This window comes from Salminus brasiliensis, chromosome 24 (genome assembly GCF_030463535.1).
Source record: "Salminus brasiliensis chromosome 24, fSalBra1.hap2, whole genome shotgun sequence".
In the NCBI taxonomy this organism is placed as follows: domain Eukaryota; kingdom Metazoa; phylum Chordata; class Actinopteri; order Characiformes; family Bryconidae; genus Salminus; species Salminus brasiliensis.
Window position 1 is genome coordinate 8,926,027 of NC_132901.1, and position 72,089 is coordinate 8,998,115.

Consider the following 72,089-nt stretch of genomic DNA (forward strand, 5'->3'; position numbering starts at 1 on the left):
TGTCTAATATTCTGGTTTTTTTTTCTGATTTCAACTGTTCCAATGAAGAAATCCTTCCTGCTCTGTCTTTTTGTTCAAATGCATGATTTTTTTTTTCCTCATTCTGCTCTGATTGTTTTGTTTTACACATTTTTGGTAAAGTGATTTTGCTGTTACAGAATTTGCACACTTGTCCATATGTTCATAACCACATCTGGAGAAGGACAGGAACTTGAACTGTGTCCTGTGAATGTGTGTTCTGTTTTCTGTTTCTGCTATAGGTTCTTCCATCTGGCGCCTGGACTGTGAAGAATCGTGGCTGATCATGATAGCAGGTTGCCCTCTCTGAATTCTCACCTTGTCCCACATGTATATGCTTGGCTGACTCTTTGTCTGTCTGTCATAATAGCTGTTCTGCTTGAGTTTTGTTCTCTCCAGCTTGTCTTGTATCTGTATTTTGCTTTTCTGCTTTGAATGTCCAGTATGTTTGGATTTTTCTCATTGGGCCGTCCTTCCATGGTCCTTGTGTGTAGTAGCTGCATCTCTGGATTATTTGCCGTTGCCACTGGCTTTCCCTCCTGCAGAACTGCTGCTCCGAAGCCTTCTGAGCTCACATCTACAGATGGTGTACCAGGTATTTTTACATCATAGAGCTTTAGTGTGGGAGCATTTATCAGCAGAGATTTCAGTTTTTTTTAGCTTTGTGCTCGACTTGCCACAGAGTGTCCTGCTCGAGCAGTTTTCTGAGAGGTGCGCTGACAGTCTGGGAATAAACTTGGAAAGGTACTGAATCATGCCCATTAATCTCATGAGTGCCTGCTTGTTTTCTGGTGTAGGCATGTGTGTTACAGCTCTCACTGTCTCTCGATCTAGATTGAGACTTTCTGCAGAGAGCATATGGCCAATGTACTGGATTTGTGATGATCTGATCTTGCACTTGTTTTTTTTTTTTTTTTTGAGTTTCAGGTTCCACTGTCTTTCCCTTTTCAGCACCTGGATGAGTCTGCCGTCATGTTTCCTTGACCGTTTCATCCTAGACTAAGATATTGTTCATAACGTTGACAACACCTTCCAGGCCTTCAATAGTCTGCAATTGACCTTTGGAATACCTCTGAAGCTGAGGACACCCCAAAAGAAGGTCAAAGGAATCTGTATCTTTCAATGGGTATGTTCAGTGTGCAGAGCTTGGAAGTTTCATCATGAAGTTTGATCTGCCAAAATCCTCACCACTGTGACCATGCTGCTTACTCAGTTGTTCGGTTTATGCTGTTTGGTGATTACACCCCTTTTCTCCATTTTGTGTAGCTCATCAATGATTGTTGTCTTTCAGGGCAATCAGGACTTTTGAATGAATCACTGGTGAGACCATGGGATCTACTTGAATGTGGTGATGTCCTGGTAGGAATCCAAGAACAGCGATCAGATCAATGTCTTTCAGAATGTAATTTTACTTTGTGATTCCATGCACTCTTTTAACCACACCTAACATCTCCCATGTCTCACGTCCTAGTATTGCTGGTACATCACCGTCAACAATATTTGAAATTTAATTTAATAAATTGCATTATTGGCTTTTGTGTTCACAGGTGAGTGGTAGCTTTCCCAACAGTGACCTGCGGTGGCCAGAATATGTGAGTACTGGCTGAATTCTGCAGTTTCTGGTCCCCAAATTCCTACCGTACGCCTCGGTGCTTTCAGCTGGATCCTGAGCTCTCGTGAAGAACAAATGGTGAACATCGGGTAGGTTCTTTCTTGACTCTCAGTAATCTCTGAACTTGTTTTTCAGCACAGTTCTTGTTTCAGTTTCTTCCTCACTGAATTGTAACATGTTGTAGACCTTCACTGCATCTTCCCCAGCGACGTGCGGAAAGGTGGTGCATTGGAATTTTTCAGACTCCTCAACAATCCCAGTCTCTGTAAGAAACAGGTAAAACTTTTGCACCCACGGTCTCCAATTTTTGACTAGATTGCCTTGCAAGCACAGTGCTAAAGGTGGCTGCAGCTGTGCCATTTGCTTGTGTCCTGCTTGAACAGTGTTGGGCTGCTGTGATCTGCTTGTGTTCTGCCTGAAAATTGTTACGCTGCTGTGTCCTGTTTGATTTGTATTTCGCTGCTGTGTCCTGCTTGATGGGTGTTGGGCTGCTGTGTCCTGCTTGTGTTTTGCCTAAAAATTGTTTAGTTATGCTGCTGTGTTCTGCTTGAACAATATTTCGCTGCTGTGTCCTGTTTGAACAGTGTTGGGCTGCTGTGTCCTGCTTGTGTTTTGCCTGACCGTTCTGCTTGAACAGTGTCTCTTAACCTTGTTCTGTATATTGATTTTGCTGCTGTGTTCTGCTTGAATATTTCGCTGCTGTGCCACTTGCTTGTGTTCTGCCTGATTGATATTTCGCTGCTGTGTCTTGCTTGTGTTTTTCCTCAAAATTGTTACGCTGCTGTGTTCTGCTTGACCGATGTCAATTAACTGTGTTCTGTATGATATAATTATGCTGCTGTGTCCTGCTTGAAAAGTGTCACTTAACCTTGTTCTGTATAATAATTTTGCTGCTGTGTCCTGCTTGTGTCCTGCATCAAAATTGTCACGCTGTTTTCTGCTTGAACGATATTTCGCTGCTGTGCCACTTGCTTGTGTTCTGCTTGAACAGTGTTGGGCTGCTGTGTCCTGCTTGTGTTTTGCATCAAACTTGTTACTCTGCTGTGTTCTGTTTAATTACGCTGCTGTGTTCTGCTTGAACAGTGTCACTTGTTCTATATGATAAATTCGCTGCTGTCCTGGTTGTGTTTTTCATCAAGGTTATGCTGCTGTGTCCTGCTTGAACGGTGCTGGGCTGCTGTGTCCTGCTTGTGTTTTGCTTGAAAATGGTTATGCTGCTGTATTCTGTATAATTTGTTTTGCTGCTTTGTTGTGCTTGAGTGGTGTTACGGTGCTGTTCATATTCATATATAAACCTAAACCATTTCTTCTTTCCCCCTTGCGCTGAGCTGCCCCCTGCTGTCTGCTGGTGCGAGTGCATTTGTGTTTTGCTGCTCTTTCCTACCCTGTCCTGCTGTAACATCTCCCATGTCTCACGTCCTAGTATTGCTGGTACATCAACAATATTTGAAATTTAATTTTGCATTATTGGCTTTTGTGTTCACAGGTGAGTGGTAGCTTTCCCAATGGTGACATGCAGTGCCCAGAATATGTGAGAACATTGCTGAATTCTGCAGTTTCTGGTCCCCAAATTCCTACCGTACGCTTTCAGCTGGATCCTGAGCTCTCGTGAAGAACAAATGGTGAACATCGGGTAGGTTCTTTCTTGCCTCTCAGTAATCCCTGAACTTGTTTTTCAGCACATTTCTTGTTTCAGTTTCTTCCTCACTGAATTGTAACATGTTGTAGACCTTCACTGCATCTTCCCCAGCGACGTGCGGAAAGGTGGTGCATTGGACTTTTTCAGACTCCTCAACAATCCCAGTCTCTGTAAGAAACAGGTAAAACTTTTGCACCAACAGTCTCCAATTTTTTACAAGATTGCCTTGCAAGCACAGTGCTAAAGGTGGCTGCAGCTGTGCCACTTGCATGTGTTCTGCTTGAAAATTGTTACGCTGCTGTGTCCTGCTTGATGGGTGTTGGGCTGCTGTGTCCTGCTTGTGTTTTGCCTAAAAATTGTTTAGTTATGCTGCTGTGTTCTGCTTGAACAATATTTCGCTGCTGTGTCCTGTTTGAACCGTGTTGGGCTGCTATGTCCTGCTTATAAAGTGTCACTTAACCTTGTTCTGTATAATAATTTTGCTGCTGTGTCCTGCTTGTGTCCTACATCAAAATTGTCACGCTGTTTTCTGCTTGAACGATATTTCGCTGCTGTGCCACTTGCTTGTGTTCTGCTTGAACAGTGTTGGGCTGCTGTTTCCTGCTTGTGTTTTGCATCAAACTTGTTACTCTGCTGTGTTCTGTTTAATTACTCTGCTGTGTTCTGCTTGAACAGTGTCACTTGTTCTATATAATAAATTCGCTGCTGTCCTGGTTGTGTTTTTCATCAAGGTTATGCTGCTGTGTCCTGTTTGAACAGTGTTGGGCTGCTGTGTCCTGCTTGTGTTTTGCATGACCGTTCTGCTTGAACAGTGTCACTTAACCTTGTTCTGTATATTAATTTTGCTGCTGTGTTCTGATTCACCGATGTCAATTAACTGTGTTCTGTATGATAATTATGCTGCTGTGTCCTGCTTGAACCGTGTTGGGCTGCTGTGTCCTGCTTATAAAGTGTCACTTAACCTTGTTCTGTATAATAATTTTGCTGCTGTGTCCTGCTTGTGTCCTACATCAAAATTGTCATGCTGTTTTCTGCTTGAACGATATTTCGCTGCTGTGCCACTTGCTTGTGTTCTGCTTGAACAGTGTTGGGCTGCTGTTTCCTGCTTGTGTCCTGCATCAAACTTGTTACTCTGCTGTGTTCTGCTTGAACAGTGTCACTTGTTCTATATAATAAATTCGCTGCTGTCCTGGTTGTGTTTTTCATCAAGGTTATGCAGCTGTGTCCTGCTTGAACCATGTTGGGCTGCTGTGTCCTGCTTGTGTTCTGCCTGAAAATTGTTACCCTGCTTTGTCCTGCTTGAATTGTATTTCGCTGCTGTATCCTGCTTGATGGGTGTTGGGTGTTGGGCTGCTGTATCCTGCTTGATGGGTGTTGGGCTGCTGTGTCCTACTTGAACAGTGTCACTTAACCTTGTTCTTTATGATAATTATGCTGCCGTGTCCTGCTTGAACAATATTTCGCTGCTGTGCCACTTTTGTGTCCTGCATCAAAATTGTTACGCTGCTGTGTTTTGCTTGACCGATGTCAATTAACTTCTGTATGATGATTATGCTGCTGTGTCCTGCTTGTGTTTTGCTTGAAAATGGTTATGCTGCTGTATTCTGTACAATTTGTTTTGCTGCTTTGTTGTGCTTGAGCGACGTTACAATGCTGTTCATATTCATATATAATTCTAAATCTTTTCTTCATTATTATATATATATATATAAAAAATACAGTTCTAAAGGTGGCTGCAGCTGTGCCACTTGCTTGTGTTCTGCTTGAACTGTGTTTAGCTGCTGTGTCCTGCTTGTGTTCAGCTTAAATTGTGTTGGGCTGTTGTGTCCTGCTTGTGTTTTTCATGATCGTTCTTGCGCTGCTGTATTCTGTTTAATTACATTGCTGTGTCCTGCTTGATTGGTTTTTCGCTGCTTTGTCCTGCTTGTGTTCTGCAGGAAAATGGTTACACTGCTGTGTTCTGTATAAATTGTTTTGCTGCTTTGTTGTGCTTGAGTGGTGTTACAGTGCTGTTCATATTCATATATGAACCTAAACTTTTTTTTTTTCTTTTCTTCATGTCTTCTCTCTCCCTCTCCTCCATGTGCTGAGCTGCCCCCTGCTGTCTGCTGGTGCGAGTGCATTTGTGTTTGGCTGCTCTTGCCTACCCTGTCCTGCTGTAACCCTTCTAAAAAGTTTTTGCTGTGATCCCTCTAACCCTTTGTGTGTTTTCTCTCTTTCCCATGTGCTGAGATGCCCAGTTTCAACTGTTCCATCGGCAGACCTGGCTCTCTCCACCACCCTCCTGCCTGCTGTCCGGTTCTGGGGCCTCGAATGGAGTCATCCTCCCCTCACTGCATGGCTGTGCTTGTGACCGTGTACCTGCATGGACTTCATTTCACTCATGTGTTCATCTTTTTATGGCTTGACGGCACATTGGCCATATTCCCTTAATTCCGTGTTTTATTCCTGTTTTGCTTTTCATTGTGCTATCCGGTGTAGACCAGAGGAGGATGGGTTCCCTTTTTGAGTCTTGGTTCCTCTCAGGGTTTCTTCCTCTCGATCTGAGGGAGTTTTTCCTTGCCACTGTTGCCACTGGCTTGCTCAAAAGAGGCTTGGACCCGGATCTCTGTAAAGCTGCTGTGTGACCACATTTGTTGTTAAAGTACTGTATAAATAAAATTCATTTGAACTGAATACTGTATTCTGTATGAGTTATGCTCCTCTATGCTGGTTGTGTAGTGTTATGCTACCGTATTCTGGTTGAAACAGTACTGGTACTGTATTCTATATCAAAATAATGATTCTAATGTCTTCTGAATGAAAGCGTTATGCTACTCTGTTGTGAATGAACAGTTTCAAGCTCTGAATACGGGGCACAACAGTGTTGCGCTTCACATTCAACATAGAGCTTGTAGCGCCCCCTATGGTTTCTTTCAGAGGATTAGCGTGGCCTGTTTTTAAGATATGGAGTTCCGCAAGGCTCTATTTTAGGACTGTTATTATACATGTTACCACTGGGCTCAGTTATAAACAGACATGATGTTAATTTCCATTGTTATGCAGATGACACACAGCTCTCTATATATCAGCCAAACCTGATGATAAATTTAGTTTAAAGAAAACAGAGGAATGTGTAAAGATATAAAACTCTGGCTGTCACATAACTTCCTTCTTCTTAACAGTAACAAAACAGAGGTTCTCCTTTTAAGTCCAAAAGACACTAGAAATAAAGGATCAGACTTAATGTTAAACTTGGCTGATGTTTCCATTATTCCTGGTCTAGCAGCTAAAAATCTTGGTATCATATTTAATTCAGATTTATCATTTGAGCAACATGCAGCTAATATTAGTACGACAGCCTTTGTGCATCTTAGGAACATTGCTAAACTAAAACTCCTAATCTCTACAGGATGCAGAAAAGCTAGTACATGCTTTTATTACCTCAAGGCTAGATTACTGTAATGCACTTTTGTCAGGTTGTTCCAGCAGGAACCTCAAACTTTGAATAGTTCAAAATGCTGCAGCCAGGGTCCTTACTAAACCTAGAACATTTGACCATATCAGTCCAGTTCTATTAGCAACCTCAGCAGGGGGAAGAGCCTTTTCTTATAAAAACCTCAATTCTGAAATAACCTTCCAGATAATGTTTGGGGTTCAGACACAGGTTCAATCTTCAAATCGGCTGAAAACTCATCTGTTTGGTTTAGCTTTTGATCACTCAGGTTTGTGGACGGTGGAGCAGATGTACACTAGCGTTTCAGGGTGCTCCCGTGTCTGTGTTACCTTCTGGCTAGTGCTTTAGAGTACTATGGTCACCTTATTGACTTGTGTTTAGTAGTGTCTAAACTTAGAGGTATCTTTGAATTTTTAGCCTATTCAAACTAGCTTTTTCTCGGGTAAATAGCAAAGCCCTTTTGTAAGTTGCTCTGGATAAGGTTCTGCTAAATGCCGTAAATGTAAATAAATGTTTTAATTAGGTTTTTATAGTCAGACCTGTTGGAGTCGTCTGACACACTCTCTATAAACTGATACTGCTCAACAATGACGTTGCCACCCACCAGTCTGACCACCAGGCTCACCCACCACCCATGCCAGACCAGCAGCACACCCTCCTACCACTGCTACCTGCCTAGTGACCATGTTAAAACCTAAATGGACTCTTAACTATCTGTCACTTTTAATATCACCACTATTAACTATCATTACTCTCATTACTCTGACCATCACTGCCATGACTATATTAAGTTATTCTACACCATGATTATTATATTATGATGATCAAAATGTTGCACACCAGAGCACTTCAACAGTATAGATGGTTTGGTAACTTTTATTAATAATTTATAAACAGTTCTGACCAGAGGAGGATGGATCACCCTTGTGAGTCTTGGTTCCTGCCAAGGTTTCCTCCTCCAGCTCTGACGGAGTTGTTTTCTTGCCACTGTCGCCTTTGGCTGCTCACTGGGGTTCTTTCGTAATTGGGTCTTGGAGAAAGGGCCAGTTAGTTTTACCAAAATACCCAACAGTTTTTTAGAGCCTCCTACCAGTGTCCGCCTCACTGTCACGTTGTTTTTGCTTGTGTGTTTTCTTGGAAAAGTCGCCTTTGTGAACACTGGCAAAAAAGCAGCATGAACTATGGTTACCTTAATAAAGTAATGTAAAAGAAAAAAATAATAAACACTCCCCCTCCCCTTCCATTTCACTTATAAAATAAATACACACAACAACGGCTTCTGTACTCGAGAGTATAATACAAATTTCTTTAATAGTTTAATTTCACTCATTATTAAGGACACACAAGCCATTCAGTTGTATAGAAAAGGGAACTTCAATGTAGAGAGAAGCACTAAATAGATATTTAATATTGACCTGTTGCAAACGACACATTTGGTGGATGGTGCTTGGATGCCATCGTGTGGCTAATCAGAGAAACTGCAATGTTTATAAATAGATGCCCATAATGACAAATTATATGATTTTCAAAACTGTCTAAATTGTACAGTACACACTCTAATAGTACAGTCTACTTAATCTGCCTCGACTCATTTCTCATTTAAAACCATCACTAGACATTACCAACATTAACACTTTACTTGGAGAAATCGCCTTTGTGAACACTGGCAGAAACAGTTGCTTCTGTACTTGAGAGCATAACACAGTGTTGTTGATAGTCAGCCTCATATTCGCTCATCATTAAGGGAATAGCTGCACTTTTTTACAGTGAAAAGCAATCCTTTTGCAATTGGCCTATTTTGTTTGAATAAAATAGTCACTGATTACTGTAAGTAATTTCTCCCCATCTTTAAAACATGGGGTAAACAAATGTAATAAATAATAAAACTACTGCTTCAGGTTTTAGCTGTTACAGTAACCTGTGCAGAACTGGTTGTAGTGGCGGTGTGTTCCTGCCTTCTGGACCAGTTTCTCCTTTGTTCTCTTACTGTTAAATTCACCTTATTTACCATAACCCTTGTTATGGAAAATTATATTATAACCACATTATAATTATATGTTGATTCATAATAGACTCATTTAAAATCTACTCATTCATTGTAATCATGCTTAGCCTGGTGATAGTGTGTGCTAACTATAATCATGTGTTGGCCTTGCAACTGCCTGCACGGCATATGTTAAATCGCTCTTCTCTTTCCATGAAACACTATTGTTTTTTCCTAGCATAGATTACAGCTGCATTGGGAGTGCACCTGACGTATTTACAGCCTATCTTGACCTGCTAGTAACCTCTCGACCCGGACAATGTGTCCTCTCAGGCGCCAGCACTCTGATCTATGGGTCACAGCGACCTGAACAATGTATCTCTTCAGACGTCGGTGTGGCACGCACACCCTCTCCTCCTCCCTTTTCTCAACTCCCTAATCTATACTATAAATATGTATGTTAAATGCTTTTACCTCAGTCTGCACTGTGGTTTCGAACTGCTAACAGACTCAATAAAACTTTGCTACTCAATGCATATTCTTGTCTGCCTTATCGATTCTTGACAGAATTCCACGACACCCTCTTAACTTAGTCTCTGAAATGCTGTTTGCCTTGGTGCTACCCTGGCCCGACTATCCACGCTTTTTTGTTATCTGTTGTCCACCAGAAGAGGATAGGGTAATCCTTAACTTTTGAGCCTTGGTTCCCCCAAGTTTTTCATTGCCACAGCTGCCACTGACTTGCTTATAAGTTTTTATTTATTTATTTTTTTAATAGATTTCAGTCTCAATACGGTTGAACCTGAGTGAGGAATACACTACTCTGCAGACTAACTAAAAGACTGTGGGCTTTGCTGCATGAAAGTAAGGCAGCACCCTCCCACGTGGAGTGGACTCCACCATCCCTGACTATAAAACCAGGCTTGTCCTCATACTTTATCCAGTTGTCTATGAAGCCCACATGATATTCTGAACACCACTTGGACATCCGGCGGTTTAGCGCTGTGAGTCTGCTGTAAGCCTGAGGGTCGCGCCTCATTGGGATGGCAGCAGAGCATATTACGACATCGCCTGGGCCAGTGTAGTCTCCTCTTTAATATTATCCTTAGTCACTTCAGATGTCCACAGACTAATATTACTGACAACTACATGAATGACTATCCTTGACTATCCTTGGCACTTATTTACACATTTAGGCAATATATATATTAAATATCACACTGATAATAAAAAGATTTATTACTTTTTAAAATATACAGACCAAATATCATATTCATTTATTATTAGAATAAACAAATGAAGTCATTTGTTCCTTAAAGATGTGTAATTTTTCCAACACAAAGCCACGATGTGATTCTGAACAGTGACTGAAGAAAAGGATCAGGACCTCGTCTAATTTGAGCGGGAGAGATGGAACACAGTCGGCAGGTAATTGGAGGGGAAGACGGTGCAGAGGTAGGTCGGGTCATGTTTGCTTCAAATGATTTAGACATAAACATGAGTAAATCTGTCTCACCCTTACTCTCATTTTATTGGTTGCCTCCTTAAAAATGAGCATCATGTTTAGCTGGAGTTGGAACATTTTTAAACATGGAGTGGAGACTTTCCTAATTGTGTTGGGTTGAATGATGGGTGTATTTAGAAAAGGGCAGTAACTTCAGCCATTGCTAACCAAGAAGGACACATTTGGGACGTATCTTTTATGGGTGTGTCCTTTATGTATATATGCATTTGTAATGTATTTATCCTTTGTTCTGTATTCAAAGATGAACAATGCAGAGACTGCCCAGGAGACCTCCTAGAACCTCTGCTGTATGTGTAGAACACTTTAATTTGCAGTTTGATTTATAACACACACACACACACACACAACATTCAGTGTTTTTTTTCTTTTTACTGTATTTGTGTTTACTCTGCATTTAATAAAATACATGTTTTTACTGTATTTGTGTTTACAGTTATTCTAAAAGATTAGTTTTACTGTTTTCATAGTGTTCTTTTTTTACTGTATTTGTGTTTATTTTAGATTCTAATACAGCTTTTTTATTTCATTAGAAACGTTTAAGGGATGTGTACATCTTCACATGTACATAAATCATGAATACACTGAATTTATACCCTTTTATGTATTCATTTATTAAATGCAGGGATGTTCCCAGCATTTCCCCTTCAACCAGGATCTAATTCTGACCACAGCTGTAGTCACTTAGACCCCTTTTACTCCTGGTCACTTCATGGAACTGGGCTCTGGGCTGTATCCTGATAAGATTTTAGCCTCATGTCTTTACACTTGTAAATCAAAAGCGTCTCCGGTTAGTCAGACTAAAATCTGATCTCTGTGTGGGAGGAAATATGCAGATTCGTCCACTGAGTGGTAGCTATCACTGGTGTACTGGTGTAACCCCGCTGTCTCAGTCCCTCAATAAAGCAAGTTTCAGTATAATCAGAGAGAAAACCGCAGCTACTTAGTATTGTACTTCTCTTAAACCCCTCTAGCCCACACTTGGCATTAGGCTTGATGCCAATAGGTTCCTGTTGATCTGCAGCACAGAGTTCTTATTTTTATTTATTTTATTTCTAAACTTTTATGAGGGATTTGTGTCTCCACTCAGGAGGTCAGCATGCACTTCAGCGTTCAGCTACAATAATTGAAGAGAAGTGAAAACTTGAACACTGTACACTGTCCGTCGTTTGCGTTTCCGTGGAAAACCACAGAGGAAGGGGACGTCCAGCTTGACCGGCAGATCCAGTTACCGTTGTAGAGGCAGTCCAAACTCTCCTGACGGAAGACATGGCTGGAAGCAGCCTGTGACGCCTCCAACACTGCTAACCGCTTCAAGATCCTCAGCTCTTCAACTTCACCGTCACCTGCTCCGGCACCGAGGACGACTCCTCAGGGCGGTGTTCTCATTGTTGGATATTCTACTCTAAAACACTTTAAAGTATCGGCCCCAAAGAGTAACACCACGCTCTCCTGTTTTCCAAAATAAGACCCCCACAGTAAGATCACACTGAGAGCCCACCTGAATAAATTGTCAACACCCCACTTGCTCTCACATTGTACACGGCATTCCACAGAATAACACTGACCCGTTTCCCTCCCAAACACAAAGCTCTTAACTTTCTCTAGCTTGAGCTCAGTTGCAGGTCTTCTCATAACCACCATGCTCAGCACTCAGCTCTTTACATTTAAGTGGTGTCTAATGTGGACGTGTTTGCATCTTTGGTGACATACAGGGTTTTGGACACAGCGACTGCACCTTGGTTATTTTCAGATACACATACGCAAACGCAAACATCCAACCAAACTAATTTACGACTTATCTCTCTGACTAAGGGTCTTCGGTGCCTGCATGCGCACACACACACACACACACACACACACCGGGAATGCTTAACCGTATTATGTTTCTTGCAAACGTCAAAGCATAAAAAGTTAGGGTCTTGTTTCTGACTACACTGTGGGTCTTCAGTACAGCTGTCGTGTAGGAAATACCTAACATGAGAAAACAAAAAGCTAAAGTAGGACAGGAATCCGCCGTATGTTGCTTGGGGAACTCCTTCAGACAGAGTCTAGTCTCAGACGATGGTATATATATTTTTATGTTGTCTGTATATTCCTTAAAACATATTAGATTTGTTGATGTGGGATTAATAAAGAATTCTCTTAAATTTCACACACTCCTACATAATCCTGTGGTAGGAACAAATTGGGAAGAAAAGTCGTACCGTGGACAAAGAATTAGAAACATTTCCCACACTTCCACCGTTTTGCAGACACCTACCTACTCGATGATGTCACGTGGGACAATTCCTGCATGACGTCACACCCCCAAGATACATCACATTCCCACGGTCGTAAATCTTTTTGGCATAAAGTGGAACTTATTACTACTAATATCATCAGAGAGAAAACCGCAGCGACTCAGTATTGTACTTCTCATCCCCAACCCCAAGCTCAAAACCTTTCCCAGATCAACCTAGACGTTATGAGCACCATGAGCACCTTCATCCGAGAGAGCACAGATCCACTGCCCCACTGCAATGCTGGGGGGCTTTATACCCCTCTAACCCAGGCTTGGCATTAGACATGGAGCCAAAAGGTTCATGATTATCTGCTCCAGAGAGTCCTATTCTATTGGCTGAACTAGTCTATGGACTAGACTGGCTGTGTGTGTGCATTTGCATATCTGTGTCAGCAATGGGTGAAACCTAAATACAGCTGAATGTGTTTCAATAGAAGGAGTGTCCACAAACATTTGGACATATAGTGTTAGATAGTCAGATAATTTAATTATTATAATAATTCTCTAATAAAATGAAGCTTTGCCAAACTGAGGCTTTATAAAGATCTAAAAACAGGGCAGATCCTTTACTTATAAATATGAGTCTGTAATCAAGGAACCCTTTCATGCAGAAATGAGGAGAAATCAGGACGTTTTTCCAGAATATTTTTATTCTCCTTTCAGGCAAAAAGTAGGTGTTTAATGTGCTCTTCAGTTTCATCTACAAGTAATAAATATTAAAAATAAATGAAGTGAAATGAAAACTTTAACACTGTAGAAGAAATCTGTCTCTACTGGACAGACACGTCACTTCCGGCTGACAGGTCTAGCGCTGCTCTCCTGCTGCTTGTTTCTCCCAGTCATATCTTTGTATCAGGGATGAGCAGAACGAGGCTTTTTAACCAGTTGAAGCAGAAGTGGTTCATTTGAAGCTCTACTGCGCCACCTGTTGTACAAATACAATACTACACCACCATTGCCTGATTCACTTGTGTTCATAAGCTTTGTCCAAACTGCTCCATACAGCGATGTCGGACTGCGTTTCTTCCTTTAACTGAATGAATTTCATCTGAGTGTGTAATTCCTTTACTCTCCTCCTAAATTTACACGGTTAGCTGTCGGCAGGGGGGTACATACCTCTCCTCATGGAAATCATAATCGTCATAATCATCATCATCATCTGACATTGCCTGGTCAGTCTGGGTTTGGTGTTCTGTAACACACGTAGAACAGACATGGTCTTGTGTTCTTTACAGTGTTTCTACTCTCAGCATATTTCCCTTGTATGCAGAGTTTAGGTTCAATTTATTACCATTTAGTTTTTAGTTTTTTTTTTCATGCCCTGGTGGAGCTCAAGGTCATTACTTGACTGTAAGCCTTTGTACATTTCAGACCCATCTACACCGTTTTAAATCATAGACCCATGTGTGTTCACTCATGCGTTCACTCCAGCCCGAGAGAAGTCCTCTCCTCTTTCGTAGCGTCAACGCAAAGCTGTGATTTTGTTGGCGTGGCTGATTGGTCTAAGGGGCTGGATTAAGGCTCCAGTCTCTTTGGTAGCGTGGGTTTGAACTGCCACTGCCAAAAGACACCTTTTGGGGGCAATGGTGACTCAGCGGTTGGAGCGCCAAGCTATTGATGACTGGGTCAGGGGTTCGATACCCGGGCTCGACAATCTGCCACTGTTGGGCCCTTGAGCAAGGCCCTTCACCCTCTTTGCTCCCTGCGTGCCACAGCAATGGCTGCCCACCGCTCCAGGCACTGTCACTGTGTGTGTTTGATCACTGGTGTGTATGTGTGTGTTCACTGCATGGATGGGTTAAAGGAGGAGGCCAGATTTCATCTGTGTCAGACACAAATGGTACACATGGTTGTCTTTGGCTCTGTGGTACATTACAGACCCTGGAACAGTAGTCAGTAGTTGGTCAGTGGCTGGTCTTCAAAATCTGACTCAGTCAGCTAAGGCGTGTCTCTGTCTTCCTCTGTTTGAGCGCCATCTTGAGCATCAGTTTGAGACTCTTGAACCTTTTCTGGAGTCTGATGAACATGGTTAGCTGTTGGCATGGGGATACACACCTCTCCCCATGGAAATCATCCGCCATTGACTGGTCAGTCTGAGGGTTCTCCAATTCCACTCAGCTGTATTTTGATGTGGTCAGTAAAGTGCAGAGGTCTCGCGCCTTATGCCCTTCTCACTGAGTGATGACTGCAAATCCCTTGCTGTGAACTCTGTACCCTTATCTGAACAAATACATTTTACTGTTCCATATGGAGATAAATCAGCCAAGAACTGCTCAGTAGCTTTTACAGTGTGACTCTGTACTTCTCTGTTGTCATGCCTTCTAGTATATCCTGTAATGTGGCTCGACAGCTAGCACTTTCATTAATAACCTTCCATATTTAACCATCTCCTTCCCATCTCACCCTAAAGATCTTGATCATCTAACAGATGATCTGCAGACTGTGCTCCATTCTAACCTTGATCGTGTTTCTCCAACCTAACACCAAGTCGTTACTGCCTACCTCTCCTCTGTTTGAGCTGCCACTCGGTCGGGTTGTTTGTCTGAGCAAATAACACTGTGATGATGCTTTATGAACAGTGAGCAAAAACAGTCATGGCTTTGTAGAGTGTTAGTATTACCATTATTGTTGATTCTACTCATTGACTTGATGTAAAGTAGCTCCTAATCTTTTAATATGTGACCCATACTGCGGGTATTACGGTAGAAGAAGAGCTGGTACACCTCTCTAAGGTTTACCTGGTAGGGGGGGTGGCGGCTCTAAGACGCTCGGCACGTTGTGGGCTTGTAGGAGTTCCGTCTTCGAAGTCTCGTGATATTTGCCCAATTATCATTTGGTTCATTGTTTGGGACGCGTGCAGGTAGCATGAGGAGCTATTTTTTGCGCCGTTAAGACACTTTAAAAGTCTCGCGACATCTGCTGCAATTATCGTTTGGTTTATTGCCAGAGACATGTGCAGGAGAAGTGCTCTTGTTAAAGTTTAGCACAGCTTGGTATACTTCATTCGAACGGTTTGGGTCATTGTGGAATGTATGATTCACATGTATTTATAATTGGGTGGTTTTGTAGTGAAATGTGTAGTGTTCACTTATTTATTTAATTAATTTATTTTATTTTATCTTTGTGGTGCCCTTTAAGTTCTTGTATCTCATTGTGTTTGTTTCATGGTTGTGCTACTGACTTCCTATATTTCCAGTTAAATGGATAATTGGTACTTGAGGTTGTAATACGACACTGTCTAATTTTTACTCATTTTTACGCGCAATAATTTTACATACTGAGTGTTCTAATAAAAGAATATTGTGTGCAAAGTTATCATCATCTTAATTCACCTCTGGTAATTACATACCAAACCTGAGTGGGAACTGGTGGGATTGGTTAACCTTTTATAACCATTAGATGGTGTGGTAGCTTAATTTAATTTAATTTTTTAGTTTATCCCAAGTAATAAAAGGAGTGTGTTGTGTGGCCCGGCTAGTAGCAGGGCCTACATTATTGGCGTAGTTGGCAGAGTCTCAAAGGTGAATTAGGATCTTGATGGCTTTGAGTTCTCTTGGTGAAGTCCAAGTATTTTGAGTTGGCACTCTTCTTTTATGGTGAAGGAAAGAACAGTGGTTAATTAGGAGAGGATCATCAAGAAGAGGAAGAACGTTCGTGGTGAGGTTATTCGTTGGGTGGAAGATGGGGAACGAGTGGTGGCTTCAAAGACCAGGGTTTATTCCTGTGATTCCCAGAGCTCGTTTATTCAGTCTGCTGATGAACCTTGGAAACAGGCACTAACGGAGTGTATCGTCTGGAGTGTTTACCTTCTACAGGGTGTCTGGGCCAGGTGACTGTTCGTGGTCGAGCAGCCGTACGGGTTCCAGCTGGTTCAGTTAAGTTGGTGTCAGCTGTGTGCAATCCCAGCTTTGGAGCAGTTTTGTCATCTGCACTTTTTGAACCACATGCAAATGCTTTACCAGGTGGTTTACTCATGTCTCGTGCCCTTCTCTCTATTGACTTAGGTTCTGTGGCTGTGCCAGTAGTCAATGTTGAACGCAGATATTTGGCTCCCTCCTAAAGCTGTTTTGGGACAACTGTTTGCTGTGGAAGTACAGCCGGGGTCTTCCACTAGCAAGGTAGACGAACTCTTTCATGGTTTTGAACAGGTGGCTGTAGTTCAGTCTTCGACTGTGGCGGACAATTCTCTAGATTTAACTTGTTTCATGGCCTACTCTTACTTCTGGACAAGTGCAGTTAGGGAAAGGCCTTTTGCAACGTTATAGTTCTGTTCTTAGCCAGCCTGAGGGTGAGTTGGGGTGCACTAGCCTTATTGAACATGAGATTTCTCTTGTTGATGATGTTGCAGTTAAACAGCGTTATAGGCGCCTCCCCCCTTCCCAGTATGAGCTGGTTAAAGATCACATTCAAGAGCTTTTAGATCGTAAGGTAATTCGAGCAAGCTGTAGTCCTTACTCTTCACCTGTTGTGGTAGTTCAAAGCAAGGATGCTACCATCAGGTTGTGTGTGGATTACAGACAACTAAATTTAAAGACTCGTAAGGATGCTTATCCTCTGCCACACATTGAAGAGTCATTGGATGCATTAGGGGGTGCCCAGTTTTTCTCAACATTGGACCTGGCCAGTGGCTACAATCAAGTCCCTATAGCAGAAGGTGATAAAGCTAAAACTGCGTTCTGCACACAATTTGGACTTTTTTAATTTAATCGTATGCCTTTTGGATTATGCAATGCTCCAAGCACGTTCCAGCCATTGATGGAACGCATTTTTGGTGATGAGCGGTTTCAGTCATTTTTTCTTCCACTTTTGAGCGTCTGGAGGTTGTGCTTAAGCGGTTACAGCAAAACAATCTGAAGCTTAAATTGACATTAATGTGCCATTTTTTTCAATCCCAGGTCAAATATTTGGGGCACGTGATATCATCGGCTGAGTAAAGTTGTGGCTGAGTGGGAGCGCCCCCAGAGGGTAACAGAACTCCGATCTTTCCTTGGGTTTGCGTCCTACTATCGTAGGTTTGTGGAAGGCTTTGACAAATATGCTTTGTGGAAGGACAATGGAGTGATATCTGTGAGGAAGCTTTTAAGACATTGAAATCTAAGCTAGTGAGTGCACCCGTGTTGTATTGGAGATCGACGCTAGTCATGTGGGACTTGGGGCTGTCTTATCTCAAGATCAAGAAGGCGGTCGCGAGCCAATAGCATATGCCAGCCACGGGCTGCGGGGAAGTGAGAGGAACATGTCAAATTATAGTTCCATGAAGTTCGAACTGCTTGGCCTGAAGTGGGCTGTCGCCGAAAAGTTTTGTGAATACCTATTGGGTGCAAAATTCACAGTTTTCATAGATAACATCCCCTTAAGATATTTACAAACAGCCAAACTTGAAGCGGTGGAACAGCGCTGGGTATCCCAACTAGCACTGTTCAACTTTGATGTTAAGTATTGGCCCAGGTTGTCCAATCGGAATGCAGGCGCTCTGTCTTGGTTGCCTATTTGTTCCACACCACCGTCCCTTCAAGAAACTGCTCCTGGCATTTACATTTCATTACATTTACGACATTTAGCAGACTTACAAAGTGCTTTGCTATTTACCCAAGAAAACCTTAGCTAGTTAAAGTAGACTAATAGTTCAAAGATACCTTTAAGCTTAGACATTACTAAACACAAGACAATAAGGTGACCATAGTACTCTATTCGCCCAAGTATTCTAAGAAGAGGTGGATCTTCAGTCTGCGTTTGAAGACAGCGAGCGACTCAGCCGTTCGGACACCCAGGGGAAGTTCGTTCCACCACTTTGGTGCCAGAACAGAAAAAAGTCTGGACGCTTGTCTTCTTTGGATTTTGAGGGATGGCGGGTCGAGCCGAGCCACACTTGAAGCTTGAAGGGCTCTTGGTGCGGATCGGCTTTTGACCATTGCCATCAAGTACGGAGTGGCTGGTCCATTCTTGGCTTTGTAGGCCAGCGTCAGGGTTTTGAATCTGATGCGGGAAACAGCTACAGGAAGCCAGTGAAGAGAACGCAGCAGTGGAGTGACATGGGGACATTGAAGACGACCCGTGCCGCTGCATTCTGGATGAGTTGCAGGGGCCTGATGGTGCGCAGAGGGAAACCAGCCAGAAGAGAATTGCAGTAGTCAAGTCTGGAAGTGACGAGAGACTGAACAAGCACCTGGGTGGCCTCTCTAGAGAGGAAGAGTCGAATTCTCCGGATGTTGTACAGGAGAAATCTGCAGGACTGAATTATGTTTGCAACATGACTTGAGAACTATTCCTGCACAGGTGGGTGCTGCCAAAGTTACGGTATGTATGATGGATGCGGTTCCTCTTCGTCCTCTTCATGATAATCATGGCCATTAAGGGGCAGAAAGAACAGCAAGTCTGGTAAGGCAGAGATGTTACTGGCCTCAAATGTGGAGGATGATTAAACAGTGGTACAAAGAGTGTTCTCGTTGTGTGGTGGCAAAAGTAGGGCAGCCAAAAATATGAACTTATATGGGAAATCTATCTGCTGCAAAGCCATTGGAAATTGTAGCCATTGACTTTACTTTGATGGACAGAGCCAGTGATGGAAGAGATAATGTGCTTGTGATCACCGACGTCTTTTCCAAGTTTACACAGGCTTTTCCTACACCGGATCAAAGAGCCAGTACAGTGGCCCAGGTGTTGTTGGAGACATGGTTCTACGTGTATGGTGTTCCCCAGCGCATACACTCTGACCTGAGTTTTGAAGGAGATCTCTTAAAGTTTGTGTAAAATCTATGGTGCTCAAAAGAGTCGCACCATCCCTTACCATCCACAGGGACAGTGTGACAGTGTGAGCGTTTTAATCGCACAATGCACGATCTGCTGCGCACTCTTCCACCTGAACAAAAGAGAAGATGGTCCAAGCACCTACCACAACTCCTTTTTGCCTATAACACCACTGTACATCAGATTCCGGCCCATTCGTCTAATGAACTCATGTTTGGTCGCCAGCTACGGTTACCAGTAGACTCCCTCTTGGGGGTAGGCAAAGATCTTATTGGGGGTTCTGTGGAATGATGGGTTGAATACCACCAAGAACACCTGCGTACTGTCTATGTTCATGTCAAAAAGCAATTGGAGAATGCTGCAGCCCAGCGTGTACGACAGTATGAAGTCGGAGAGGTTGATATTCTGCCAGTAGGAACGGTAGTCTACAGAAAAAATCATTTGCTAGGCCGCAATAAAATTCAGGATGTATGGGCTAGTACAAAATACTGTGTCACCCGTTGCCTTGATGGAAAAGGAAGGGTGTATTCAGTTGTACCTGTAGAGGGTCCTGGCTTAGAGAGAAGGTTCATTTCACACTACTCCTTTGAGGAGTAATAGCCCAATAAGTGGTGATGAAGGTCAACCTTGGAATAGTAATACTAGTAGTGAGGAGGATCATCCCCTGGCTGGCCAATGGTTGAGACAAATAGACTTAAAACAAGAACACAGTAAATGCAATTAGGAGAAAGAATGGTCCGCCACCCTCTGGCTATGCCCCCCACTCTACATTTACATTATAGCCTCACAGGAAGCTGAACCAGCACAACGTCTCAAGCCTCATCCTCAGTTTAGAGCTGAGCGCTCTGTTGAGGTGTGGTTTGCTATGCAGAGGAGGTATGGGGGACAACTCTCAGAGTCTGGATCAGAGGCAGAGGAGCTTTGAGTCACAGGTGGACCAACAATGCCTGCACACTGATCTGGAGACTGTGTCTAACTTCCTCTGACCTTCTTCTGTATTTCCTCTCACTTCCTCAGACGTTCCTTTGACTGGCCTCCGACTTCCTCTAACTTTCAATGAGTTTCCTCGGTCTGTCCTCTGACTCTCTATTACACTCTACAGTTTCCTTTGGCCTTCCTCTGACACCCTCACTCCTCTGACTCCCTTTGACTGTCCTCTGATTTTCTCTGAGCTTCATTAGACTGTTTCTGTTTCTGTTTCTGTTGACTTTCCTCTAGTCTCCTCTACAGCTGCAGGTGGTTTGAGGGCCTCTAGTTCACTTCCGGTTTGGAAGCTTAAGGCCCAGCTGATTCACGAAATTCATCAGGCACCACTTATCTGTGCAGGAGTGAATGCAGCCGGACTCTGAACTGGACTGTCTGGTTAGTTTGTGCTCCTGACTTGGCTGTAGTTCTAACTTCAGCAGATCTTTAGTTTTTTTATTTGCTGAACAACCTTCAGCAGTTCTGGGGCCGAGTTTGTGGAGGACCTGGACTTCCTGATTCAGTCTGTGAACCAGTCTCTGTTTGGGTGTGGTCTTTAGACTGGACTTGCTCTCCTCAGCAGGAGTAGCGTCTCTGCAGACAGATCGCCCTGAGCTCTGTTCTCCTCCTTCTCTCCTCTTTTTCACCTTCCTCTCACTGTCTGTCTCTCTCTTTCTCTTAGTATTCCTCTCACTGTCTGTCTCTCTCCTTCTTTTCTTGCTCTTCTCACTGTCTGTCTCTCTCTTTCTCTTCTTGCTCTTCTCACTGTCTGTCTCTCTCCTTCTCTTCTTGCTCTTCTCACTGTCTGTCTCTCTCTTTCTCTTAGTATTCCTTTCCTCGTCTGTCTCTCTCCTTCTCTTCTTGCTCTTCTCACTGTCTGTCTCTCTCCTTCTCTTCTTGCTCTTCTCACTGTCTGTCTCTCTCCTTCTCTTCTTGCTCTTCTCACTATCTGTCTCTCTCTCACTCGTCTTACTGTCGTTGGCCTGAGCCGCTATCATTGCCCTCAATCGAGCTTCGAAGTTGCCTGGATCTTTCACATCGAAGCTGTATCCTGGCTTTTTCTGGCTGGCTGTCTGCCAGGATGGGAGGATGTACTCAAAGCTCATGTTTAAAGGAGTAGCTGATCTCCAACAGCAGAAAGCTGTGAATGAGCCGAGTGAAGATGCTCCTGCCATTTATACACTTCCAACCCTGTGATGTCATAATTGACCTGTCCATGCCCTTTGTTCTGTCATTAGTAACTGTTGCTATGGTGGACAAGCTTTAAAGAACACTGGTAAAACTGCCTGTTCCCCTCACAATATATTTATCTTACAGTATATTTATCTTACTACTGTTTCATATGTCTATAGTCTACACTACATGTCCACTGTCTCCACCAATGCACTGCAAAACATCAGTGTCAAAAACTAAGATGAATAAAAGCAAAATAAGAAAAGAAATGCTTGAATCAAGCAAAATTATCTGCCAATATAGTGAGAAAACTGCACTGTAAATGAAAAACAGTAAAAATGAATCATTGTAAGGCATTATGACTAGGTTTAGAGACTCACAAAATCACAAATCATAAAAGTCATTCATAAAGTGACAAAACTAGCACACTAATTTTGTTTTCAGCTTTTTCATAAAACCTCATTTGTTAAAAACAATTAAATTAGAATCATTTAATGCACTTTACACTCAATATGGAGTTTAAATAAACAAAAATGACTTCCAAATCATTCTAATTTAAGACAGTAATTTTATAATAATGATTTCATATTTCATAATGTTGTACTCAACATGAGGAACAGTAAAAACAACCACATCCAGTATGGTACAAACTCCAGAGACATTAAAATAGGTAGAAATGCTGCTACATAGCACTTAATGAAAGACATGTATGCATTATACATGGTGCTGGTGAGTCAACCTGTTTTTGAAACTTCAACAAAAAGTAACATTTCACTTTTAGCTTAGTTGAACTAAATAACTCCATGTTCCTGAATGTGTTACACTGTTTTTTTTAAACAATCAAACCTCTAAGAGTATTTTTATTGAATAAGATATGTAACACAGCTGAATTTATGAAACACCAAACTTAGTAAACAACCAGCTCTGTAACTGTTAGAATTTGTTACACCCCTGCTGACAATGATAGCCACTGCTGCTTGACCACATGGCACTTTTCACTACTCACCAATGATCTTTCTCCACGCTGACAAAAGCTTTTTTGTAGGATGAAGCTGCATCCCGATCATGAATGGCATCCTGCAGAACTTCTGTCTGAAGTATTGACAGCAGTGTTGTGAGGCACTTTGGACAGGTCAGATGAAATGTGTAGTAGTGTGCTAAAAGATAGAGCACACCTGTGTCCATGTTTGCTTTTGGAAAGGTTGTTACAGGTGTAGACCCAAAGGCCAGCTTGCAGTTGCTATTACAAATGATCAGAACTGGAATGAAGACGGGTCTTCTCTGAAGGTAGGTGTTTGGGTTTTCTGTGGGTTGTAATAAAGAAAATCAATGAGTCTGCAATAATGCTGTCTGAAACCTTCATTTAAAATCTAAGCTTGAATCTGAATTTGGTTTCTAAAGATTCTGAAGTTTATCAAACAATCTGCAATCGAACTACATTCAAGGAGAAATCTGAAACCACATGTGATAGGAACATCTCAGGCAGATCCTTCATCATGGCTATAGAGCATGTCACTGTTCCAAGTAGATTAATTATTTAATATATTTTTGTGTTGATTTATTTTTTAAAACTTTTAAACGATTTTAAACGTACTCCATTCATTCAGATTTTGTCTGAAGTGCATCTATTTATAACAGATGTTATAACTTGCAGTTTATCAGTTTGACCACATGGTGACATCCAAGCTCCATCCATGAGGTCAATTCCAAAGGGATTCCTTCTCACTATATACAGTGTGTGCAGAATTATTAGGCAAGTTGTATTTGAGAGGATTCTTTTTATTATTGAACAACAACTATGTTCTCAATCAACCCAAAAAGCTTAATATTTTTAGAAGTTGGAGTGGGTTTTTTTAGATTAGGCTATCTTAGGAGGATATCTGTTTGTGCAGGTAACCATTACTGTGCAGAATTATTAGGCAACTTAATAAAAAACAAATATATACCCATCTCACTTGTTTATTTTCACCAGGTAAACCAATATAACACAAAATTTAGAAATAAACATTTCTGACATTCAAAAACAAAAAGAAAAACAAATCAGTGACCAATATAGCCACCTTTCTTTACCATTACACTCAAAAGCCTTCCATCCATAGATTCTGTCAGTTGCTTGATCTGTTTATGATCAACATTGCGTGCAGCAGACACCACAGCCTCCCAGACACTGTTCAGAGAGGTGTACTGTTTTCCCTCCCTGTAGATCTCACATTTCATGAGGGACCACAGGTTCTCTATGGGGTTCAGATCAAGTGAACAAGGGGGCCATGTCATCATTTTTACCCTTACTGGCCAGCCATGCTGTGGAGTATTTGGATGCATGTGATGGAGCATTGTCCTGCATGAAAATCATGTTTTTCTTGAAGGATACTTCTTTCTGTACCACTGCTTGAAGAAGGTGTCTTCCAGAAACTGGCAGTAGGTCTGGGAATTGAGCTTTACTCCATCCTCAACCCGAAAAGGTCCCACAAGTTCATCTTTGATGATACCAGCCCATACCAGTACCCCACCTCTACCTTGCTGGCGTCTGAGTCGGAGTGGAGCTCTCTGCCCTTTACTGATCCAGCCTCGGGCCCATCCATCTGGCCCATCAAGAGTCACTCGCATTTCAGCAGTTCATAAAACCTGAAAAATCAGTCTTAAGATATTTCTTGGCCCAGTCTTGACGTTTTATCTTATGTTTCTTGTTCAAAGGGGGTCGTTTTTCAGCCTTCCTTACCTTGGCCATGTCCCTGAGTATCACACACCTTGTGCTTTTTGATACTCCAGTAACGTTGCAGCTCTGAAATAGGGCAAAACTGGTGGCAAATGGCATCTTGGCAGCTTCACGCTTGATTTTCCTCAATTCATGGTAGTTGGCTTTCAAGCCTATAGAGCTTGGAGTAGGACAACATGTACAGTGAGTCCAAGAAGTATTTGATCCCTTGCTGATTTTCTTCGTTGGCCCACTAATAAAGACATGATCATTCTATACTTTTAATGGTAGATGTATTCTTACATGGAGAGACAGAATATTAAAAAGAAAATCCAGAAAATAAATCTAAGGAATATATATTAATTGATTTGTATTTCATGGAGTGAAATAAGTATTTGATCCCTTAGTATTCATTAGCAGTTCTGGCTTTTACAGACCAGTTAGACACTCCCAATCAACTTGTTACCTGACCTGAAGCCACCTGTTCTCACTAATCACTTGTGTGAAAAACACCTGTCCACAGAATCAGACAGATCACACAGATTTCAAGTCTCCAACATGGGTAAAACCAAAGAGCTGTCACAGGACCTCAGAGTCAGAATTGTTGACCTTCACAAAGCTGGAATGGGCTACAAAAAGATTAGTAAGGTGTTGGATGTGAAAGTAACAACTATTGGTGCAATTATCAGAAAGTTTAAAGAGTATAACATGACAATCAACAGACCTCGGCCCGGTGCTCCAAAGAAGATTTCGCCTCGTGGGGTGGCAATGATGCTGAGAACAGTCAGAAATCGTCCTGCAACCACTCGGCAGGAGTTAGCAAATGACCTGAAGGCAGCTGGGACCACAGTTTGCAAGGAAACAATTGGCAACACTTTGCGCAACAATGGATTCACATCCTGCAGTGCCCGAAAGGTACCCCTGCTGAAGAGAGCACATGTGGAGGCGCGCCTCAAGTATGCCAATGATCATTTGAAAGATGAACCAAGTTATTGGGAGAAGGTTTTGTGGTCAGACGAGACCAAAATTGAACTTTTTGGCCTCAACTCCACCCGCCATGTGTGGAGGAAGAAAAATGCTGCCTATGACCCCAAGAACACTGTGCCCACCGTCAAGCATGGAGGTGGAAGCATAATGTTTTGGGGGTGTTTCTCTGCCAAGGGTACAGGGCTACTTCACCGCATCACTGGGAAGATGGATGGAGCCATGTACCGCACAATCCTGAGGGACAACCTCCTCCCCTCTGCCAGGGATCTGAAAATGGGCCGTGGTTGGGTCTTCCAACATGATAACGACCCTAAACATACAGCAAAGGCAACAAAGGATTGGCTCAAGAAAAATCACATTAAGGTCATGGAGTGGCCCAGCCAGTCGCCAGACCTCAATCCGATCGAAAATCTATGGAGGGAGCTGAAGGTCAGAGTTGCCAAGCGACAGCCCACCAACCTTCATGATTTAGAGAGGATCTGCAAAGAAGAGTGGGCCAAAATTCCCCCTGGTGTGTGTGCTAAACTTGTGGTTAACTACAACAAACGTCTCACCGCTGTGCTTGCAAACAAAGGCTTTGCCACTAAGTATTGAGTGTGTTTGGCAAGAGGGATCAAATACTTATTTTCCTCATTGAAATACAAATTAATTAAAATATATTCTTTAAAATTATATTCTGGATTTTTGTCTTGATATTCTGTCTCTCCATGTTAGAATATATCTACCATTAAAAGTGCAGAAGGATAGTGTCTTTATTAGTGGGCAAACAAAGAAAATCAGCAAGGGATCAAATACTTCTTGGACTCACTGTATAAAAAGGATGATGTGATCAAAATACTCATTTGCCTAATAATTCTGCACACAGTGTAGAAGTGCACTCTTCTATTCAAGTGAACGGCTTCTGTGCCCTAATAGTGAGTGATTGGAGGCTGAATATTAAAGACATTGTATTAGACTCCCGAGTACAGAAGCTGATGTTGTGTGTTTTTGCTTTATAAAAGTGAACTCCATAGAGAGGGAGAGCGTCCTTTCCTTCACATTACTTCATGAAAGACCATCAAAAACACTAAACTACTGCCAACTTTCATAAAGAGGACTTTTCCAAGAAATGAGAGAACTGACTGTCCTAGATTTTAATGTGAAATATTACAACACAAACACTGACAGTCTCATCTCCTCCTGGATGGTAGGTGGTTATACAGTGTGTGGCTGGAGTGAAAGGTGTCCCTAATGAAGCTGCAATCTCCTTCCACACACAGTGCTGGTGAGGAACGTCTCTCATGGAAGGGGACCTTGTGCCAGATAAGATGTCCTGGGGATTTTTTCACCACCTATTGGAGCCTTAGTCTGCCACAGTGGAGCTGCCGTATTCCACTGTCACACAGAGAATCTGCAGGACACAGAACTACACAACCGCACATACTGGGGTCTTTTTATTAGGATGTCCCAAGACCCAATTACAAATGCAGGTGTTGATTTCCAGGTCTGGTGGGGATGACCATTTTGAAGGTGGAGGAAAAATCAAAGAATAGCATACAGATATAGGTGTTTCGAATGTGTAGTCAGTTAAGGGCATTTGCTTTTAGAGGTACCACCCCAGTGACGAGCCATTTTGGACCCTATAGTGACTAAAGAGTAACCAGAAATATCCATTCATGATCAAAATGTCTTTCTATACTGTTTATTTATAGAAAGTAAATAGTAAACATACTGAACTTTAGCATTAATTGAAAGAGCAACAGAAATAGGAAAACATGAACAATGTTTATGAAGATGAAATTAAAAGAAACTGCACTCCATACCATTACAATATGACATTAACATCAAATAAAACAATGAAACTAAGTAAAAAAAAAAAGATTTCATCCTGACACTGCAAAATGTACATAATGTAGGTTCCACTTATAAGCGAATATCAGCCTTATTAAAAAGAAAAACACCCACCAGAAACCAGAAGCAACATTTTACCATACAGAACCCACACAGTGTCTGTGTTTAGTAAGTATGTGATGTTCCAAACCAATGGAATCACTTCAGTATGCAGACGGCCCGTTACACCAACATCATCAAGGGAGTACTTACATAATTTAGTGTAATATTAGATACACACTGAAGCACCTCTCTCAGAGGTGTACACCTGTACACCTCTGAGAGCATCACTGAATTTAAGAGTCTTCTGCAGGTCTGCTGGTGGAGATGAAAGTGGGGTGCTTACACTTTTGCTGAGCATCTCTTGAAGATCACCTAGGAGTCCTTTAGAGGAAACTCCCAGCACTGTTTCAGCTGAAGCAGTGACAAGTGTTCACTATCACAGGGTGGATGGCATCAACCTCATCATACACTGTAAGACAAAAGCAGAAAATACACAAAAGCTTCATTATGATGTTGCAATAAAGAGTAGAGATGAAGGCAGTAGTGAAGAGTAAAAACCCTAGAAGTCATAAATATTTATAATAGACTATAAAAGACAAAATTATTCATATGAAGTTGGTTCATCACATCACATTTGATGGCAATACTGTTTTACCTCCCATTACTTTATTCTACTTACCCCTGAGAATATTCCAAGAGTATTCAATGGTCTTCTTCATGTGGTCCTTCACAATCAACAAATCAGGTTGTGTCTCCCTGTACTTTTCATGCGATACCTCAATGTGGGCCTCAGGCGTAGCATCCTCTCCAACAACGCAGGATTCCTTCAAAGATACCATAAGTTATCAGTCCCAACCAAAAAAAGAGAATTACTCAAATCTCTCCACCAATATTACACCAACTACTCTTCTGTGATCAACCATAATAAAATCATTCTTAAACAAACTTACATGACCGCTCTCCTCAACATCCCTCAGGAAAGAGCTCTTCACCATTAAAGCTTTGCAACTTGGACATACTCTGCATTGGTGGGATACCTGCACACCAAGAGCAACAAAATCAATCAAATGTGTCCAGTAATTCTGTTCAACTAACTAAATCAGATGTATCCTATGTAAACTCATAAAAAATCATTTCTATCAATCATAGAAAATCCTCCTCTATGAGCTTAAGCTCCCTGACTGAGAAATCCTGCTTTGTTTTCTAAGTAAAAATAATGAAATATCCTCCACAGAGAAAATTCTGTATGATTTCATGCAAATTACTTTCTATTCACTGTTGATTTCTTTCTTAAGTTATTTGTGTTTCCATTAATAAAAATGCTGACCTTTCAATGAACACATGGTAGTTAGCTAGCTAGCTAGTCCTCAAGCTCAGCTGCTATCACAGAGATGAAGAGCCCTCACCTGCATTAGCAGCTCAGCTCCATTTCTCCAATGAAACAACTGTTTCAACATCATACAGAAAAATGCTGGAAATAACTAAATGTCTTTATCAGACATATTGAAGAATCCTGAAACACTAAAGCTTACCTCTATCCTCTATTCACAAAAAAGTTCAATATCACAGGGTTTTGTTCCTTTGCACCGGTTTTAAAGCAGTTTATTCTAAACTAAATGTTTTAATTTCATTCATTTACTATCTTCTTACTGCTGAACAAAAACAGACTCATCAGAAGAGTTAGTGCTGGTGAAGGAGACTAAATCTACATTTAGAGACTCGTATAAAACTCTGATGGAAGGGCGTGGATTTGTTGTCTAAAAGCTCTCTGACCTGAATCAACTGTGGAGGAAGGAAAGCTGGAGTTCAGTGAAAGCTAACAGCTAATTAGCCGAGCTACCCAACTATCTAGCTAGATCTGCCAACGTCCTTCTTAACTAACTAACAATCTACAACAACAATAAACTAATGGGAGCTTTATCTTCTTATTTAATACTTTAATATCATGGAAGTGATTATTGTAGTCTACATACACTGAAGTGCTGGGATTCAGACTAGTTTCCTCCCCCGGTGATAAAGCCTCACTCTCCTCTCTCTGATAGCGGACCTTCTCCCTCCAGCCTGATCGAGCTGAACTTCATCAGCGGGTCCTCAAAATGTAGTCATCCGCCGCCTGGTCTAGTTCCTTCAGGTCACTTGTTCTTCTGCAGATCTCAGTGTTTCACTTAGAGCTCTCTATATTATTAATTAGTATTGTTTGTGGAATATCTGTAAGATGATGTATTTTACCAGAAAGGATCAATATATTACTCATTTGTTGTCTCTAAAAAAGCGCTCCTCCTGTGGCGCATTAATACAGTGAGACACAGCCGGACTGTTAGACACAGCCATAGCTCACAGTGTGAAGTTCATCTGACTCCAAATGTCCACTTCATTAAACTCATTTAGAGACCTGAGTTTAAGAGCTGACGACTTCTAAACTCTAGTAGAAATCACAAACCTCCATTTGATCAGTTAAAGCTCATTAAGTGTTACATTTTCTGTACTAACTGATAAAATGATCAGGATGTGTCTCCAGATATTTAAGAAACACACAGGTTTCAGCTCCAGCATTTCTTGACCGCAGTGCTTCTACCTGTATGGTGGTCTTTGAGGGGTCAGGTACGGAGCGGATCTCTGGTTGTGCTGTAGCTTCCTATCCCGCCCATTGCCCCACTCCCCCACCCCCCAGTCCTACTGCCACACCCCGGGTTGCCAGATATGGAAAAACAACAGTAAGGAAACACAGCGAGCTGCAGCCATGGAGGCGAGGAAGCGACCTGGACCTGGATCATTAGGTGTTACACAACCTAAAAAGCCTCGGCATTCATCTAAAAAGCTCCCTGACCAGAGACGGAGTAAAACCAGAGGAAATACTGGCGATGCGTTTGATAGATGGAGACAGCTTAGAGCCCAGAAGGACTCAAACCGGACCGAACTGGCTGATTTCCTCCTGAACAGGTGAGCACTGAGCTTCAGCTAAGTTTAGCTAACCTCATCTAGATCATTTCTTACAGCCACTAGTAGAGATGGGCTTTTTCAGTGCTTTAAACATTGGAGGGCTTCATTTCTACCCAGTGGTCCGAGTGCAGCTGGGTTATGAAGGCAGCGCGTGTTTGAGAGAGCTAGGTAGCTAAAGTGCTCCAGACTAGAGCTGCCAGCTCAATATTAATGCAAACGCATCGCCAGTATTTCCTCTGCTTTTACTCCGTCTCTGCTCATGGAGCTTTTTAGACGAAGGCCGAGGCTTTTTAGGTTGTGGAACATTTCTGTGATTGACGGTTCGCCCATAATTTCATCCTACCTGGACTTTCTGCATTTCATCAGTGCAGTCAGATAACTTGGTGTTTATTATGTTTTATTGTGTTTTTAATGTTAGTTCTTGATTGAAGTGTATTATATAATCACATCTACATCTTATTGTTTATTCCATCGTTTAAATTGTGCTCGTTTGTTCAGAATCGTCTAAAATAATGTTTTAATCGTGTGCACAGTGTCTAGCAGACGTTAGCTGTTTATCCGTCGTATCTAATAGAGTCCATAAAGCCCTTTTTAGTAGAGATCACTCAGGTTTGATATTGTGGTGAAATGATCTTCACTTTTCTGTGTAAATAAGTTGATTATGGGATTTTCTTTTTAGCTTTGAATGTTCAAGCTCCTCCACCCCTAGTAAGAGGCAGTAGAGGAAGCATCATTTGATGCCCCTGTCCAGTATTGGGTGTCCATCAAGTGGAGCACTTTCAGACCGGTCAGCATTCAGGATCTGAACTAATATGATTTCAGACCACATTGTGAATTATAGATCCTAATATTAATACAGAAGTACAGTATTACTGCTGGCCTACATTTTCACAAACAGAACAGTTTTATCTCTACAGAGAAGATCTACCACTTATAGAAGAAGGGATTGAAGCTCTGGAGTGCACCATGGATGTCTCTGAAGCTTTGGAGAAGAGGTAACTATAGTTTATTACTAAACATGACAGAGAAAATAGTAGCTGCTTCGCCCTGATGACCCCAGAAGGTTTGGCCTGCTTCTACCTGTCCCGGCACCAACCATAGAGGAACTCAAGCAAACCCAGGCTTGACCGTATGCTCCACAGCTATAAACCATCCTTTCTTTTCTACATCACACTGTGCTGAAGAACTAGCCCACAAAACAATAACTACATTTTTTGTGTAATAACTTCAGTTCTTCTCCACAGTGCAGCGTCCAGACAGTCTAATGAGCAGCAGTTCCCACTGGAGGAAGAGCTGCACATCTCTCAAGTCCCTTTAAAGTCCATTTGATATATTTTACTATATTTATTCATATCTGTTGCTAAACCTTGTTTTGAATTATTTTTATAATAAGGTTGTTGCACTGATTGGAGTTTGTATACTGATCTCAGCATTTCTGGTTTTATTAATGATATAATATGAAATGTTCACTTTTCAATACTGTAAATCATGTTGATCATAACCATTTTAAACAATCTGATTACTATTTTGTTACTTACTCTTATAAACCCTTATTACTCTGTAAATAGGAAATGCATACAACTGTTTAATAAAATGGTTCATTTTCATCTGGTCTTTTTCATCAACTCATAAGTCATACTTTGTTGTTACAACAGCATTGTTCATTAACAATTTGACTTTAATTTGACGTAAATCAGGGTAAAGACAATGTGAAATAAACTGATGTGTAACAGTAACTACATGAAATGGAGGGAGCTGGTGATGAATGAAAGCTGAAGAGCTGGAAGCCCTGATGATGTTCCTGCGTCCAGAAGGTTTGTGTGGTGAAGCTCCAGTGAGGGTCCTTCATAACTGAGGTCTACAGCAGCTACTACTCTGAGAAAAGTGTGTATATGATCTGTTAAACTGAGCAGTATGTTGTCAGGATGTGTAAATGAGTAATTCCAGCTCCAGAGTGGATTTTAGGAGCAGTGGGCTTTTGTGTTCAGGAGAACGAGCTTGGCTCTGGATAAAGCCGGCAGCGCTGCATCCAGCTCGCTAACAGCTGACAGAGTTGTATAAAATCCTCATGAGCTGGTTTATAATGAACAGACAATAAAAACAGATCAAGCGAGTATATTTACTGATCATCTTACAGAATATGACTCGTCGTCGCTTGTCATTGTAAAAGTTATTGAACTCGTCTCGCGCTCGTTCCTGCAGGTTCAGTGTCCTCAACCTGGCAACCCGCTCGAGCTGCGGGTCTGGGGTTGAGGGGGCGGGGCAGACCCCTCTCTCCAGTGTCTGGAAATTGGACTGCGGTAGACATTTTAAACGATTGCTGTCATTTAGTCCTTATTGTTCCTTTTAATGTTTTATTAGAGGTAATTTCACGTCTTCTCCAGTTAAAAACCCTCGAATACGGAGGTTTGTCAAGGACTTTTATCTCTTTTGTCGGTTTGGAAACAACACCTGATGTTCAAAAAAAAATTATGTTCATGTTTTGTTTTCTCTTAAAATGAAAGTCAACCAAATTCACTCATTTTCTACATTTATATTTTATTTAAGTACATATTTCAGTTTATATTCAGCTCGTTGCGCTCGGGTCTACAGCGGGACGGTGAAGTGACGTAACGAAGCTTCGGTTCGGATCACGTGATTTCCGGTATTTTGAGCGAGACTCTGAACCGCTGTTCGAGACGTGAGTCGACTCAGAGAGGAACATGGAGACCGCGGAGGAACGAGCTCTCCAGATGCTCAGCTTGGAGCTCGTCCAGCTGGACCGGCAGTCTGACGGAAGACGAGGCCAGAGGCAGCCCGCGACGTCTCCAACGCGGCGGTCTCAGTTCCAGCGCTACCGGAGCGGAAGACCCCGAGGTTCGTCACATCCACTCCCGCACCGGAGAGGGTCTGGGGGCGTCGGCGTGGTCAGGAAAAGTCGGCAGCTCCTCCACCACCACAGCTCTTCCACTTCGCCTTCACCTGCTCCGGCACCGAGTACAGCTCCTCAGGGCGGTGCTCTCGTTGTTGGAGACTGTAAATCACTTCAGAGTATCGGACCAAAGAGCAACGCCACGGTCTCCTGTTTTCTAGGTGTCCTGGACGTCGGTAGGCGGCTTCCTCTCAGCGGCAGCGTGGCGGCTCCTCTCAGCGGCTTCGGCCCTGTTTGGAAAAAGAGAGACACCTGGATCATCGTCTTCGGCCCCCTGCTCACCTACCGACGAGTAAGGGAGCGTTTACCGGCTCTTCGTGCTCCACTGCTGGCTGCCGGACAGGAGATCTTTGGGGAGCGGCAGGTCCTCTTCCGCAGAGAGGTTCACCCGAGCGGCCTGGGGTCCGTCGTTCTCTCCGGGAACATCGAGAAGCTGCTACGCCAGGACTGACTGGCCCTTCCCAGTCCCACCAGTCAGGTTAGTTTAAGAGGATTTCCTCCATTTTATCAGCATTAATTCTGTGATTTCTCTGCTTGTGTTAAACAGTAATATATCAGAGTCACTCATAGTGTTTCAGTATGGAGACTGTGTCTGTGTCCCTGCATGATTTATAATCGTAACATCAGAAAATCCTCTTTATCAACTTTATTAGAATTGATTCAGATTCATTCAGCTTTCCGAGTACAAGCAGCTTCTGTACTGAATTTGAGCTGTTAAATATAGGATCTCTAGCCCCTAAAGAAGTCACGGTCAGTGAAGTTCTGACTGATGAGCATCGCTCTGAATCAAGGGCCTAGGAGTGATTTTCACATTGGTGGGGGACATAGAATAGCTCCCTCTGGAAGTTGAGGCTTTTGGCATTTTGATGGACTTCTGACCTCAATGTCATGTTATATAGAGCCTTTATGTACAGATACTGTAGCCAACACACTCGTAAAGGAGCCAGTCTGTTCCTGAGACAATAAATACACACCTGTGATCATGATCACCAACAGCATCACAGCTAGCTTACTGTACTCCATGAAGGAACATCTAACCCTGTGTTCAGGGGGTTTGTTGTAGACACAATGGTCATCTAGCTTCTGTGTAAAGCCATTTTCATCTGGATAATCAGGTAACATGTTGTTCCAGGTTCTTCCAGACTGTTTGAGAGCATACAGTGATTTATTCAGTTTACAGAAAACCTTTTCCCCTGTATTTGATTTCCCTTCAAATCCCTCTGGTTGCTCCATATACATCTCACAATTAATTAAAGCATTCAAGTAGGCTGTTGTAGCGTCCATCTGGTTGAGCTGAAGGTCATACTGTGCTGTTGAACTCCTCTTTGAAGCTCTGTGGTACATTACAGACCCTGTAACAGTAGTCAGTATCTGGTGGTCAGTGGTCAGTGTCTGGTCACTAATATCTCACCCAGGACCTCAGTATTTAGCTGACTTTCCTGTCTCTCTTTGGGTGGCGTGTGCTATGTCTGTCTCCTTCTTGAACATCAGTTTGAGACTCTTGAACCTCTTTTGGAGTCTGATCAACACGGTTAGCTGTTAGTCTGGGTTGGGTGTTCTGTAACACACTCTGTAAGAAATTTCACCAGTCTGTGTTTATGGGCTTTCTCTGTGTCTGGATAGTAGACTAGGTATGTTGGACTGTTCTTGTCGTACCTTACAAAGATTCCCTTTAACACTTTGAGTCTAGGTTAGGCTTTCTCTCTGTCAGCATGTCGTATGGAGGTGGTTTACAAACAGCTATTTAAGCTCTTGTTGTTGATTCGAGTCTCACTTGCTCTCACTGTACATGGCATTCCACAGCACAACACTTACCCGTTTACATCCCAAACACAAAGCTCTTTACCTGCAACTAAGCTCAAGCTGGAGAAAGTTTTGTCATAGCATCTGCAACCATATCTGCTGTGGGACAGAGTTCAGTTATTTTACACTCATGGAGCTCTGATCGAATGAAGTGCTGTCTAATGTGGATGTGTTCTATCTTTAACATACAGCGTTCATGGAAAGAGTGATTGCGCTGTCTTCAGGTATTTTCACAGGTGCATGTTGGTGATCACTGTTCATGGTATTTAGTAGCTGTGTGAGGTACAAGCTTTCCTGAATGATTGCAGTCAGAGCCATATATTCTCCTTTACATGTAGACCGAGCAGGAGAAACGGGACCGTCTTTAGTTAGACCTAAACCAGAGCTCTTCTGGTAACGCAGTCAATGATCAGTAGAAGCCTTTAAGTACCTCATTACATGCTTGACTGCAGTCCAGTGTTGTACTTGTCTGAGCCAAATGAACTGCAACAGTTTACTGACTGTACAACTTGGATCATGTCTTGTACTCGTAACGGTTACGGCTTTGTAAGTAGTCTTGAAATGAAAAAGAAAGGAGTGCAGAGAGAACCATCCACTAAGTGTTATTTTGTTAACTTGCACCACAAACCCACTGAAAACATAAAACATACAAATATCCACCAGTTCTTTTAATGGTTCTTTCATACTTTGTCTATTGGAATGATCCAAAAACAGCAGTAGGATCACTCTCACTGAGGTGTTTATACTTCAGATGTCATAATGACCTAACCGCCCCCTTTTTGGCTCTTCTCATGAGTCAATCTACCTGCTGCTTTGTGAGATCTTGTAGGATCAACAGAATCACTACTTGTTACACTGTGACTTTTGTTCACATGAGGTTGACCTTGAAAATCAGTATCTAGAAAATGATTCTTTCCTAGAAAATGTTTCATCTTGAATGTTGTTGACCTCTTTTTCACCTCCATGAGCAAGTCATTGTCACTGGCAGCAATGATGAGATCATCAATCCAGATGATCAGTATTATCCTACAGACAACCTTTTCACATGTATTTGATTTTCCTTTAAATCCCTCTGGTTGCTCCATATACAGTGGGGAAAAATAGTATTTAGTCAGTCACCAATTGTGCAAGTTCTCCCACTTAAAAAGATGAGAGGCCTGTAATTGACATCATAGGTAGAGCTCAACTATGAGAGACAAAATGAGAAACAAAATTCAGAAAATCACATTGTCTGATTTTTAAAGAATTTATTTGCAAATAATGGTGGAAAATAAGTATTTGGTCAATAACAAAAGTTCATCTCAATACTTTGTTATATATCCTTTGTTGGCAATGACAGAGGACAAACGTTTTCTGTAAGTCTTCACAAGGTTGGCACACACCGTTGCTGGTATGTTGGCCCATTCCTCCATGCAGATCTCCTCTAAAGCAGTGATGTTTTGGGGCTGTCGGCGGGCAACACAGACTTTCAGCTCCCTTCAAATGTTTTCTATGGGGTTGAGATCTGGAGACTGGCTAGGCCACTCCAGGACCTTGAAATGCTTCTTACGAAGCCACTCCTTTGTTGCCCTGGCAGTGTGCTTGGGATCATTGAAGATGAAACATGACTGGGTTTTTCAGCATGACAATGTCCTTGCTGATGGAAGGAGGTTTGCACTCAAAATCTCTCAATACATGGCCCCATCCATTCTTTCATGTACACGGACCAGTCGTCCTAGTCCCTTTGCAGAGAAACAGCCCTAAAGCATGATGTTGCCACCCCCATGCTTCACAGTTGGTATGGTGTTCTTTGGATGCAACTCAGCATTCACTCTCCTCCAAACAACGAGTTGTGTTTGTACCAAACAGCTCTACTTTGGTTTCATCTGACCATAAGACGTTCTCCCAATACTCTTCCGGAACATTCAAATGCTCTCTAGCAAACTTCAGACGCGCCCGGATATGTACTGGCTTAAGCCGGGGAACACGTCTGGCACTGGCGGCGTAGTGTTACTGACGGTAGCCTTTGTAATGTTGGTCCCAGCTTTCTGCAGGTCATTCACTAGGTCCCCCCGTGTGGTTCTGGGATTTTTGCTCACTGTTCTTGTGATCATTTTGACCCCATGGGCTGAGATCTTGCGTGGAGCCCCTGATCGAGGGAGATTAGCAGTGGTCTTGTAGGTCTTCCATTTTCTGATTATTGCTCCCACAGTAGATTTCTTCACACCAAGCTGCTTGCCTATTGCAGATTCAGTCTTCCCAGCCTGGTGCAGGTCTACAATTTTGTTTCTGGTGTCCTTCGACAGCTCTTTGGTCTTCACCATAGTGGAGTTTGGAGTGTGACTGTTTGAGGTTGTGGGCAGGTGTCTTGTATACTTGTATACTGGGCAGTGGTGGCTCAGCGGTTAGAGCGCCGGGATATCGATAACAGGGTTGTGGGTTCGATTCCCGGGCTCGGCAAGCTGCCACTGTTGGGCCCTTGAGCAAGGCCCTTTACCCTCTCTGCTCCCCGGGCGCTGGAGTTGGCTGCCCACCGCTCTGGGTGTGTGTGTGTACTCACTGCCCCTAACACGTGTGTGTGTGTGTGAGTGTGTATTCACTACCAGATGGGTTAAATGCGGAGGACACATTTCGCTGTACAGTCCACACTGTCCATACAGTGACGAATACGTGCACCTTTTATACCTTTAACAAACAGGTGCCATTAATACAGGTAATGAGTGGAGGACCGAGAAGCCTCTTAAAGAAGGTACAGCCAGAAATCTTGCTTGTTTGTAGGTGACCAAATACTTATTTTCCACCATTATTTGCAAATAAATTCTTTACAAATCAGACAATGTGATTTTCAGAATTTTCTTTCTCATTTTGTCTCTCATAGTTGAGGTCTACCTCTGATGTCAATTACAGGCCTCTCTCATCTTTATAAGTGGGAGAACTTGCATAATTGGTGACTAAATACTTTTTTTTCCTCACTGTGCATCTCTCCATCAATCAGTGCATGCAAATAGGCTGTTGTAACGTCCACCTGGTGGAGCTCAAGGTTAATATCTGACACCCAGTCAGCTAAATACTGAGGTGCCTTCCTGTCTCTTTGGATGGTGTGTGCTATGTCAGTCGCCTTCTGTTTAAAAGCTTTCTTGAACATCAGAAGAGGATCAAGAGTCTCAAACTGAAGTCTGATCAGCGCGGTTAGCTGTTAGCATGGGGGTACACGCCTCTCTCCATGTTGACTAGTCAATCTGGGTTTGGTGTTCTGTAACACACTCTAAGAAATTTCACCAGTCTGTGTTTATGGATTTTTTTTTTTTCTGTGTCTGGATAGTAGACTAGGTATGATGGACTGTCATTGTCATTGACTTGTTCTTTCCTTTCACATTTTGAGTTGCTTCTATCTGTCATGTTTTTCATCATATCATGTTTTGTAACCATTGTATGCTGATACAAATACTTACATCTTTAAAAAGTTAGGCTTTCAGAGTACAAGCAGCTCCCGCATTGAATTTGGGCTGTTAAATATATATGATCTCTAGACCATAACGAAGTCACTGTCAAGAGAGCATACAACGACCTATTCAGTTTACAGAAAACCATTTCACCTGATTTTCCTTTAAATCCCTCTAGTTGATTCAAGTAGGCTGTTGTAACCTCCATCTGGTGGAGCTGAAGGTCATACAGTGCTGTTCATCTGCATCAACCCAAAACTGTGATTTTGTTGAACTCCTTGCCTCTTTGAAGCTCTGTGGTACATTACAGACCCTCTAACAGTCAATATCAGTAATTATCCTGATCTTTAATATCTGACCTAGTCAGCTAAATACTGAGGTGCTATATGTTATAATGTTAGCAATGTTATAAATTGCTATTTATTTGTTACTAAAATAAGAAACAGTTGTGCAGGACCTTGGCACAGCATTCGCCTTACAATGACAAAGTATTAATAGGGGACAGTCACACATGCCAGATTTTGTTATTTTCTAAAGATACTATTAGCCTATTCTAATACATCTTCTTATGAGATGATGAGTAACAGAATAATCAATCATTTTGATAATTAGGTGTGTGATTTTGTATTTAGCAGTGTTTGCTCAGGACTTGTATTCTGAAATGTGAAGTCTGTGAGACCAAAGAGAAGTGAGAAGTGTTTATATCGGGACCAATATCCAACCCTAATATCAGATGGATGCATCTCTAGTCTCATTGGGCCTATTGTGTTGGTTCTTTGGGTCTCATTGGGCCTGTTGTGGTTGTGGCATAAAAAAAATCCTACAGCTTAGGCCTACTTGAAGCCATAGCTGACACCCATATGACTCCAGTGTTGAGACGATGGCATGTTTATTTATGGTAATTTCTACTCCATCCACTTTGTGGCAGTATATTGGACGTAGGCCAAATTATGAGCCAAAAGGACCATGCAGTAGTAGAGGTTTAGTTGTGGCTCACTTTAGGCCTCACTGTAATGAAGACTGAATGAAGGAACTATAGGTTCTAATACTCATTGTAAGTTTGCCATCATTTAGTTCTTTATATATTCAGTCAAGCTTTGTGTATGACTTTTATTCATGAGGTTTTGTGCTGTTGTGCTTTTGCAGGAAGCTTCTCTTTTTCTTGTTCTTTGTTTATTTCTCTATTTGCACTCCTTACAACTAACTTGATCTTCATATGGACATTGTCTTCTGTGTGTAAAATTTATCCCAAAGGTTTTCCCAAATGTTTTCATCATTCTAATATAGGTTAATCTTTAGTCTCATCTGTTCACAAGACCTTTCTCCAGAATTCTGCAGGCTCTCTTAAGTACTTGTTTGCAAATTGTAATCGGGTTATTCCAAGAGTAGTATTATATTTCAGATGTGTCTCTGTACACTACTGATTTTGGATTTATGTGCTATCTGGATGTTTTACTGGAACAATATTACATTACAAATGGTTAAAATGGGCATATTTTATGTATATATATTATTTGTATTATTATTATTGTTTTTCATATCATCTCTGTTCTTCAGTAGATTTGGTTGTCTTTAGAACGAACACCAGCGGCTCCTTCTCTCTGAGTGTTTTTAGGTTTTCGCACTTTATAGACGGGCTTTTACCATCTATGGCACCTGCTGCAGGAATTCTGGCTATTTCGAATAAATATCCTTGTCAAAATGGAAAGACTGGAAATGTTGAGGAAATATAATGATTGTCTTAAAATCTCAGATCTTTTTTTAAACAACATTGTGAGTGAGAGGAAGGATGAAATGAACATCTGCTGATCCAATATCAAACTAACCGGATTGAGCTCCCCAAACTCAAGTGAAAATGTGCTTGGATGTACAAAGGAACGACTGTAGGGTTTTTTGGCTCATTAGTAAGACAACCCGATTCACTCCAGTGAAGTTTAATTTGCTAGTGTTTTCTGAAGAGACCCTGAAAGCTGGTTGTCATAATTCACATGTGTAATACTGTTGTGTTGTATGGGGGTGAGATTAGGCGCAGCCATGTTAACTGAGTTTAGTAAGTCTATGTAGGTTGCTTTCCTGTCTGGATCTCTGCTGATAGGTCTTCTCTTGCATTTTTGCTGTTTGCTAGCTCTCATGTTGCTTGTTACTCCTATTCATTTCTTTATATTCCTTTAATATTAGCTTTGGCTTGTTGGCTTCAGCCGTTCAGATGACTTTTTGTGCCCCACTGCTGACTGCAAGTTGGATGTCTGGTCCTCTACCACCTAGAAAGGTTTTACCTGTGCTGCCTGGGATCTGTCGTGCTCTCTGGGAACATTTGAGAAGGTGCTATGTCTGGACTTACTGGCCCTACCCAGTCACACCAGTCAGATAAGTATTGATTTACTCTATTTAAATAATTTATTCTGCCATTTCTTTGCTTGTATTAAAGTAATATCAGGATCACTTGCTCATATTTTAAACCCTGCAGTATCGAGACTGTCTGCCCCCCCCCCCCCACATAGTTTGTGATTATACATGTCAGAAAATGAGTTATGACAATCTTGGATAAAAAGGAAGCATATATATCAATTCTTATGAGAACCAGTAACTCTCAAATTAAATTTAAATTTGGGCTGTTACATAAACAGTCTCTGGCAGCTAAAGCAGTCATTTTCAATAAAGGTATTATTGATAACCACCTTAGTTCACTGTGTCTAAAACCTGGCAGAGTGGATTCATTCAGTGTTATGTATTAGCTATTAGTTACCCACACCGTTCTTGTGTTGGTGGCGGTGTAGACGCAATTTATGATGAAAAGCTCAATTCTATCCATACAATCAACACTGTATATCTGTCTTTCTATCCACCTTCAACTTCTGGCTATCTTCAACTTCTTCTGTCTTTATATGTATTGACTTGTATGTATGTTTTTGTAATACAGATTGTGAGGACCCCATGAGCCTCTCCATTCTGAAGGTGGATCCGGCCAATATGGGTAAGGTGCCCCAATTTTCAGTGCCTTCCTATTGCCCTCTGACAATCACTGCAGCAAAATAATGCATTTAACTAATAATGTATTATTTTCTACTCTAGATAATAATTTTCACTGGTGAAGTGCTACCATGCCACATTATTCTGCCTATACATCTGCAACTGTGTGATGTTGACTATGCATACGCAACTGTGTAGCAGGTAGGTGATCATTGTTTCTATACATGTATTAACTTTATTCTTTGCCACACAGGTCTTCATGACTCCCTGACTCTGGCCGACTGGCTAACTGACTGGCTAACTATCCATCTGCTTCTCTATCTGTGTGTCCATCTGCATCTGTAATGTTGACTATGCATACGGAACTGTGTAGCAGGAAGGTGATCATTCAGTTTCAATACCTGCATTAACTTTCTTTTTTGCCACACAGGTCCTCATGACTCCCTTACTCTGGCCGACTGGCTAACTGACTGGCTAACTATCCATCTAAGTTAAGATAGTCCTTTATTAGTCCCGCAGTGGGGAAATTCTCAGTGTCACAGCAGAAAGGTATAGCAAGACACTCAGTGTAAATTATTTATCTAAATTTCTGTAACTATCTGCTTGTCTGTCTCTGAGTGTCCATCTGCATCTGTGATGTTGACTATGCATATGCAACTGTGTAGCAGGTAGGTGATCCTTCAGTTTCTTTACATGTATTAACTTTCTTTTTTGCCACACAGGTCCTCATGACTCCCTGACGCCTATCCATGAAGATGGGTTGGGCTAACCATGGTCTATCCATGTGCATCTCCATCTGGAATTTTGGCTGACTGGCTAACTATCCATCTGCTTCTGTCTGTGTGTCCATCTGCATCTGTGTGAGGCTGACAATTTGTTTGCAACTGTGTAACAGGTAGGTGATCATTCAGTTTCTTTACATGTCTTAACTTTCTTTTATTGCCACACAGGTCCTCATGACTCTCTGGCTGTCTGGCTAACTATCCATCTGCTTCTCTCTCTGTGTGTCCATCTGCGTCTGTGATGTTGACTATGCATACGCAACTGTGTAGCAGGTAGGTGATCATTCAGTTTCAGAATCGGAATCTCTTTATTTCACCAAGTATGTTACACATACAAGGAATTTGTCTTGGTGAGAGCAACATGTTTGACAAGTAACAAAAAACACAGAACACAGTCTTAAACTAAAGGAAAATGACACTAAACAATAAATAGGGTAGGGGATAAATTAAAAAAGTAAAAAGTACTAAAGGTAATAAAGAGCTGATATTTACAGAAAGTAAAGAGCTGATATTTACAAGAACATCTGTACAGTGTGCAAATAGGCAGAGTGCAAAATAGCTGTTCAGTCCGGTTTGGTACAGTTCAGTTGTATGTTTTGAGGTTTACAATGGGAGGTGTCCACTGTGGTTGAGGAGCGCTACAGCTCTGGGGAAGAAGCTGCTAGCATGACGTGTTGTGCTGGTTTTGATGGACCGCAGTGTTCTACCAGAGGGGAGTGTCTGGAAGAGGTGGTGTCCAGGATGTGAGGGGTCAGATGTAATCTTGCCAGCCCGCTTCCTCATCCTGCTGGTGTAGATCTGCTGAAGTGATGGCAGGTTACATCCAATGATCCTCTCTGCTGTCCTGATGATGTGCTGAATCTCTAGCTGTCTGGCTAACTGTCCATCTGATTCTTTGTCTGTGTGTCCATCTTCAACTTTGTGATGTTGACTATGCATACGCAACTGTGTAACAGGTAGGTGATCGTTCATTTTCCATACCTGTATTAACTTTCTTTTATTGCCTCACAGGTCTTCATGACTCGCTGACTCTTGCTGACTGGCTAACTATCCATCTGCTTCTTTGTCTGTGTGTCCATCTTCAACTTTGTGATGTTGACAATGTGTTTGCAACTGTGTAACAGGTAGGTGATCGTTCATTTTCAATACCTGTATTAACTTTTTTATTGCCACACAGGTCCTCATTACTCCCTGACTCTGGCTGACTGGCTAACTATCCATCTGCTTCTGTCTGTTTGTCCATCCTCATCTGTGATGTTGACCATGCATACGCAACTGTGTAGCAGGTAGGTAATCTTTCTGTTTCAATACCTGAATTAACTTTCTTTTTTGCCACACAGGTCCTCATGAATCTCTAGCTGTTTGGCTAACTGTCCATCTGCTTCTTTGTCTGTGTCCATTTGCATCTGTGTGAGGCTGACAATTTGTTTGCAACTGTGTAGCAGGTAGGTCATCATTCAGTTTCAATACCTTTATTAACTTTCTTTTTTCCCCACACAGGTCTTCATGACTCCCTGACTCTGGCTGACTGGCTAACTATCCATCTGCTTCTGTCTGTGTGTCCATCTGCATCTGTGTGAGGCTGACAATTTGTTTGCAACTGTGTAACAGGTAGGTGATCATTCAGTTTCTTTACATGCATTAACTTTCTTTTTTGCCACACAGGTGCTCATGACTCTCTGGCTGTCTGGCTAACTATCCATCTGCTTCTCTGTCTGTGTGTCCATCTGCATCTGTGAGGTTGTCTATGCTTACGCAACTGTGTAGCAGGTAGGTGATTATTCCGTTTCTATACATGCATTAACTTTCTTTTTTGCCACACAGGTGCTCATGACTCTCTGGCTGTCTGGCTAACTATCCATCTGCTTCTCTGTCTGTGTGTCCATCTGCATCTGTGAGGTTGTCTATGCTTACGCAACTGTGTAGCAGGTAGGTGATTATTCCGTTTCTATACATGTATTAACTTTCTTTTTCCACACAGGTCCTCATGAATCTCTAGCTGTCTGTCTAACTGTCCATCTGCTTCTTTCTCTGTGTCCATCTGCATCTGTGTGAGGCTGACAATTTGTTTGCAACTGTGTAACAGATCGTTCAGTTTGAATACCTGTTTTAACTTTCTTTTTTACCACACAGGTCCTCATGACTCCGTGACTGCAACTGTGATGTTGACTATGCATACGCAACTGTGTCGCAGGTAGGTGATCATTCAGTTTCAATACCTGTATTAACTTTCTTTTTTCCCCACACAGGTCCCCACAGGACTCCCTGACTCGGACACACAGAGAGAGAAGTAAATTGATCGTTAGCCAGTCAGTCAATCTGCATCTGTGATGTTGTCTATGCATACGCAACTGTGTAGCAGGTAGGTGATCGTTCAGTTTCAATACCTGTATTAACTTTCTTTTTTACCACACAGATCCTCCTGACTCCCTGACTGCAACTGTGATGTTGTCTATGCATACGCAACTGTGTAGCAGGTAGGTGATCATACAGTTTCTATACATGTATTAACTTTCTTTTATTGCCACACAGGTCCTCATGACTCCCTGACTCTGGATGACTGGCTAACTATCCATCTGCTTCTCTGTCTGTGTGTCCATCTGCATCTGTGTGAGGCTGACAATTTGTTTGCAACTGTGTAGCAGGTAGGTGATCGTTCGTTTTCAATACCTGTATTAACTTTCTTTTATTGCCTCACAGGTCTTCATGACTCCCTGACTCTTGCTGACTGGCTAACTATCCAACTGCTTTTTTATCTGTGTTTCCATCTGCATCTGTGATGTTGTCTATGCATACGCAACTGTGTAGCAGGTAGGTGATCGTTCATTTTCAATACCTGTATTAACTTTCTTTTTTACCACGCAGGTCCTCATGACTCCCTGACTGCAACTGTGATGTTGACTATGCATACGCAACTGTGTAGCAGGTAGGTGATCATTCAGTTTCTTTACATGTCTTAACTTTCTTTTTTGCCACGCAGGTCTTCATGACTCCCTGACTCTTGCTGACTGGCTAACTATCCATCTGCTTCTCTATCTGTGTGTCCATCTGCATCTGTGATGTTGTCTATGCATACGCAACTGTGTAGCAGGTAGGTGATCGTTCAGTTTCTTTACATGTATTAACTTTCTTTTATTGCCACACAGGTCTTCATGACTCCCTGACTCTTGCTGACTGGCTAACTATCCATCTGTTTCTCGGTCTGTGTGTCCATCTGCGTCTGTGATGTTGACTATGCATACGCAACTTTGTAGCAGGTAGGTGATCATTCCGTTTCTATACATGTATTAACTTTCTTTGCCACACAGGTCCTCATGAATCTCTAGCTGTCTGGCTAACTGTCCATCTGCTTCTTTGTCTGTGTCCATCTGCATCTGTTTGAGGCTGACAATTTGTTTGCAACTGTGTAACAGGTAGGTGATCATTCAGTTTCAATACCTGTATTAACTTTCTTTAATTGCCACACAGGTCCTTATGACTCCCTGACTCTGGCTTATTGGCTAACTACTTCTTCTGTCTGTGTGTCCATCTGCATCTGTGTGAGGCTGACAATTTGTTTGCAACTGTGTAACAGGTAGGTGATCATTCAGTTTCTTTACATGTATTAACTTTCTTTTTGTGCCACACAGGTCCTCATGACTCTCTGGCTGTCTGGCTAACTATCCATCTGCTTCTATGTCTGTATGCCCATCTGCATCTGTGAGGTTGTCTATTCATACGCGACTGTGTAGCAGGTAGGTGATCATTCAGTTTCTTTACATGTATTAACTTTCTTTTTTGCCACACAGGTCCTCATGACTCCCTGACTCTGGCTGACTGGCTAACTGTCCATCTGCTTCTCTGTCTGTGTGTCCATCTGCATCTGTGTGAGGCTGACTATTTGTTTGCGACTGTGTAGCAGGTAGGTGATCATTCAGTTTCTTTACATGTATTAACTTTCTTTTTTTGCCACACAGGTCCTCATTACTCTCTGTCTGTCTGGCTAACTATCCATCTGCTTCTCTGTCTGTGTGTCCATCTGCATTTGTGAGGTTGTCTATGCATACGCAACTGTGTAGCAGGTAGGTGATCATTCAGTTTCAGTACCTGTATTAACTTTCTTTTTTTGCCACACAGGTCCTCATGACTCTCTGGCTGTCTGGCTAACTATCCATCTGCTTCTATGTCTGTGTGTCCATCTGCATTTGTGAGGTTGTCTATGCATACGCAACTGTGTAGCAGGTAGGTGATCATTCAGTTTCAGTACCTGTATTAACTTTCTTCTTTGCCACACAGGTCCTCATGAATCTCTAGCTGTCTGGCTAACTGTCCATCTGCTTTTTTTCTTGTGTCCATCTGCATCTGTGTGAGGCTGACAATTTGTTTGCAACTTTGTAACAGATAGGTGATCGTTCAGTTTCAATACCTGTATTAACTTTCTTTTTTCCCCCACACAGGTCTTCATGACTCCCTGACTCTTGCTGACTGGCTAACGATCAATTTACTTCTCTCTCTGTGTGTCCATCTGCATCTGTGATGTTGTCTATGCATACGCAACTGTGTAGCAGGTAGGTGATCGTTCAGTTTCTTTACATGTATTAACTTTCTTTTATTGCCACACAGGTCTTCATGACTCCCTGACTCTTGCTGACTGGCTAACTATCCATCTGTTTCTCTGTCTGTGTGTCCATCTGCGTCTGTGATGTTGACTATGCATACGCAACTGTGTAGCAGGTAGGTGATCATTCCGTTTCTATACATGTATTAACTTTCTTTGCCACACAGGTCCTCAAGAATCTCTAGCTGTCTGGCTAACTGTTCATCTGCTTCTTTTTCTGTGTCCATCTGCATCTGTGTGAGGCTGACAATTTGTTTGCAACTGTGTAACAGGTAGGTGATCATTCAGTTTCTATACATTTATTAACTTTCTTTTTTCCCCACACAGGTCCCCACAGGACTCCCTGACTCTGACTGACTGGCTAACTATCAATTTACTTCTCTCTCTGTGTGTCCATCTGCATCTGTGATGTTGACTATGCATATGCAACTGTGTAGCAGGTAGGTGATTGTTCAGTTTCTATACCTGTATTAACTTTCTTTTTTCCCCCCACACAGGTCTTCATGACTCCCTGACTCTGGCTGACTGGCTAACTATCCATCTGCTTCTGTCTCTGTTTCCATCTGCATCTGTGTGAGGCTGACAATTTGTTGATCATTCAGTTTCTATACATTTATTAACTTTCTGTTTTTGCCACACAGGTCCTCATGACTCTTTGGCTGTTTGGCTAACTATCCATCTGCTTCTCTGTCTGTGTGTCCATCTGCATCTGTGTGAGGCTGACAATTTGTTTGCAACTGTGTAGCAGGTAGGTGATCATTCCGTTTCTATACATGTATTAACTTTCTTTTATTGCCACACAGGTCCTCATGACTCCCTGACTCTGGCTGTCTGGCTAACTATCCATCTGCTTCTCTGTCTGTGTGTCCATCTGCAACTGTGTGAGGCTGACAATTTGTTTGCAACTGTGTAGCAGGTAGGTGATCGTTTGTTTTCAATACCTGTATTAACTTTCTTTTATTGCCTCACAGGTCTTCATGACTCCCTGACTCTTGCTGACTGGCTAACTATCCATCTGCTTCTCTGTCTGTGTGTCCATCTGCATCTGTGATGTTGTCTATGCATACGCAACTGTGTAGCAGGTAGGTGATCATACAGTTTCTATACATGTATTAACTTTCTTTTATTGCCACACAGGTCCTCATGACTCCCTGACTCCTATCCCTGAAGATGGATCCAGCCAAAAAGGGTATCTTCATCTGCATCTCTATCTGGAACTTTGGTTCACTGGCTAAATTTCCATCTGCTTCTGTCTGTGTGTCCATCCGCAATTGTTTGAGGCTGACAATTTGTTTGCAACTGTGTAACAGGTAGGTGATCGTTCATTTCCAATACCTCTATTAACTTTCTTTTTTACCACACAGGTCCTCATGACTCCCTGACTGCAACTGTGATGTTGACTATGCATACGCAACTGTGTAGCAGGTAGGTGATCATACAGTTTCTATACATGTATTAACTTTCTTTTATTGCCACACAGGTCCTCATGACTCCCTGACTGCAACTGTGATGTTGACTATGCATACGCAACTGTGTAGCAGGTAGGTGATCATACAGTTTCTATACATGTATTAACTTTCTTTTATTGCCACACAGGTCCTCATGACTCCCTGACTCCTATCCCTGAAGATGGATCCAGCCAAAAAGGGTATCTTCATCTGCATCTCTATCTGGAACTTTGGTTCACTGGATAAATTTCCATCTGCTTCTGTCTGTGTGTCCATCTGCATCTGTGTGAGGCTGACAATGTGTTTGCAACTGTGTAGCAGGTAGGTGATCATTCCGTTTCTATACATGTATTAACTTTCTTTTTTGCCACACAGGTGCTCATGACTCTCTGGCTGTCTGGCTAACTATCCATCTGCTTCTCTGTCTGTGTGTCCATCTGCATCTGTGATGTTGTCTTTGCATACGCAACTGTGTAGCAGGTAGGTGATCATTCAGTTTCAATACCTGTATTAACTTTATTTTTTACCACACAGGTCCTCATGACTCCCTGACTGCAACTGTGATGTTGACCATGCATACGCAACTGTGTAACAGGTAGGTGATCATTCAGTTTCTTTACATGTATTAACTTTCTTTTATTGCCACACAGGTCCTCATGACTCCCTGACTCTGGCTGACTGGCTAACTATCCATCTGCTTCTCTGTCTGTGTGTCCATCTGCATCTGTGATGTTGACTATGCATACGCAACTGTGTAGCAGGTAGGTGATCATACAGTTTCTATACATGTATTAACTTTCTTCTTTGCCACACAGGTCTTCATGACTCCCTGACTCTGGCTGACTGGCTAACTATCGATCTGCTTCTTTGTTTGTGTGTCCATCTGCATCTGTGATGTTGTGTATGCTTACGCAACTGTGTAGCAGGTAGGTGATCATTCAGTTTCAATACCTTTATTAACATTCTTTTTTCCCCACACAGGTCTTCATGACTCCCTGACTCTGGCTGACTGGCTAACTATCCATCTGCTTCTGTCTGTGTGTCCATCTGCATCTGTGTGAGGCTGACAATTTGTTTGCAACTGTGTAACAGGTAGGTGATCATTCAGTTTCTTTACATGCATTAACTTTCTTTTATTGCCACACAGGTCCTCATGACTCTCTGACAGCAACTGTGATGTTGACTATGCATATGCGACTTTGTAGCAGGTAGGTGATCATTCAGTTTCAATACCTTTATTAACATTCTTTTTTCCCCACACAGGTCTTCATGACTCCCTGACTCTGGCTGACTGGCTAACTATCCATCTGCTTCTGTCTGTGTGTCCATCTGCATCTGTGTGAGGCTGACAATTTGTTTGCAACTGTGTAGCAGGTAGGTGATCATTCAGTTTCAATACCTGTATTAACTTTCTTTTATTGCCACACAGGTCCTTATGACTCCCTGACTCTGGCTGATTGGCTAACTATCTGCTTCTGTCTGTGTGTCCATCTGCATCTGTGTGAGGCTGTTAACTTGTTTGAAACTGTGTAACAGGTAGGTGATCATTCAGTTTCTTTACATGTATTAACTTTCTTTTTTTGCCACACAGGTCCTCATTACTCTCTGGCTGTTTGGCTAACTATCCATCTGCTTCTCTGTCTGTGTGTCCATCTGCATTTGTGAGGTTGTCTATGCATACGCAACTGTGTAGCAGGTAGGTGATCATTCAGTTTCAATACCTGTATTAACTTTCTTTTATTGCCACACAGGTCCTTATGACTCCCTGACTCTGGCTGATTGGCTAACTATCTGCTTCTGTCTGTGTGTCCATCTGCATCTGTGATGTCTATGCATACGCAACTGTGTAGCAGGTAGGTGATCATACAGTTTCTATACATGTATTAACTTTCTTTTTTGCCACACAGGTCCTCATGAATCTCTAGCTGTCTGGCTAACTGTCCATCTGCATCTGTGTGAGGCTGACAATTTGTTTGCAATTGTGTAGCAGGTAGGTGATCATTCAGTTTCAATACCTGTATTAACTTACTTTTTTCCCCACACAGGTCCCCACAGGACTCCCTGACTCTGACTGACTGGCTAACGATCAATTTACTTCTCTCTCTGTGTGTCCATCTGCATCTGTGTGAGGCTGACAATTTGTTTGCGACTGTGTAGTAGGTAGGTGATCGTTCAGTTTCTTTACATGTATTAACTTTCTTTTATTGCCACACAGGTCTTCATTACTCCCTGACTGCAAGTGTGATGTTGACAATGCATACGCAACTGTGTAGCAGGTAGGTGATCGTTCATTTTCAATACCTGTATTAACTTTCTTTTATTGCCACACAGGTCCTCATGACTCCCTGACTCTGGCTGTCTGGCTAACTATCCATCTGCTTCTCTGTCTGTGTGTCCATCTGCATCTGTGATGTTGTCTATGCATACGCAACTGTGTAGGAGGTGGGTGATCATACAGTTTCTATACATGTATTAACTTTCTTTTATTGCCACACAGGTCCTCATGACTCCCTGACTCCTATCCCTGAAGATGGATCCAGCCAAAAAGGGTATCTTCATCTGCATCTCTATCTGGAACTTTGGTTCACTGGCTAAATTTCCATCTGCTTCTGTCTGTGTGTCCATCCGCAATTGTTTGAGGCTGACAATTTGTTTGCAACTGTGTAACAGGTAGGTGATCGTTCATTTCCAATACCTCTATTAACTTTCTTTTTTACCACACAGGTCCTCATGACTCCCTGACTGCAACTGTGATGTTGACTATGCATACGCAACTGTGTAGCAGGTAGGTGATCATACAGTTTCTATACATGTATTAACTTTCTTTTATTGCCACACAGGTCCTCATGACTCCCTGACTGCAACTGTGATGTTGACTATGCATACGCAACTGTGTAGCAGGTAGGTGATCATACAGTTTTTTATACATGTATTAACTTTCTTTTTTACCACACAGGTCCTCATGACTCCCTGACTGCAACTGTGATGTTGACTATGCATACGCAACTGTGTAGCAGGTAGGTGATCGTTCAGTTTCTTTACATGTATTAACTTTCTTTTATTGCCACACAGGTCTTCATGACTCCCTGACTCTTGCTGACTGGCTAACTATCCATCTGTTTCTCTGTCTGTGTGTCCATCTGCGTCTGTGATGTTGACTATGCATACGCAACTGTGTAGCAGGTAGGTGATCATTCCGTTTCTATACATGTATTAACTTTCTTTGCCACACAGGTCCTCAAGAATCTCTAGCTGTCTGGCTAACTGTTCATCTGCTTCTTTTTCTGTGTCCATCTGCATCTGTGTGAGGCTGACAATTTGTTTGCAACTGTGTAACAGGTAGGTGATCATTCAGTTTCTATACATTTATTAACTTTCTTTTTTCCCCACACAGGTCCCCACAGGACTCCCTGACTCTGACTGACTGGCTAACTATCAATTTACTTCTCTCTCTGTGTGTCCATCTGCATCTGTGATGTTGACTATGCATATGCAACTGTGTAGCAGGTAGGTGATTGTTCAGTTTCTATACCTGTATTAACTTTCTTTTTTCCCCCCACACAGGTCTTCATGACTCCCTGACTCTGGCTGACTGGCTAACTATCCATCTGCTTCTGTCTCTGTTTCCATCTGCATCTGTGTGAGGCTGACAATTTGTTGATCATTCAGTTTCTATACATTTATTAACTTTCTGTTTTTGCCACACAGGTCCTCATGACTCTTTGGCTGTTTGGCTAACTATCCATCTGCTTCTCTGTCTGTGTGTCCATCTGCATCTGTGTGAGGCTGACAATTTGTTTGCAACTGTGTAGCAGGTAGGTGATCATTCCGTTTCTATACATGTATTAACTTTCTTTTATTGCCACACAGGTCCTCATGACTCCCTGACTCTGGCTGTCTGGCTAACTATCCATCTGCTTCTCTGTCTGTGTGTCCATCTGCAACTGTGTGAGGCTGACAATTTGTTTGCAACTGTGTAGCAGGTAGGTGATCGTTCGTTTTCAATACCTGTATTAACTTTCTTTTATTGCCTCACAGGTCTTCATGACTCCCTGACTCTTGCTGACTGGCTAACTATCCATCTGCTTCTCTGTCTGTGTGTCCATCTGCATCTGTGATGTTGTCTATGCATACGCAACTGTGTAGCAGGTAGGTGATCATACAGTTTCTATACATGTATTAACTTTCTTTTATTGCCACACAGGTCCTCATGACTCCCTGACTCCTATCCCTGAAGATGGATCCAGCCAAAAAGGGTATCTTCATCTGCATCTCTATCTGGAACTTTGGTTCACTGGCTAAATTTCCATCTGCTTCTGTCTGTGTGTCCATCCGCAATTGTTTGAGGCTGACAATTTGTTTGCAACTGTGTAACAGGTAGGTGATCGTTCATTTCCAATACCTCTATTAACTTTCTTTTTTACCACACAGGTCCTCATGACTCCCTGACTGCAACTGTGATGTTGACTATGCATACGCAACTGTGTAGCAGGTAGGTGATCATACAGTTTCTATACATGTATTAACTTTCTTTTATTGCCACACAGGTCCTCATGACTCCCTGACTGCAACTGTGATGTTGACTATGCATACGCAACTGTGTAGCAGGTAGGTGATCATACAGTTTTTTATACATGTATTAACTTTCTTTTTTACCACACAGGTCCTCATGACTCCCTGACTGCAACTGTGATGTTGACTATGCATACGCAACTGTGTAGCAGGTAGGTGATCATACAGTTTCTATACATGTATTAACTTTCTTTTATTGCCACACAGGTCCTCATGACTCCCTGACTCCTATCCCTGAAGATGGATCCAGCCAAAAAGGGTATCTTCATCTGCATCTGTATCTGGAACTTTGGCTCACTGGCTAAATTTCCATCTGCTTCTGTCTGTGTGTCCATCTGCATCTGTGTGAGGCTGACAATGTGTTTGCAACTGTGTAACAGGTAGGTGATCATACAGTTTCAATACCTGTATTAACTTTCTTTTTTACCACACAGGTCTTCATGACTCCCTGACTCTTGCTGACTGGCTAACTATCCATCTGCTTCTCTATCTGTGTGTCCATCTTCAACTTTGTGATGTTGACAATGTGTTTGCAACTGTGTAACAGGTAGGTGATCGTTCATTTTCAATACCTGTATTAACTTTTTTATTGCCACACAGGTCCTCATTACTCCCTGACTCTGGCTGACTGGCTAACTATCCATCTGCTTCTCTGTCTGTTTGTCCATCCTCATCTGTGATGTTGACCATGCATACGCAACTGTGTAGCAGGTAGGTGATCATACAGTTTCTATACATGTATTAACTTTCTTTTATTGCCACACAGGTCCTCATGACTCCCTGACTCCTATCCCTGAAGATGGATCCAGCCAAAAAGGGTATCTTCATCTGCATCTGTATCTGGAACTTTGGCTCACTGGCTAAATTTCCATCTGCTTCTGTCTGTGTGTCCATCTGCATCTGTGTGAGGCTGACAATGTGTTTGCAACTGTGTAACAGGTAGGTGATCATACAGTTTCAATACCTGTATTAACTTTCTTTTTTACCACACAGGTCTTCATGACTCCCTGACTCTTGCTGACTGGCTAACTATCCATCTGCTTCTCTATCTGTGTGTCCATCTTCAACTTTGTGATGTTGACAATGTGTTTGCAACTGTGTAACAGGTAGGTGATCGTTCATTTTCAATACCTGTATTAACTTTTTTATTGCCACACAGGTCCTCATTACTCCCTGACTCTGGCTGACTGGCTAACTATCCATCTGCTTCTCTGTCTGTTTGTCCATCCTCATCTGTGATGTTGACCATGCATACGCAACTGTGTAGCAGGTAGGTGATCATACAGTTTCTATACATGTATTAACTTTCTTTTATTGCCACACAGGTCCTCATGACTCCCTGACTCCTATCCCTGAAGATGGATCCAGCCAAAAAGGGTATCTTCATCTGCATCTCTATCTGGAACTTTGGTTCACTGGCTAAATTTCCATCTGCTTCTGTCTGTGTGTCCATCTGCATCTGTGTGAGGCTGACAATGTGTTTGCAACTGTGTAACAGGTAGGTGATCATTCAGTTTCTTTACATGTATTAACTTTCTTTTTTGCCACACAGGTCCTCATGACTCTCTGGCTGTCTGGCTAACTATCCATCTGCTTCTCTTTCTGTGTGTCCATCTGCATCTGTGATGTTGACCATGCATACGCAACTGTATAGCAGGTAGGTAATCTTTCTGTTTCAATACCTGTATTAACTTTCTTTTATTGCCACACAGGTCCTCATGACTCCCTGACTGCAACTGTGATGTTGACTATGCATACGCAACTGTGTAGCAGGTAGGTGATCATACAGTTTTTTATACATGTATTAACTTTCTTTTTTACCACACAGGTCCTCATGACTCCCTCACTGCAACTGTGATGTTGACTATGCATACGCAACTGTGTAGCAGGTAGGTGATCATACAGTTTCTATACATGTATTAACTTTCTTTTTTACCACACAGGTCCTCATGACTCCCTGACTGCAACTGTGATGTTGACTATGCATACGCAACTGTATAGCAGGTAGGTGATCGTTCAGTTTCTTTACATGTATTAACTTTCTTTTATTGCCACACAGGTCTTCATGACTCCCTGACTCTTGCTGACTGGCTAACTATCCATCTGCTTCTCTGTCTGTGTGCCCATCTGCATCTGTGAGGTTGTCTATTCATACGAGACTGTGTAGCAGGTAGGTGATCGTTCAGTTTCTTTACATGTATTAACTTTCTTTTATTGCCACACAGGTCCTCATGACTCTTTGTCTGTTTGGCTAACTATCCATCTGCTTCTCTGTCTGTGTGTCCATCTGCATCTGTGAGGTTGTCTATGCATACGCAACTGTGTAGCAGGTAGGTGATCATTCCGTTTCTATACATGTATTAACTTTCTTTTATTGCCACACAGGTCCACATGACTCCCTGACTCTGGCTGACTGGCTAACTATCCATCTGCTTCTCTGTCTGTGTGTCCATCTGCATCTGTGATGTTGTCTATGCATACGCAACTGTGTAGCAGGTAGGTGATCATACAGTTTCTATACATGTATTAACTTTCTTTTATTGCCACACAGGTCCTCATGACTCCCTGACTCCTATTTCTGAAGATGGATCCAGCCAAAAAGGGTATCTTCATCTGCATCTCTATCTGGAACTTTGGTTCACTGGCTAAATTTCCATCTGCTTCTGTCTGTGTGTCCATCCGCAATTGTTTGAGGCTGACAATTTGTTTGCAACTGTGTAACAGGTAGGTGATTGTTCATTTCCAATACCTCTATTAACTTTCTTTTTTACCACACAGGTCTTCATGACTCACTGACTGCAACTGTGATGTTGACTATGCATACGCAACTGTGTAGCAGGTAGGTGATCATACAGTTTCTATACATGTATTAACTTTCTTTTATTGCCACAAAGGTCCTCATGACTCCCTGACTGCAACTGTGATGTTGACTATGCATACGCAACTGTGTAGCAGGTAGGTGATCATACAGTTTCTATAAATGTATTAACTTTCTTTTATTGCCACACAGGTCCTCATGACTCCCTGACTCCTATCCCTGAAGATGGATCCAGCCAAAAAGGGTATCTTCATCTGCATCTCCATCTGGAACTTTGGTTCACTGGCTAAATTTCCATCTGCTTCTGTCTGTGTGTCCATCTGCATCTGTGTGAGGCTGACAATGTGTTTGCAACTGTGTAACAGGTAGGTGATCATTCAGTTTCTTTACATGTATTAACTTTCTTTTTTGCCACACAGGTCCTCATGACTCCCTGACTTCCTCTGTGATGTTGACTATGCATACGCAACTGTGTAGCAGGTAGGTGATCATTCCGTTTCTGTACATGCATTAACTTTCTTTTATTGCCACACAGGTCCTCATGAATCTCTAGCTTTCTGGCTAACTGTCCATCTGCTTCTCTGTCTGTGTGTCCATCCGCAATTGTTTGAGGCTGACAATTTGTTTGCAACTGTGTAACAGGTAGGTGATCGTTCATTTCCAATACCTGTATTAACTTTCTTTTATTGCCACACAGGTCCTCATGAATCTCTAGCTTTCTGGCTAAATTTCCATCTGCTTCTGTCTGTGTGTCCATCTGCATCTGTGTGATGCTGACCATTTGTTTGCAACTGTGTAACAGGTAGGTGATCATTCCGTTTCTATACATGTATTAACTTTCTTTGCCACACAGGTCCTCAATAATCTCTAGCTGTCTGGCTAACTGTTCATCTGCTTCTTTTTCTGTGTCCATCTGCATCTGTGTGAGGCTGACAATTTGTTTGCAACTGTGTAACAGGTAGGTGATCATTCAGTTTCTATACATTTATTAACTTTCTGTTTTTGCCACACAGGTCCTCATGACTCTTTGGCTGTTTGGCTAACTATCCATCTGCTTCTCTGTCTGTGTGTCCATCTGCAACTGTGTGAGGCTGACAATTTGTTTGCAACTGTGTAGCAGGTAGGTGATCGTTCGTTTTCAATACCTGTATTAACTTTCTTTTATTGCCTCACAGGTCTTCATGACTCCCTGACTCTTGCTGACTGGCTAACTATCCATCTGCTTCTCTGTCTGTGTGTCCATCTGCATCTGTGATGTTGTCTATGCATACGCAACTGTGTAGCAGGTAGGTGATCATACAGTTTCTATACATGTATTAACTTTCTTTTATTGCCACACAGGTCCTCATGACTCCCTGACTCCTATCCCTGAAGATGGATCCAGCCAAAAAGGGTATCTTCATCTGCATCTCTATCTGGAACTTTGGTTCACTGGCTAAATTTCCATCTGCTTCTGTCTGTGTGTCCATCCGCAATTGTTTGAGGCTGACAATTTGTTTGCAACTGTGTAACAGGTAGGTGATCGTTCATTTCCAATACCTCTATTAACTTTCTTTTTTACCACACAGGTCCTCATGACTCCCTGACTGCAACTGTGATGTTGACTATGCATACGCAACTGTGTAGCAGGTAGGTGATCATACAGTTTCTATACATGTATTAACTTTCTTTTATTGCCACACAGGTCCTCATGACTCCCTGACTGCAACTGTGATGTTGACTATGCATACGCAACTGTGTAGCAGGTAGGTGATCATACAGTTTTTTATACATGTATTAACTTTCTTTTTTACCACACAGGTCCTCATGACTCCCTCACTGCAACTGTGATGTTGACTATGCATACGCAACTGTGTAGCAGGTAGGTGATCATACAGTTTCTATACATGTATTAACTTTCTTTTTTACCACACAGGTCCTCATGACTCCCTGACTGCAACTGTGATGTTGACTATGCATACGCAACTGTGTAGCAGGTAGGTGATCATACAGTTTCTATACATGTATTAACTTTCTTTTATTGCCACACAGGTCCTCATGACTCCCTGACTCCTATCCCTGAAGATGGATCCAGCCAAAAAGGGTATCTTCATCTACATCTCTATCTGGAACTTTGGTTCACTGGCTAAATTTCCATCTGCTTCTGTCTGTGTGTCCATCTGCATCTGTGTGAGGCTGACAATGTGTTTGCAACTGTGTAGCAGGTAGGTGATCATTCCGTTTCTATACATGTATTAACTTTCTTTTTTGCCACACAGGTCCTCATGACTCTCTGGCTGTCTGGCTAACTATCCATCTGCTTCTCTGTCTGTGTGTCCATCTGCATCTGTGATGTTGTCTTTGCATACGCAACTGTGTAGCAGGTAGGTGATCATTCAGTTTCAATACCTGTATTAACTTTATTTTTTACCACACAGGTCCTCATGACTCCCTGACTGCAACTGTGATGTTGACCATGCATACGCAACTGTGTAACAGGTAGGTGATCATTCAGTTTCTTTACATGTATTAACTTTCTTTTATTGCCACACAGGTCCTCATGACTCCCTGACTCTGGCTGACTGGCTAACTATCCATCTGCTTCTCTGTCTGTGTGTCCATCTGCATCTGTGATGTTGACTATGCATACGCAACTGTGTAGCAGGTAGGTGATCATACAGTTTCTATACATGTATTAACTTTCTTCTTTGCCACACAGGTCCTCATGACTCTCTGGCTGTCTGGCTAACTATCCATCTGCTTCTCTGTCTGTGTGTCCATCTGCATCTGTGATGTTGTCTATGCATACTCAACTGTGTAGCAGGTAGGTGATCATACAGATTCTATACATGTATTAACTTTCTTTTTTGCCACACAGGTCCTCATGAATCTCTAGCTGTCTGGCTAACTGTCCATCTGCTTCTTTGTCTGTGTCCATCTACATCTGTGTGAGGCTGACAATTTGTTTGCAACTGTGTAACAGGTAGGTGATCGTTCAGTTTCTTTACATGTATTAACTTTCTTTTATTGCCTCACAGGTCCTTATGACTCCCTGACTCTGGCTGACTTGCTAACTATCCATCTGCTTCTCTGTCTGTGTGTCCATCTGCATCTGTGTGAGGCTGACTATTTGTTTGCGACTGTGTAGCAGGTAGGTGATCATTCAGTTTCTTTACATGTATTAACTTTCTTTTTTTGCCACACAGGTCCTCATGACTCTCTGGCTGTCTGGCTAACTATCCATCTGCTTTTATGTCTGTGTGACCATCTGCATCTGTGAGGTTGTCTATTCATACGCGACTGTGTAAGAGGTAGGTGATCGTTCAGTTTCTTTACATGTATTAACTTTCTTCTTTGCCACACAGGTCCTCATGACTCTCTAGCTGTCTGGCTAACTGTCCATCTGCTTCTTTGTCTGTGTTCGTCTGCATCTGTGTGAGGCTGACAATTTGTTTGCGACTGTGTAGCAGGTAGGTGATCATTCAGTTTCTTTACATGTATTAACTTTCTTTTATTGCCACACAGGTCCTCATGAATCTCTAGCTGTCTGGCTACCTGTCCATCTGCTTCTCTGTCTGTGTGTCCATCTGCATCTGTGCGAGGCTGGAAATGTGTTTGCAACTGTGTAGCAGGTAGGTGATCATACAGTTTCTATACATGTATTAACTTTCTTTTATTACCACACAGGTCCTTATGACTCCCTGACTGCAACTGTGATGTTGTTGTCTATGCATACGCAACTGTGTAGCAGGTAGGTGATCTTTCAGTTTCAGTACCTGTATTAACTTTCTTTTTCCACACAGGTCCTCATGAATCTCTAGCTGTCTGGCTAACTATCCATCTGCTTTTTTTCTTGTGTCCATCTGCATCTGTGTGAGGCTGACAATTTGTTTGCAACTGTGTAACAGATAGGTGATCGTTCAGTTTCAATACCTGTATTAACTTTCTTTTTTCCCCCACACAGGTCTTCATGACTCCCTGACTCTTGCTGACTGGCTAACGATCAATTTACTTCTCTCTCTGTGTGTCCATCTGCATCTGTGATGTTGTCTATGCATACGCAACTGTGTAGCAGGTAGGTGATCGTTCAGTTTCTTTACATGTATTAACTTTCTTTTATTGCCACACAGGTCTTCATGACTCCCTGACTCTTGCTGACTGGCTAACTATCCATCTGTTTCTCTGTCTGTGTGTCCATCTGCGTCTGTGATGTTGACTATGCATACGCAACTGTGTAGCAGGTAGGTGATCATTCCGTTTCTATACATGTATTAACTTTCTTTGCCACACAGGTCCTCAATAATCTCTAGCTGTCTGGCTAACTGTTCATCTGCTTCTTTTTCTGTGTCCATCTGCATCTGTGTGAGGCTGACAATTTGTTTGCAACTGTGTAACAGGTAGGTGATCATTCAGTTTCTTTACATTTATTAACTTTCTTTTTTCCCCACACAGGTCCCCACAGGACTCCCTGACTCTGACTGACTGGCTAACTATCAATTTACTTCTCTCTCTGTGTGTCCATCTGCATCTGTGATGTTGACTATGCATATGCAACTGTGTAGCAGGTAGGTGATTGTTCAGTTTCTTTACATGTATTAACTTTCTTTTTTCCCCCCACACAGGTCTTCATGACTCCCTGACTCTGGCTGACTGGCTAACTATCCATCTGCTTCTGTCTCTGTGTCCATCTGCATCTGTGTGAGGCTGACAATTTGTTTGCAACTGTGTAACAGGTAGGTGATCATTCAGTTTCTATACATTTATTAACTTTCTGTTTTTGCCACACAGGTCCTCATGACTCTTTGGCTGTTTGGCTAACTATCCATCTGCTTCTCTGTCTGTGTGTCCATCTGCATCTGTGAGGTTGTCTATGCATGCGCAACTGTGTAGCAGGTAGGTGATCATTCCGTTTCTATACATGTATTAACTTTCTTTTATTGCCACACAGGTCCTCATGACTCCCTGACTCTGGCTGTCTGGCTAACTATCCATCTGCTTCTCTGTCTGTGTGTCCATCTGCAACTGTGTGAGGCTGACAATTTGTTTGCAACTGTGTAGCAGGTAGGTGATCGTTCGTTTTCAATACCTGTATTAACTTTCTTTTATTGCCTCACAGGTCTTCATGACTACCTGACTCTTGCTGACTGGCTAACTATCCATCTGCTTCTCTGTCTGTGTGTCCATCTGCATCTGTGATGTTGTCTATGCATACGCAACTGTGTAGCAGGTAGGTGATCATACAGTTTCTATACATGTATTAACTTTCTTTTATTGCCACACAGGTCCTCATGACTCCCTGACTCCTATCCCTGAAGATGGATCCAGCCAAAAAGGGTATCTTCATCTGCATCTCTATCTGGAACTTTGGTTCACTGGCTAAATTTCCATCTGCTTCTGTCTGTGTGTCCATCCGCAATTGTTTGAGGCTGACAATTTGTTTGCAACTGTGTAACAGGTAGGTGATCGTTCATTTCCAATACCTCTATTAACTTTCTTTTTTACCACACAGGTCCTCATGACTCCCTGACTGCAACTGTGATGTTGACTATGCATACGCAACTGTGTAGCAGGTAGGTGATCATACAGTTTCTATACATGTATTAACTTTCTTTTATTGCCACACAGGTCCTCATGACTCCCTGACTGCAACTGTGATGTTGACTATGCATACGCAACTGTGTAGCAGGTAGGTGATCATACAGTTTTTTATACATGTATTAACTTTCTTTTTTACCACACAGGTCCTCATGACTCCCTGACTGCAACTGTGATGTTGACTATGCATACGCAACTGTGTAGCAGGTAGGTGATCATACAGTTTCTATACATGTATTAACTTTCTTTTTTACCACACAGGTCCTCATGACTCCCTGACTGCAACTGTGATGTTGACTATGCATACGCAACTGTGTAGCAGGTAGGTGATCATACAGTTTCTATACATGTATTAACTTTCTTTTATTGCCACACAGGTCCTCATGACTCCCTGACTCCTATCCCTGAAGATGGATCCAGCCAAAAAGGGTATCTTCATCTGCATCTCTATCTGGAACTTTGGTTCACTGGCTAAAGTTCCATCTGCTTCTGTCTGTGTGTCCATCTGCATCTGTGTGAGGCTGACAATGTGTTTGCAACTGTGTAGCAGGTAGGTGATCATTCCGTTTCTATACATGTATTAACTTTCTTTTTTGCCACACAGGACCTTATGACTCCCTGACTGCAAGTGTGATGTTGACAATGCATACGCAACTGTGTAGCAGGTAGGTGATCGTTCAGTTTCTATACATGTATTAACTTTCTTTTATTGCCACACAGGTCCTCATGACTCCCTGACTCTTGCTGACTGGCTAACTATCCATCTGCTTCTCTATCTGTGTGTCCATCTGCATCTGTGATTTTGTCTATGCATACGCAACTGTGTAGCAGGTAGGTGATCATACAGTTTCTATACCTGTATTAACTTTCTTCTTTGCCACACAGGTCCTCATGACTCTCTAGCTGTCTGGCTAACTGTCCATCTGCTTCTTTGTCTGTGTTCGTCTGCATCTGTGTGAGGCTGACAATTTGTTTGCGACTGTGTAGCAGGTAGGTGATCATTCAGTTTCTTTACATGTATTAACTTTCTTCTTTGCCACACAGGTCCTCATGAATCTCTAGCTGTCTGGCTAACTGTCCATCTGCTTCTCTGTCTGTGTGTCCATCTGCATCTGTGCGAGGCTGGAAATGTGTTTGCAACTGTGTAGCAGGTAGGTGATCGTTCATTTTCAATACCTGTATTAACTTTGTTTTATTGCCACACAGGTCCTTATGACTCCCTGACTCTTGCTGACTGGCTGACTATCCATCTGCTTCTCTGTCTTTGTGTCCATCTGCATCTGTGATTTTGTCTATGCATACGGAACTGTGTAGCAGGTAGGTGATCATTCAGTTTCAGTACCTGTATTAACTTTCTTTTTTACCACACAGGTCTTCATGACTCCCTGACTCTTGCTGACTGGCTAACTATCCATCTGCTTCTCTATCTGTGTGTCCATCTTCAACTTTGTGATGTTGACAATGTGTTTGCAACTGTGTAACAGGTAGGTGATCGTTCATTTTCAATACCTGTATTAACTTTTTTATTGCCACACGGGTCCTCATTACTCCCTGACTCTGGCTGCCTGGCTAACTATCCATCTGCTTCTCTGTCTGTTTGTCCATCCTCATCTGTGATGTTGACCATGCATACGCAACTGTGTAGCAGGTAGGTGATCATACAGTTTCTATACATGTATTAACTTTCTTTTATTGCCACACAGGTCCTCATGACTCCCTGACTCCTATCCCTGAAGATGGATCCAGCCAAAAAGGGTATCTTCATCTGCATCTCTATCTGGAACTTTGGTTCACTGGCTAAATTTCCATCTGCTTCTGTCTGTGTGTCCATCTGCATCTGTGTGAGGCTGACAATGTGTTTGCAACTGTGTAACAGGTAGGTGATCATTCAGTTTCTTTACATGTATTAACTTTCTTTTTTGCCACACAGGTCCTCATGACTCCCTGACTTCCTCTGTGATGTTGACTATGCATACGCAACTGTGTAGCAGGTAGGTGATCATTCCGTTTCTATACATGTATTAACTTTCTTCTTTGCCACACAGGTCCTCATGACTCTCTGGCTGTCTGGCTAACTATCCATCTGCTTCTCTTTCTGTGTGTCCATCTGCATCTGTGATGTCTATGCATACGCAACTGTATAGCAGGTAGGTAATCTTTCTGTTTCAATACCTGTATTAACTTTCTTTTTTGCCACACAGGTCCTCATGAATCTCTAGCTTTCTGTTTAACTGTCCATCTGCTTCTCTGTCTGTGTGTCCATCCGCAATTGTTTGAGGCTGACAATTTGTTTGCAACTGTGTAACAGGTAGGTGATCGTTCATTTCCAATACCTGTATTAAATTTTTTATTGCCACACAGGTCCTCATTACTCCCTGACTCTGGCTGACTGGCTAACTATCCATCTGCTTCTCTGTCTGTTTGTCCATCTGCATCTGTGATGTAGACTATGCATACGCAACTGTGTAGCAGGTAGGTGATCATACAGTTTCTTTACATGTATTAACTTTCTTTTATTGCCACAAAGGTCCTCATGACTCCCTGACTCTGGCTGACTGGCTAACTATCCATCTGCTTCTGTCTGTGTGTCCATCTGCATCTGTGTGAGGCTGACAATTTGTTTGCAACTGTGTAACAGGTAGGTGATCATTCAGTTTCTTTACATGCATTAACTTTCTTTTATTGCCACACAGGTCCTCATGACTCTCTGACAGCAACTGTGATGTTGACTATGCATATGCGACTTTGTAGCAGGTAGGTGGTCATTCCGTTTCTATACATGTATTAACTTTCTTTTTTGCCACACAGGTGCTCATGACTCTCTGGCTGTCTGGCTAACTATCCATCTGCTTCTCTGTCTGTGTGTCCATCTACATCTGTGTGAGGCTGACAATCTGTTTGCAACTGTGTAGCAGGTAGGTGATCATTCAGTTTCTTTACATGTATTAACTTTCTTTTTTGCCACACAGGTCCTCATGACTCCCTGACTTCCTCTGTGATGTTGACTATGCATACGCAACTGTGTAGCAGGTAGGTGATCATTCCGTTTCTATACATGTATTAACTTTCTTCTTTGCCACACAGGTCCTCATGACTCTCTGGCTGTCTGGCTAACTATCCATCTGCTTCTCTGTCTGTGTGTCCATCTGCATCTGTGATGTCTATGCATACGCAACTGTGTAGCAGGTAGGTGATCATTCCAATTCTATACATGTATTAACTTTCTTTTTTGCCACACAGGTCCTCATGAATCTCTAGCTGTCTGGCTAACTGTCCATCTGCATCTGTGTGAGGCTGACAATTTGTTTGCAATTGTGTAGCAGGTAGGTGATCATTCAGTTTCAATACCTGTATTAACTTACTTTTTTCCCCACACAGGTCCCCACAGGACTCCCTGACTCTGACTGACTGGCTAACGATCAATTTACTTCTCTCTCTGTGTGTCCATCTGCATCTGTGATGTTGTCTATGCATACGCAACTGTGTAGCAGGTAGGTGATCGTTCAGTTTCTTTACATGTATTAACTTTCTTTTTTGCCACACAGGTCCTCATGAATCTCTAGCTGTCTGGCTAACTGTCCATCTGCTTCTTTGTCTGTGTCCATCTACATCTGTGTGAGGCTGACAATTTTTTTGCAACTGTGTAACAGGTAGGTGATCATTCAGTTTCAATACCTGTTTTAACTTTCTTTTTTACCACACAGGTCTTCATGACTCCCTTACTCTTGCTGACTGGCTGTGTGTCCATCTGCATCTGTGTGAGACTGACAATTTGTTTGCAACTGTGTAACAGGTTGGTGATCGTTCATTTTCAATACCTGTATTAACTTTCTTTTTTACCACACAGGTCTTCATGACTCACTGACTCTTGCTGACTGGCTAACTATCCATCTGCTTCTCTGTCTGTGTATCCATCTGCATCTGTGATGTTGTCTATTCATACGCGACTGTGTAGCAGGTAGGTGATCGTTCAGTTTCTTTACATGTATTAACTTTCTTTTATTGCCTCACAGGTCCTTATGACTCCCTGACTCTGGCTGACTGGCTAACTATCCATCTGCTTCTCTGTCTGTGTGTCCATCTGCATCTGTGTGAGGCTGACTATTTGTTTGCGACTGTGTAGAAGGTAGGTGATCATTCAGTTTCTTTACATGTATTAACTTTCTTTTTTTGCCACACAGGTCCTCATGACTCTCTGGCTGTCTGGCTAACTATCCATCTGCTTTTATGTCTGTGTGACCATCTGCATCTGTGAGGTTGTCCATTCATACGCGACTGTGTAAGAGGTAGGTGATCGTTCAGTTTCTTTACATGTATTAACTTTCTTCTTTGCCACACAGGTCCTCATGACTCTCTAGCTGTCTGGCTAACTGTCCATCTGCTTCTTTGTCTGTGTTCGTCTGCATCTGTGTGAGGCTGACAATTTGTTTGCGACTGTGTAGCAGGTAGGTGATCATTCAGTTTCTTTACATGTATTAACTTTCTTTTATTGCCACACAGGTCCTCATGAATCTCTAGCTGTCTGGCTACCTGTCCATCTGCTTCTCTGTCTGTGTGTCCATCTGCATCTGTGCGAGGCTGGAAATGTGTTTGCAACTGTGTAGCAGGTAGGTGATCATACAGTTTCTATACATGTATTAACTTTCTTTTATTACCACACAGGTCCTTATGACTCCCTGACTGCAACTGTGATGTTGTTGTCTATGCATACGCAACTGTGTAGCAGGTAGGTGATCTTTCAGTTTCAGTACCTGTATTAACTTTCTTTTTCCACACAGGTCCTCATGAATCTCTAGCTGTCTGGCTAACTATCCATCTGCTTTTTTTCTTGTGTCCATCTGCATCTGTGTGAGGCTGACAATTTGTTTGCAACTGTGTAACAGATAGGTGATCGTTCAGTTTCAATACCTGTATTAACTTTCTTTTTTCCCCCACACAGGTCTTCATGACTCCCTGACTCTTGCTGACTGGCTAACGATCAATTTACTTCTCTCTCTGTGTGTCCATCTGCATCTGTGATGTTGTCTATGCATACGCAACTGTGTAGCAGGTAGGTGATCGTTCAGTTTCTATACATGTATTAACTTTCTTTTATTGCCACACAGGTCCTCATGACTCCCTGACTCTGGCTGTCTGGCTAACTATCCATCTGCTTCTTTGTTTGTGTGTCCATCTGCATCTGTGATGTTGTGTATGCTTACGCAACTGTGTAGCAGGTAGGTGATCATTCAGTTTCAATACCTTTATTAACTTTCTTTTTTCCCCACACAGGTCTTCATGACTCCCTGACTCTGGCTGACTGGCTAACTATCCATCTGCTTCTGTCTGTGTGTCCATCTGCATCTGTTTGAGGCTGACAATTTGTTTGCAACTGTGTAGCAGGTAGGTGATCATTCAGTTTCAATACCTGTATTAACTTTCTTTAATTGCCACACAGGTCCTTATGACTCCCTGACTCTGGCTTATTGGCTAACTGTCCATCTGCTTCTCTGTCTGTGTGTCCATCTGCATCTGTGCGAGGCTGGAAATGTGTTTGCAACTGTGTAGCAGGTAGGTGATCATTCAGTTTCTTTACATGTATTAACTTTCTTTTATTGCCACACAGGTCCTCGTGACTCCCTGACTCCTATCCCTGAAGATGGATCCAGCCAAAAAGGGTATCTTCATCTGCATCTCTATCTGGAACGTTGGCTCACTGGCTAACTATCCATCTGCTTCTGTCTGTGTGTCCATCTGCATCTGTGTGAGGCGGACAATTTGTTTGCAACTGTGTAACAGGTAGGTGATCATTCAGTTTCAATACCTGTATTAACTTTCTTTTATTGCCACACAGGTCTTCATGACTCACTGACTCTTGCTGACTGGCTGTGTATCCATCTGCATCTGTGATGTTGACTATGCATACGCAACTGTGTAGCAGGTAGGTGATCGTTCAGTTTCTTTACATGTATTAACTTTCTTTTATTGCCACACAGGTCCTCATGACTCCCTGACTCTGGCTGACTGGCTAACTGTCCATCTGCTTCTCTGTCTGTGTGTCCATCTGCATCTGTGTGAGGCTGACTATTTGTTTGCGACTGTGTAGCAGGTAGGTGATCATTCAGTTTCTTTACATGTATTAACTTTCTTTTTTTGCCACACAGGTCCTCATTACTCTCTGTCTGTCTGGCTAACTATCCATCTGCTTCTCTGTCTGTGTGTCCATCTGCATTTGTGAGGTTGTCTATGCATACGCAACTGTGTAGCAGGTAGGTGATCATTCAGTTTCAGTACCTGTATTAACTTTCTTTTTTTGCCACACAGGTCCTCATGACTCTCTGGCTGTCTGGCTAACTATCCATCTGCTTCTATGTCTGTGTGACCATCTGCATCTGTGAGGTTGTCTATTCATACGCGACTGTGTAAGAGGTAGGTGATCGTTCAGTTTCTTTACATGTATTAACTTTCTTCTTTGCCACACAGGTCCTCATGACTCTCTAGCTGTCTGGCTAACTTTCCATCTGCTTCATTGTCTGTGTACGTCTGCATCTGTGTGAGGCTGACAATTTGTTTGCGACTGTGTAGCAGGTAGGTGATCATTCAGTTTCTTTACATGTATTAACTTTCTTTTATTGCCACACAGGTCCTCATGAATCTCTAGCTGTCTGGCTAACTGTCCATCTGCTTCTCTGTCTGTGTGTCCATCTGCATCTGTGTGAGGCTGACAATTTGTTTGCAACTGTGTAACAGGTAGGTGATCATTCAGTTTCTTTACATGTATTAACTTTCTTTTTGTGCCACACAGGTCCTCATGACTCTCTGGCTGTCTGGCTAACTATCCATCTGCTTCTATGTCTGTGTGCCCATCTGCATCTGTGAGGTTGTCTATTCATACGCGACTGTGTAGCAGGTAGGTGATCGTTCAGTTTCTATACATGTATTAACTTTCTTCTTTGCCACACAGGTTCTCATGACTCTCTAGCTGTCTGGCTAACTGTCCATCTGCTTCTTTGTCTGTGTTCGTCTGCATCTGTGTGAGGCTGACAATTTGTTTGCGACTGTGTAGCAGGTAGGTGATCATTCAGTTTCTTTACATGTATTAACTTTCTTTTATTGCCACACAGGTCCTCGTGACTCCCTGACTCCTATCCCTGAAGATGGATCCAGCCAAAAAGGGTATCTTCATCTGCATCTCTATCTGGAACGTTGGCTCACTGGCTAACTATCCATCTGCTTCTGTCTGTGTGTCCATCTGCATCTGTGTGAGGCGGACAATTTGTTTGCAACTGTGTAACAGGTAGGTGATCGTTCAGTTTCAATACCTGTATTAACTTTCTTTTTTACCACACAGGTCTTCATGACTCACTGACTCTTGCTGACTGGCTAACTATCCATCTGCTTCTCTGTCTGTGTATCCATCTGCATCTGTGATGTTGTCTATGCATACGCAACTGTGTAGCAGGTAGGTGATCATTCAGTTTCTTTACATGTATTAACTTTCTTTTTTGCCACACAGGTCCTCATGACTCCCTGACTGCCTCTGTGATGTTGACTATGCATACGCAACTGTGTAGCAGGTAGGTGATCGTTCAGTTTCTTTACATGTATTAACTTTCTTTTATTGCCAGACAGGTCCTCATGACTCCCTGACTCTGGCTGACTGGCTAACTGTCCATCTGCTTCTCTGTCTGTGTGTCCATCTGCATCTGTGTGAGGCTGACTATTTGTTTGCGACTGTGTAGCAGGTAGGTGATCATTCAGTTTCTTTACATGTATTAACTTTCTTTTTTTGCCACACAGGTCCTCATTACTCTCTGTCTGTCTGGCTAACTATCCATCTGCTTCTCTGTCTGTGTGTCCATCTGCATTTGTGAGGTTGTCTATGCATATGCAACTGTGTAGCAGGTAGGTGATCATTCAGTTTCAGTACCTGTATTAACTTTCTTTTTTTGCCACACAGGTCCTCATGACTCTCTGGCTGTCTGGCTAACTATCCATCTGCTTCTATGTCTGTGTGACCATCTGCATCTGTGAGGTTGTCTATTCATACGCGACTGTGTAAGAGGTAGGTGATCGTTCAGTTTCTTTACATGTATTAACTTTCTTCTTTGCCACACAGGTCCTCATGACTCTCTAGCTGTCTGGCTAACTGTCCATCTGCTTCTTTGTCTGTGTTCGTCTGCATCTGTGTGAGGCTGACAATTTGTTTGCGACTGTGTAGCAGGTAGGTGATCATTCAGTTTCTTTACATGTATTAACTTTCTTTTATTGCCACACAGGTCCTCATGAATCTCTAGCTGTCTGGCTAACTGTCCATCTGCTTCTCTGTCTGTGTGTCCATCTGCATCTGTGCGAGGCTGGAAATGTGTTTGCAACTGTGTAGCAGGTAGGTGATCGTTCATTTTCAATACCTGTATTAACTTTGTTTTATTGCCACACAGGTCCTTATGACTCCCTGACTGCAACTGTGATGTTGTCTATGCATACGCAACTGTGTAGCAGGTAGGTGATCGTTCATTTTCAATACCTGTATTAACTTTCTTTTATTGCCACACAGGTCCTTATGACTCCCTGACTCTTGCTGACTGGCTGACTATCCATCTGCTTTTTTTCTTGTGTCCATCTGCATCTGTGTGAGGCTGACAATTTGTTTGCAACTGTGTAACAGATAGGTGATCGTTCAGTTTCAATACCTGTATTAACTTTCTTTTTTCCCCCACACAGGTCTTCATGACTCCCTGACTCTTGCTGACTGGCTAACGATCAATTTACTTCTCTCTCTGTGTGTCCATCTGCATCTGTGATGTTGTCTATGCATACGCAACTGTGTAGCAGGTAGGTGATCGTTCAGTTTCTTTACATGTATTAACTTTCTTTTATTGCCACACAGGTCTTCATGACTCCCTGACTCTTGCTGACTGGCTAACTATCCATCTGTTTCTCTGTCTGTGTGTCCATCTGCGTCTGTGATGTTGACTATGCATACGCAACTGTGTAGCAGGTAGGTGATCATTCCGTTTCTATACATGTATTAACTTTCTTTGCCACACAGGTCCTCAAGAATCTCTAGCTGTCTGGCTAACTGTTCATCTGCTTCTTTTTCTGTGTCCATCTGCATCTGTGTGAGGCTGACAATTTGTTTGCAACTGTGTAACAGGTAGGTGATCATTCAGTTTCTATACATTTATTAACTTTCTTTTTTCCCCACACAGGTCCCCACAGGACTCCCTGACTCTGACTGACTGGCTAACTATCAATTTACTTCTCTCTCTGTGTGTCCATCTGCATCTGTGATGTTGACTATGCATATGCAACTGTGTAGCAGGTAGGTGATTGTTCAGTTTCTATACCTGTATTTACTTTCTTTTTTCCCCCCCACACAGGTCTTCATGACTCCCTGACTCTGGCTGACTGGCTAACTATCCATCTGCTTCTGTCTCTGTGTCCATCTGCATCTGTGTGAGGCTGACAATTTGTTTGCAACTGTGTAACAGGTAGGTGATCGTTCAGTTTCTATACATTTATTAACTTTCTGTTTTTGCCACACAGGTCCTCATGACTCTTTGGCTGTTTGGCTAACTATCCATCTGCTTCTCTGTCTGTGTGTCTATCTGCATCTGTGAGGTTGTCTATGCATACGCAACTGTGTAGCAGGTAGGTGATCATTCCGTTTCTATACATGTATTAACTTTCTTTTATTGCCACACAGGTCCTCATGACTCCCTGACTCTGGCTGACTGGCTGACTATCCATCTGCTTCTCTGTCTGTGTGTCCATCTGCAACTGTGTGAGGCTGACAATTTGTTTGCAACTGTGTAGCAGGTAGGTGATCGTTCGTTTTCAATACCTGTATTAACTTTCTTTTATTGCCTCACAGGTCTTCATGACTCCCTGACTCTTGCTGACTGGCTAACTATCCATCTGCTTCTCTGTCTGTGTGTCCATCTGCATCTGTGATGTTGTCTATGCATACGCAACTGTGTAGCAGGTAGGTGATCATACAGTTTCTATACATGTATTAACTTTCTTTTATTGCCACACAGGTCCTCATGACTCCCTGACTCCTATCCCTGAAGATGGATCCTGCCAAAAAGGGTATCTTCATCTGCATCTCTATCTGGAACTTTGGTTCACTGGCTAAATTTCCATCTGCTTCTGTCTGTGTGTCCATCCGCAATTGTTTGAGGCTGACAATTTGTTTGCAACTGTATAACAGGTAGGTGATCGTTCATTTCCAATACCTCTATTAACTTTCTTTTTTACCACACAGGTCCTCATGACTCCCTGACTGCAACTGTGATGTTGACTATGCATACGCAACTGTGTAGCAGGTAGGTGATCATACAGTTTCTATACATGTATTAACTTTCTTTTATTGCCACACAGGTCCTCATGACTCCCTGACTGCAACTGTGATGTTGACTATGCATACGCAACTGTGTAGCAGGTAGGTGATCATACAGTTTCTATACATGTATTAACTTTCTTTTTTACCACACAGGTCCTCATGACTCCCTGACTGCAACTGTGATGTTGACTATGCATACGCAACTGTGTAGCAGGTAGGTGATCATACAGTTTCTATACATGTATTAACTTTCTTTTATTGCCACACAGGTCCTCATGACTCCCTGACTCCTATCCCTGAAGATGGATCCAGCCAAAAAGGGTATCTTCATCTGCATCTCTATCTGGAACTTTGGTTCACTGGCTAAATTTCCATCTGCTTCTGTCTGTGTGTCCATCTGCATCTGTGTGAGGCTGACAATTTGTTTGCAACTGTATAACAGGTAGGTGATCGTTCATTTCCAATACCTCTATTAACTTTCTTTTTTACCACACAGGTCCTCATGACTCCCTGACTGCAACTGTGATGTTGACTATGCATACGCAACTGTGTAGCAGGTAGGTGATCATTCAGTTTCTTTACATGTATTAACTTTCTTTTTTGCCACACAGGTCCTCATGACTCCCTGACTGCTTCTGTGATGTTGACTATGCATACGCAACTGTGTAGCAGGTAGGTGATCGTTCAGTTTCTTTACATGTATTAACTTTCTTTTATTGCCACACAGGTCCTCATGACTCCCTGACTCTGGCTGACTGGCTAACTGTCCATCTGCTTCTCTGTCTGTGTGTCCATCTGCATCTGTGTGAGGCTGACTATTTGTTTGCGACTGTGTAGCAGGTAGGTGATCATTCCGTTTCTATACATGTATTATCTTTCTTCTTTGCCACACAGTTCCTCATGACTCTCTAGCTGTCTGGCTAACTGTCCATCTGCTTCTTTGTCTGTGTTCGTCTGCATCTGTGTGAGGCTGACTATTTGTTTGCAACTGTG